This window comes from Pyxicephalus adspersus, chromosome 11, assembly GCF_032062135.1.
Source record: "Pyxicephalus adspersus chromosome 11, UCB_Pads_2.0, whole genome shotgun sequence".
NCBI lineage: Eukaryota > Metazoa > Chordata > Amphibia > Anura > Pyxicephalidae > Pyxicephalus > Pyxicephalus adspersus.
In genome coordinates, this window is record NC_092868.1 from 27925656 (window position 1) to 27997744 (window position 72089).

The 72089-nt window shown below is 37.8% G+C and overlaps 1 protein-coding gene across 1 annotated transcript; it reads left to right on the plus strand.

Annotated features, from left to right (window-relative positions):
* The first annotated feature begins 26433 nt into the window (after positions 1–26433).
* LOC140340956 (3-beta-hydroxysteroid sulfotransferase-like) lies at positions 26434–41778 on the plus strand. Its single transcript, XM_072426421.1, has 7 exons — positions 26434–26698; positions 33550–33714; positions 35831–36039; positions 37329–37455; positions 38437–38531; positions 39267–39447; positions 41019–41778. The coding sequence occupies exons 2-7, from the start codon at positions 33558–33560 to the stop codon at positions 41120–41122; spliced, it is 873 nt and encodes a 290-aa protein (XP_072282522.1). The 5' UTR covers positions 26434–26698; positions 33550–33557; the 3' UTR covers positions 41123–41778.
* Positions 41779–72089: the final 30311 nt, after the last annotated feature.

The window sequence follows — 72089 nt, forward strand, 5'->3', positions numbered from 1 at the left end:
TCCTTTTTACCATTGTGGTATTATTTTAATTGCACATCTTTAAAAATGTAGAAAAGAAAATTCTTTATTTTAAACCTGTAAATACATTTACAATACTTTTTACCAGAATTATAATTTTACTGTTATTTTAGACAGATACAAATATAAAATAAAATGTCTGCATGAATAATGTCTGTGGATAGCAGAAGAAAATCGGGGAAGTAGCACCATACAAAGTCTTGTATTTTATATATATTTATATAATATATATGACTTTTTCTTAAAGAGTATGTGAAGGCAAAATAGTAATTAAAAAATGTTCCTTTTAACACTCTGCAAGTACAGAAAATTAACTGCTAATGTGCCAGTAATATAGTATGCTCTTACATTCCTTTTCGATAGTTTCTTGAGCAGCTCCTTCAGTATAAAGGCTAATTTAAAAAATTGTGAGGGGAGTTAGTAACAATACCTGTAGTGTGCAGACTAGTTTATTCTTCTTCTGGTGACATCTGGAGAATAGAGTACTTTTAGAGTACTTTTAATCTCACTGAGTTTTCTCATTAGGTTTGGAGTGCTCACCATTCCCTGAGATGTCTTTAGTAGTTGGATGACCTTTTACCAGCATCATATATGTATTATATAGTACTGATTTATTAAAGCTCCCCAATGCCGGAGAGGATACACTTTATTAAGTGAACCTGAGTGATCCAGTAAACCTAGGTTGGATCTGGTCCAGGACTGAAAACATTTGCTAACAAATAGCAAATTAATTTGAAGAAATCCATTCGAGGTTTACTGGACCACCCAGCTTCACTGATGAAAGTGTATTCTCCCTAGCCTTGGAGAGCTTTATTAAATCAGGTCCATTGTCTGCCCCTTCTGCAATAAACAGCATGCCTGCTCACAATTTTTTATTTTTTCTAATTTGTTTCACTTGCAATGGAATGTACTGCAGCCCATGAACTCATGTAAGAGGATGGTGGATGGCACCACTTATATGTTATACTTATATGTCCAGCCAAATGTATTTTTCTCAATTTATATAGAGCAGGGCAAGATTAAAACCCCTATCAGCGTTTTTTTGTTTTGTCTGCATACCACTAGAGACAACAGGAAATCCTCAAAAGTGTTGTCCCTGAAACTGGTGTCCATAATAGAGGATTATCCCTTACCTAGTGGTCTGATGACAACTTAAAATGTTGGATTTTTCCTCACTGTTTTGCTTAGTAACACCCAGTGTCAGTGTTAGTTTGCAGGATCACCCAGGTTTAATGATGAAAGAATATCCTTTCTAGGATAGAGAGCTTTAATAAATCAGGCTCTATAAAAAATTTTATAGAGATAATTCTAACTACAATGGTTTGCTTTTTATGGATATAGTAGGACTGCATTATAATAACTGCCTGTGTCCTTGTAAGTGAGGTTTATTTTCACTTGTCAAAGTTACCAATTAGAATGTGCAAGGAATCTCCCAAATAGTTAAACAGATTGCAATAAAACTGAAAGCGTTGGTTATTTAACCACTCTATTAAAGTTCTGTGGTTCCTGTCCCTTCTACCCATTCTACTTGTTTACTTCCTTACTTCTTTCAAAATCTGAAAAGATTTGGCTGTTGGGATTTGTTGAATTTATTAATAAACAATTTATATTTAAAACACAAGGGATTTCTTTTTTTCCTTCTTCCTTTAGTAGTATATCCACTGACCTTTGTAAAATGCAATCTTCAGAGGAAGAACTTGTTTTTGCAAGTTAATGATTCACATGAACAAGACAATGAATGTGAGGTAAAAGTCAATGACCTGAAAGATATTTGGAGTTTGGCATACGAGGGCCTTAAGGTCATAAAAGCCAAGGTTCTTTCCATAGAATGGTATTATCTGAATATTGCAGATTTCAAGCCTGTCTTCCTCATCCTCACGACGGAAAACTGACACCATTTATGGGATACATGTGAACTTGGTCATGGCCTACGCCCAGGTTGTCCCCTGTTTTTAGGAAGTTAAAGGTTGCCAGTGTGTAGCTCATGAGTGAACTCAGATAACCTATATAATCACAGTCTTAGGTTATTGTACTCTGTAAAAGTTAGTTTTGTATTCATGAGAGAGGACATAGGAAACGAATGGCATGGCATAAACCTTTACATGCTTTGGTACACAGTTGAAATATATTTATTTCAACTGAAGTTAATTTATTTCAACGGAAGTTAATTTATGAGCTAAAGGTAGTTCTACCTGTCCAGTCCTGATAATTAAAAACACATTACAGACTTGTTTGGTTGGTTAGCAGATCTGATTTTTACCACTATATTGTTGTCTTGTCCTCACCTCCACACTGGACAGTAAATGTAGAAGGAGAAGATTGAAGAGCTCACATCTGTTTTTCTTGCTGTCAACATGCTCCCTTAGATAGTCTGATTTTACGGTAAGAGGCTGGTAAGTCAACTTTAGATACATGACACCATGTCAAGTAAAAAAAATAAAGGCTGTATAACTAAATGTGATGTGATGCACAAACCTCATAAAGTCGCTCACACTTATAGCTTAGCGTCCTCTAGCCTTGTAAAAGTGGCATATCATAATATTATTATTATTATTAATAAACAGGATTTATATAACGCCAACAAATTATGCAGCGCTGTACATTAAATACGCTGTACATATCATATCATGTTGCATAGGGCAATAACAAGACTGGTCAGCTGATGCAGAGCAGCTTGCAATCCTATAATGAGCATGTGATGAACACAACCATTCCTCAAAATATTTACAGCAAAAAATGCTATTGTGGTTTTCAGATTGGATTCACTATAAAGTTACTTACACATGTCAGATAACAGTCTTCCAAGATGAACAGTTCTAGTGGTCTTGAGGGAAAATTTAAAATGTGTACAACTCCTAGGAGGAGTTTTAAGATACAGTACAATGCATTTTTCTGCTTGAATTTAATTGGTTTGCATTTTTAAAATATTACAGTCAAAATCAACCATGAACAAGAAGTCTTAGGTTATTGTACTCTGTAAAAGTTAGTTTTGTATTCATGAGAGAGGAAATGTGAAATGAAAGATAAAGAAATGCATAACAACATCATCCACAACAATGTGGATTTAACAAAATACAAAGCAACCTAGAGCAGTGGAACTCAAGACTTATCAAAGATGATAAGCATATGACAATATGTACAACACAATAAAGAGTTACACATTTAAGGAGAAAAAAAACTTTTAGCTTGGTGTTTGTTTTTTACAGCTATAAGGTACACAAGAAAACTTCCCAGAGTTCCCTCACGGTCTAATTCTGTACAAATTTGAAATATGAAAAATACAATTCCATGCAAACAATTGTACTGCTTTTAGCATGGAATTGTATTTTTCATTGTAGGCTAAAATTCTTATGCATAACTCACCGATATTTAATACATTTAATAAAAAACTTTAAAAAACAAAACACAAAAATCTGTTAAAAACAAAATAAAAAAAATGTAAACGTAATGTAAGTATACAGTAGCATGTATAATATATAAATAATAAAATTATATATATAATATATAAATATTTATTTGTATTGGACTCAATACAGCTATTTTGTATTGAATCCAATATAAAATTATTTAAATTTTCCGCCGATCCGCCAACCAGCACCGACCTCACCAGAAAACCCCGGAGATTGTTGCCTCATTATGGGGCTGGAGATCAGAGGAGGAGGACGTGTCCCCAGGACCTGTGGGGACCAGCAGGACGACGGGGGACAACAACAGAGCAAGGTAGGTGGGGTTTTTTTTACTTAAAAGCTACCCCAAGCGTGACTCGGGATTACAGCTATTTGCAGGTAAAATCCACCCCGAGTCACACTGGGGAATACCACTAGAGGGGTTAAGCATTTATGGATGATTGGAAAGAGGGGGCAGAGTACACAGTAAGCTGTAGATAGAAAAGCTGAAGTCATACAAATTTAGTTGTTGTCAAATAGTGGAGTGATGTTTGTAGCCCCATATAAAGTTTGGCATTTCTGTGTGTAGTTTTTTTTTGGATCTGGAAGCAATAAATGAAACAGGTTTCACAGAGATACAGGAGCTTGAGTAGGATGAACATCTTAATTAAGGCTGTACACACAAAAAAAGGATATAAAATGGCTCTTCCAATTCATTAAGAGTGGGGAAACTGCTTTAAAACTCCTTAAAACTGCTGTATCTGTTGTGTATTGGTAATCAGTCTTAATCCTGGAGCCAACCCCTGAATAGTACATATAATGGATTGTTTTTTGCCTTCAAAACTAGACAATAGCTTCTATTAGTGCTGGTGAATCCTTGCAGTATGTTGCAATACTGTAATTTGTCCCTTAATTCCTGACACGTTTCACCCTACTCTGCTTGCAATGAACAAAAATGGCTGGTTATATAAGCTGATCGTTTCATTGTGCTGACTTTATGTTGAATAATGACTCTAGTGCTAATGCTAGTATTTTAAAGTCATTGTTGAGTACCTCTTTGATTTTATGAAAGCCGCGCTCTCCAAGACTGGGGAAGATAGACTATTATGAAAGAACCTGGGTGATCCAGCAAATTACTGACCCCCATGTTCCTCAAAAATCTTTAGGCTTGTGAGGAAGTTAAGAGCAAGATATCTTGGAGCCTGGAGCAAACGCAAGAAAGACTTCCAGGTGCTCTGGAGGGGGAGTGAGGCAAGACGACAAGAGACAAGACAAGGGGAAGGGGGTGTTGGCCCGCTAAGGGGAGGAAGGAGAGGAGAAGGTGTGAAAAAGAACAATCAAAGAAGGAAGGAAGAATTTTTGCAACCCATGGAGACCAAATAGCTTCAAAGTTGTTTATGGAGTCAGATAAAAAAATAGAGATTTTTTTGCAAATGAAACCTGAACCCTTTATCTCTCTTCACATTATATATTGATGATCTTTGCATAGTTGTATGACTATGCCCACATTTTTAGTCATTTTGTACTTAAATATCATATATTTCAATACAGTCAATAATTATTAGAATATGGGTGTTATGCAAGCGGGTGTGGACCCACTGTGCCACTGACTGGGTATGCTCCAGAGGGGCATGCCTAAGCTGCTACCAGGTCTTCACTAGAGCCTCTGATGGTGAGGATAGGCTTGGGCTGCAGGGTAGCTGCCAGGTGCCACTCCAGAGCAATCCCCAGGCCAGTGGCAGCTGACCACAGGAGTCAGGAAACCCGGTGCAAGCACCGAGAGGCTTGCGTGGCCAAGAAGTCCAGAAACAAGGATCCAAGGTCAGGGACAGGCGGCAATCAGGCAAAGGTCCAAAAACGTAATCCGAGGTCAGGGTCAGGCAGCAAACAGGCTAAGTCCAAAAAGGTAAGCAAAGTCCGGTACACAGGAGTTACACAAAGAAAAACCTTGAGATTGCTCAGGCAACTTATGTAGGTGCCTTTAAATACCTGCAGAGATCCAGCCATAGGCTGTAGAAAACAGAGAGCGTGTATGTGTTACCTCATAGATTAAGGGAGACACACCCACGCCAGCTCAAACACCAGAGCAAGTCTCCAGCAGGGAGGAAACCCAGGCATGGAACACAGGTAGTGGGGTTACTCTACTTGAAAGATAGGACCCGGCGCCCGTGCCTGCAATTAGGAGCAGCGGTGCCGGCACGACCTGCAGTGCTAACAATGGGAAAGCTGAAACCCCTCCCAGAAATTAATTTCTGTCTGTTGCAGATTTTTCCCTAATACCTTTTTGCTGATAAAATATTCCTATCTCCCTTAAAAATTTTCAGTAAATATATTTTTTTCAGATTCTTTTATCACAAATTCTGCATATTTTTAATTTAATGTCAAAGCATTACAAATATATCACTATGATATGTTTTCTTTTGTATTTTAAAATAAATAATTATCTGAACAATAAAACAATAATCATTGTTGTTTCTTTTCAGTTAACAGTAAAAAAAAAATCTGTGTTACTAATCATAAACCAGAGTGGATCAGCACTGGACAGTTCCTTCCCTTCAAGGATTAAGATTTATTAGGAAAATAACCCCTCCAGATAAACTGTATGCATCATAGGATTTCCAGCACATTTTTGTTCCAGATTCATATTTTTCAGTTCTTTACTTAATTTGTTTAAATGTTATAAATTGAAAAACTTAAGTTTGCTGTTGGAGGAGATGGCTGTAATTTCACTAGTACAAGTTCCTAGGCAAACTCATCAAAAGGCAAGGAATAGAAGATCTATTGGAGCACTGTAAATTTTTAGCATTTTGTAAGTAACTAGCCTTTTTTTCACAATTTTAAAAGTTGCACTGTATGCAGTCACGGATTAAAATAGAAATACTGTTTTCCCCTAAAACCTAAAGCAAGAAGGAACCATATATACCATTGATTTAAGTGTTGGTTCTAGCTTAATAAACTTTTAAGTAACCCTTTTCCAGGCATTACCTACACAAACTGACATAATATATATCAGTATATAAACAACTTTATTAATTGCAAACATAGTAAACAAAAACTTCTTCAAGTTGGCCCCCTGAGACCATAAACCCAGTTGAAAGCCATCATATTTTCTTTTGTTGACAAAGTGGAGCCAGGCTGTCAGTAAAGAACATCTCTATTCTTTCCCTAAGTCATGTGTCACTGACAGGTATGCTGTTGCAAATATCTGTGGACGAACAACTAGTTAGAGATGAAGCTGAAGACAACTGTTGTGAGTCTAAATTTAAATATCAGTAGCAGCACTGTTTAATCTTCTTAGACTGCACATCATGGGGGAGTACAGAAAACTTTAAAACGTTTAGTAGTGATGGTCATCAAGGTACTACTATGATTACATTGGAAGGGGCTTCACTAACTCTTTCTAGGATACTCAGACCTAAGGTCTCAGTATCCTCAACTGCAAATTCATTAATTTGTTATAACCTATGATATTTGCTCTTCCATTACTACCAAAAGACTAGTTACATATATTTAAAATAAAACTACTGAGGAAACATTTCCCCATCTGAGAGTGACAAATTATATATCATTGTTCCGGAGATAAAGATATCCCAAAATAAGTGCCTACTATTTTGGAAGAAGTCCCTAAGGTCTTGGTAATCCATACTCAGATTCTAATGCAACTCCCCTGGGTGTACCTAGTTCAGCCCTGGAAAACTTTATAAAGGTAAATTATTAATAGACCCTTTATTGTCAACGTGTCATTTATATATAGGAGACTAAACACTCATGTCTTGGTCATGCCCCATGTTGCAAAAATATTGGTTAGATATTAAGCAAACACTGCCTACATTCGTTCACACTAAACTACGATCTCACACGTTACCTTGCTTACTGGGACTTAGGCTAGCAAGTTGTTATTTATTTCCCATAAGGAAATCTTTAAATTTTGGATTTCTCCAGACACCCCTGCAGTCCATTGCTATAAATCCGATTGTATCATGGCTGTATGTTTACAAATTCAGGTCTGATTAAATCATAAAATTTGTGACACCTGATTTTAAATATTTTCACCTCCGCTTACCCGTCAAAGTTCTGTTCCTAAATAAACTATTGTCACTGTTGTACACTACCACATATATATCTTTTCTTTTACATATTTATGTTTATGTATTTGTTTTGACTGTTTTATCAGTTAACTTTCTAGATGATATATGATCTTTCCTGCGATGCTGAAAAACTGTTTCCTGCTTTTTGCCTTAAGTATTTAATATAAACCCTAATAAAAAGTTTACATTTAAATAAAAAAGGTTGACTGTAATGGGTAACTCTAAAGCTTGAACTTTGGTAAGGTTTATTTTACACAAGATAATGTCATAAGTAATTAGGTTTATGAGTCACTGATAGCCACGGCAAAGTATATCACACACAGAAGTCAAAGAACCGAAGGCTATGTGGAAATTGATAGTCAAAGATAATGCAGACAAGGTCCCTGGAAAAATAAAGCAACATGGTTTTTTAACATTTTAACACTATCTGATACAAAGAGGTGCACATTTTGTGAAGTAGAAACCAGTATTTTATTTTTTCACTGATTTAGGTTTGGCATTGGCTGAACACAATGAACCAGGCTGTGAATCTAAGGCTCTGGTCCATCAGCAGTGCTCATCAGACCTCAGCCCCTAATCTAACTCCGCACTCTTGACCTATAACAAGACCCTGCTTAGCCTCAGGAGGCTAGTTTGCTCTAGTGTGTAAATGATGGCGTCTGGGGAAAGACTGGCAGAGGGCCAGGTGCCCACAGAGTAGGACACAGGACACATGGGCAAGTCAGACAGTCCAAGGTCAGTAACATGGAAATCCACAGATAGAAGTCCACCAAAAAGGCAAGTCCAGAAAACAGAGCCAGAGATCATACACAGGTAATCAGTCCACTAAACAAGGTATCCAAGGATCAAGGCAACACAGAGTCGGGGTCACAGGCAAAGGTTGGTCCAGGCAGCATACAAATACAGGGTCAGAAACACAAAGATTCTCAGCAACAGTAAATCAGCAGATAAACACACCAACAGCAGGTCAGCCAAGCCTACCAATACAACAGGACTGCTGACTGTGAGCAGAAATGCTATAAAGTCCTAGCAACCAATGACAAGGAAGATTGAAGCCAGGAATTAATTTCTTCTTAAAATTCCCTTCAACTGCACACAGCCTCAGTGTATGTGCTGGGAATATTGAAGAAAGTACATCTTAGATTTCACAGCTAAAGGAAAGCAGGAGATGCCACAAGCTACTGAACACAGGACAGAAACTAACTCCTTGATCTTCTAATAGTAAGCATGTAACAGTGTCTGCCTTCCATGTACTGTAACTGGACATGTTTCTAACTGTGTAGTCTTCCTGTTGGATTTTCTACCAATTACCTCTATCTTGTAGCACAGAAGACATTAAGGGTCTCTCTCCAATGATGTCTCCAGTATAGTAATCAGCACAGGATTGTCTTAGCCTGTAGTAAAGACTGTTATGAGTTTAGGAGAAAGAAATTTGAAAAGGTGTTTAAGTTGAAAAGCCACATGCATACATAAGACATAACCATGTATATAAACTGCAAACTGCAACAAAACATTTTGGGGTCTACTTATAAAGCAGTATATCTGCAATCTCCTTTATAAGGTGTAGGATAGGCCAATATTAGAGATATAGGATAAAATCCATTACAACATTTATTAAAGTAACAGCAGCTCAGTGGTTCTTCTTTGTTAATTTAGGAATGGAAAACAATTAGGTAACACCAGGGTTTTTTTTTATCCAAATAGTTTTTGAGGGGAGAAGAAAGACCTGTGATATTTAAAGAGTTAGAAAACAAATATTTAAACCTTGAGACTGAAGAGTGACCACTGTGACATTAGAATGTAAATTGGCTGACTGCCAGTTACATTGGACTAAGATAATAAACCAGCCAACAGGAAATGAAAGCCTTTATCTCAGTATTTTCACAAGCTAAAGCTTTAACTGAGAAATTAATTCCAACTAGAGGTGGGTGGAATAGAAAAGATCTAAGCCAAATCAAATCTGCTCTGACCAGTTGACAACACTGATCAGATTTGGAAATTCCAAGTTGTAATTCAGATTTTCCTTTAAGTTTAAAATTTAGTAGTCACTAGAAATTGTTTACTTGGCCACTTTTTAGGAACCTTGGGCAGAATGGTGTCAGTCAAAATCACCTAAATCACCTCTAATCGTGCTAAGAAAACAGGCAAGTTTTTATACTTGAATGGGAAAAACTGCCTGTGTACACCTAGAACTAATTGACAGGTTTTCACTTAGTTAACAGTCACAATGTGAGAAAACAGGCACATGTTTTACACAGCAATGAGAAAAATGATCTTTGTATAACTGGAAATAATTGCTGTGATTTCACTTGCCTAACAGTCACATTGTTCCCAAGCACTTTCCTAAAGCATGTTTTCCAAAAGCAGTTTTACCAGGAGCATATTCACAGCCACATACTTTTCCCCTATGTAATTAAATTTAAATACTCTCTGCTCATTTAAAAAAAAAGAAGAAGCCTTTTTGTCCTTAGATTAACTCCATTCTGGGTCCCAGACAAGTAGAAGCAAAAAAGGCACCCTGGCTAGCTGTGCATCATCATTTATAGAGGGCGGTACTGATATCAACTCTCTGTTGAAAATTGAGACAAGCACGCCTGTGTTGTAGCCTGACAGGGTATGATCCCAAGGCAGGCATTCCTCCTGCATGATCTGAGGTCAGATAAGCACAAATTAATTCTGATAGGAACTCTGGACCAACTCTCCGACCGATTTCTAATCCCAAATTGGATTTCTTACAAATTTATGCTATACATAAATTTTTTAGCTGAGAAATTAATTCAGTAAACAAGTGACCCAAAACTTTTCGAAAGTAATTTATTAGTACCAGCGGACAAAAATCTTATATACAAGATCAGTAGTCTGTTAGAATCGGTAAAGGTCTGAATTCAGATGGCTTTGTTCCAGCTTGGTATAAAATCCAAAGCTATTACCCTTTCTCTATAGCTCATTTCAATGTACAATTTTCCTTTTAATAATAGCTCTTTATGCCCTAAAGCCCTTACCTCAGTTATAATGATGCCTAAGGCTGAAAAAAATGAGTCTAGTTTTAATCCAATGTCCCTTTTAAATGGAAGCTTCATTTTTTATTTTGTAAGTATGTATGGTCAACTTAATGGACATCAAACTAATAGTGCTTAACAAACTTTGACACTGTGCAGAGAATGTAATTATGTCTGTACACAGGTTAGGTATATATGCTCATAGCATTTGCAGGTTCTTCTTCCTAAATGACAGTGCTTTAAATTGTTTTAAGCATACGGAAATATAGTAACTAGCAGTAAATAGCATACGGAATAATAGTAACATATTACAGTAAGCAGGTAAAAATGTAAAACATTACAACAATAAAATTCTGCATTATATGTTCATTAACCACAACAGTATGCATTTTCTCAGATATATTTTACTCAGGATGACAAATAGGACATAATATAATGCAGCTGTCAAATCTTCCTTGTATTTTTGTGAAAGCAAATTCTTAAAGCAGGCAGTTAAATAGGTGCTGCAAGACAGTAAAATTTTCATAAAATGTCTCTCAACATTTAGATTGTGGTCAAGAGTGATAAATGCTATCAGTGGTGGACCACATATAAGAAAGCCCTGGCTGTTATAAGGTTTAAATCAGTTGAAGCAGACTTATCACAACATTTTTTACTTTATATAAAAGGGTAGATAACCCTCTTTACAGAAAGTAAAAATATATTTCCCCCCTCTAAAAGTTTTTTTCCAAAAAGAAAAAGATGAATCCCCTCCCCTTCTGTTTAATTACTGCAACAGTAAAGACTGAATGGTAGCCCAGACGTAGGTATCCCAGGAAAGTAAAGAAGGTATCCCAGGAGACTTTGGGAGACTTTTTTTCTTTTTTACAGTTACAACAGGATACATCACCCAATCTCAAACCTGTGCAGTGTAAGATCGGGTGACATATTGAGAAGACAGAAGAAGAAGGCTGTGCCTGCCTCTTCTTCTACCTCGGGATGGAGGAAGAATCCAGGACAACGGGGGACCGAATCAAGGCTAGGTATGGTGGGATCAGGGGCTCTGAAGAAGTAAAGGTAAGTGGTATTTTTTATTTATTTTTTATGACAGTTCCACTTTAAGAATCCTAGGTACCAGACAGTAGCACAGTGGCAACAACACCTTTGACTTGGCACCTGTTGTCTTGAGATGTAATTCATAGGGTGGAGCTCAGTGAACGTTTCTTAGGTCTTTATGTGCACAGGCTTTGTAAGTGTGTTTTTATTGCATTATTCAAAATGCTGTATCATGATTTTTTAGGTTTATGATATGATTTGAGCAGTGATAGTGGCTTTTCCCATTTGCAAGAATGCTTCTAATCTAGCTATTTATGATAAATTAGGGCCATCATATCTGACAAGTCTGCTCCCTGGAAGAGTGGTATGTGACACTGATGGATGTAATGCTGATGCATGAGAACATGTACTTTATGAGATACCTACCTGAGTTCATTATCACTTCTTAGATTTTGCACTCTTCTTTACATTGTGTATTAGTGTATTTAAAAATTGTTATGGAAAAAGAGACTATTACTATATTTTGCAATTACAATTTAAGTTTGATTTTACTTTACTAAAGTGTATTGCCCACTAAAAAAGCAGATCAATTAATTGCTGATGAGTTGGTCAGTGATATAAAATGCTACTCAAATTCATACTTTGAGCTATAAACACTTAAAAATTATAATGTAACTATGAATAAATCACCCACCTGGCGTGGCCCTAAGACTAGTGATGTAACAATTTAGAGGTCTACTTTTAAAGCGATTAATCTGACAATCTCTGGAAATTACTGTTACAATCTCTAAAATTTACATTACTGTGGTGGTCATTAGGAAGAATGCCTCTCACATTGCTGGCCAATGGGAAGAATGTCACCCCTACAGATATTCAAACAAATCATTGGTGTCAGTTAAACTGACCAGGGAGGCACAAACTGCTTATTGATCAAGGAACCCAAAGCAACCTATGAAGGAACCCTAGTTGAGAAACATTGCCTCATTACACTGCATTTATTTTGATTTGATTTTTGTGTGTAGACTTTGTCAATCTGTACTTACTTGTGTGATATTTAGGTCTAAGTACTTGTATAAATGTAACAGTTATACCTTTTACCAATTTAATCATAATATTTCAATTGGAATAAATACAATTTCAATTTTATTTCAATTGGAATAAAATTAGAATAAATAAATAATAGGTATATTTATCACTATCAATTTATGTGAACTTTATAATCAGGCCAATGAACTACAGATATCTAATTTAGAGATAATCCCTAGTCCCATGCTTGCTTTGATGTCAATCTGATTATTTATTGCATAGTTTCAGTCAGCTTTTCCTAGGTTATTTTGAATAGAAAAATGAACGCAGGTCACAGAATGACCCTGTGAACTTTATCTAAGTTAGAGATTTAAAATGAGATGCACAGCACAAAGTACAGCAACACTCCAAAACAGAGGTGGCTCTGTAAAATCATACCTATCTCTTGTTTGTCCTATATATAACTCCAGTCTATTACTCAAACATTTCCTGAACTGAACTCCACAACAAATACTAAATACACAGAGGGAAACAAATGGCCTTACACCACCTTATACAGCTGGATACATATTGATACATATTGATTGGTAGTAGTTTTCATCGCAGCAAAACTTAAGTGCATTTTTTTTTTAAATTCCTGAGTAAAGTGACTAAAAATGCTGTTTTCACTATTAAACTGATTTAGTGAACTTCACCCCCTCATACTTTCCTGTCTGTTGTTGAGAGATGCACAAATATGTTTAAATTTGCAGTAAATTGTGTACTAGTATAGAATTACAACCTGCTTTTCAACAAGGCTTATACCTTCCACTGTATAAATATTTTATAGATTTCAGGATGGCCTGGAGCATCTGCAAAAACTGGTTGTATTTCTAATCAATCATCCATTAATTTGCAAGATAAAAAAATCTTGCTTTGTATATATCCTTATTTGTTATTGGGTTTTTTTTTTCTTGCAAAGTGAATTTACTATGATGAGTGTGTTATTCCTTCCGAGATAAAATGATAAAAACCCAATGCTCTGTTACTCCCATACCATGATCCAGCAACAATCTCAAACAGGTTGCTCAGCTTTTCAGATGCACGGCATCCTGGGTTTATTTTTACCTTCTAAGGCAGCTAGTTTGTGCCAATGAACACCACTGCTTGGTTGAATTGGTTAAATGCATTGACAACATAGTAACCTCCACACAGATCTGTCTCCATTATAAACTAGGAGGCTCCCTGTACTTACGCTTGACCCCTATTTTGGTTAAAGGCCTAAAAAGCTGACCCAAATTCAGACTTCCTTGCCTGTGATAGCTTTAAGTTCCTTTGCTGCAATGGGGGTGTTTTTACCAACTGCTGACTCATTTCCTTCTAACCTTCCGTTGCTTTCTATCAAGGCCAACTTTTACCTTACTCCTTGCCCATATTTTTGCTTACTTTTGGATATCCTAACTGGCTGACAGACACCCATGGCCTTTAACTGTGTTTTCAGATTCACCCTCAACCTGTGATTTGGCTTTGACATAGTGGGTACTTATCCAAAAGTCCTCTTATTTCCTATATGTTATCCTTCACATACCAATATCTAAGGGTAAAACCATGTGCAGGAATGGCATCACTAGCCCCCTAAGTCTGAGAAGAGGTTCAGCTATAGGCAAACCTTAAGATTGTGAAACTCAAACAAGTCCGTAGTGGACATCTGTACAATCACTGACATAGGTCTCAAAACTGTCCTACATTTGATTTCCAGCTGTAAAACTCATGAATTTGATTTTAAAGAAATATAAGGATAAGATAAGGGCTTTATCTTCCCTGTATAATTATATGAATATTAGGCAGGGGCAAAAAGAAGGAAATGTGCAGAGACAGACTTATGTTACGATCAAGGTGCCTGAGAAAATAGCCTTCTACTGCTTTACTCATAAGTGCTGATAACTTTTTAACTAATTTCTTCCTGGTTAATGAATACATTGCATTTGTGAAAACAATAAGAACACTGGACTGGAGATACATACTTATATAAAAGATTGACCTGTGATGCTTTGAAGGAGGCTTGGACAGACTGAGTTAAAGGGACCTAAATCTCCACAGATGTATCTGCAAAGCAGTGAGCTGTCCGATCTCCCTGGGAGCTTCACTGATAAAAGTGTATCCTCTCCAGCATTAGAGAGCTTTAATAAATGAGGCTCTATGTGTGTGTCTGAAAATTAAGTGGTGGTAATCACTGTCAAAATATGTTGACATCAACAGGTCAATGAACCACAAGTATCTACCAAAGGCATAATTACTTTATTAGGTGTCATGCTTGCTTTTTTTTTGCATGATCAAAGTCAGCTTTAAGGTGATTGCGAATAGAACAATGGTCCAGGGACACAAAGTAACCAAGTGAACTTTGGCCATGCAGTGTGAGATACAAGTGCCTCATGGAATTTTTTTCTATTTAATTTGGAAGCATACAAAACATTGCAATTTAAGGATACAGCAGAAAATTATAAAAAAAATCACAATTGAAATGCAAAAAGCATTATTTTTTATTTATACATATGTACAGAGAGAAAAAGAAATTGCACCTATTTTAACCCTAATATTATACATGTCAGGACATGTATCCCTAGCAGGCCTTAAAATTTGGTAAATACAACCTCAGATGAGCAACAACACACAACATATTACATGACATTGTTTAAATAGCAAAAAGTAAGCCAAAAAGCAATGCATAAAAAGTTTACATACATGACAAGTGTAAAGGGGGACAACAAAGAAGTCTTACCTCTGCCGGCCAGCCAACCAGACCGCCCCGTTAGCCCATACCCCCTTAAAGAACCACATCGAGACCTGTGTTGGGTATAACTGGCCATAGCAGCCTTTTATTAACAAAATATATAAACATTAATAACTTTTTATTTTTATAAAACATACAACCGTAAACACCAAGTAACAGATACATTCCAAGTATTCCAGATATTTTGTAAACATGCTTTTTTAACAGTCCATGACAGTACCCCTACCCCCTAAATGTCACATACCTGCACCCTACACTTTTGGCCCCCCGCCGTTAAGTCACCGGCTCAGGGACAACACGCAGGTATCCCACCAACCCACCGGGCCTCACTACAACCCCGTGTTCCAAAAACTCCACTATCATGGACCACCAAAACCGCCTTTTGCTGCCATGACAAAAAACACAACCCCAGAGTTTCAAAACCACAGGGAGGGAGGGTGGGCAACTATTTTCCTCTGTTCCTTCAAATTCTTTAACCTCTACCCTCCCACCTCTGCTTTTTATATCACTGTCCTTTGACCCCTCCTAATTGCTTACTCCACCCCATCACTATTGACCAATCATCCTCCTTAACCCATTCTCTCCTGACTTCTTTCCCCCCCCCTCCCCCTGTCAGGAGGCCCTCCGCCTATTTTTTTTTTTTGCTCTGGGCTATCTTTCTAACTGCTTTCATAAGAAAAGGAAAAAAGTAAAAGTTTTGGCAATTGGCTTGCCACACAAGTCTCTGGGTCACTTTGTATGGATCACCTCCTCCCCCATAAGTCCAATAACTTTTACCTCTTTCTTTAGGAATTTCCAACTCCTTTTTGGCATGTAAGTACAAAATAATAAAATTAATAAAACTAGTTTGTAACCAGTGTTGGTGTTTGAATTCAGGTTGTCCTTATATTCGACTTAAATATGTCTGTTCAAATTCGGATAAACCCGACCCGAAAAAAACGAGATTCGACGGCAAAAATTCAGATTAAAAAAATGTGTTAAAAAAATAAAAATTAATGTTAAATTAATTTATTGAGTGTTTGTGTTTATTTAACAATTTTTTTTTACAGGTTATCCTACAATGACATGATATCTCTTACCCTGTAACACATTTTCCAGCACAGTAATATTATGATACATTTGTTACATTTTTCTTGTCGCTGTACATTAAATAGGGATTGCAAATGACAGACTAATACAGACAGTGATACAGGAAGAGAGGACCCTGCCCCGAAGAGCTTACAATCTAGTAGGCTAGATACATATTACCATGTAAGTGTCACATAGGAGTAATGTGAGCCCAAGATAGCATCACAAGCATGATCACAGCTGATGGAAAAGACTGAAGCTTCTGTACAGGGTTTTCTGGAAACATATGATGCAGAGTCTGTATAATTGAAATCCAATTAAAGAAAGGTATGGACCCGAGGCACTCAAGCTAGAAAGGTAAGAACTAGATGAGTTCTAGATATGTAAGCAAATGCATTATAAGAGTGGAGCTTGTACAACTGTACAAGACAGAAGGTAAGGGTGGAGTTCAGCTCAAAAGGACATTTTTTTATAGCAATCTATAAATATAACAATTTATGCTGTCATTGAATATGCAGTAGATAGTTTAACCTAAAATTCTTCACACAGTAACTCCTGCCCTACCAACGACCAGCAATAATAATCTTCACTAGCAAATAACTGCCTGTCATTCATAGGACTGCCAAGTATTTCATGGAATCATAAGTTATATGGACAAAGCAGGTATGTTACAGGTATTGAATTTCATTTACAGCTTTGTATTCACTAAAAGTGTAGGTGAAAGGATAAAATAAAAAAAATCATTACCAAGATTCCTTTTTTCTACCAAAGTCATGAGGGCAGTGAACTTATGGTTGCCACTGGTCTGCTGACAAAAGCCATAAACTTTTTACTGCTTGAATACTGAGACTGTTTCATCAAAAACAATGCATACATCATTGTACAGTGCTGCAGTAAGCATCAAAGATTTAAATAAAATATCTACAAAGCTCTCAGCACAAAAACATTGACTTTTTGACATTGACAAAGATAAGACTTCCAATCCTTGAGACATCAAACAATGTCTCAAGGATTGGAAGTCTTATCTTTGTATATTCAGGCAGGTCATTATTGCAGAAGGGAGAGCGATGGCCCTTCTGCAATAATGCTCATTACCTACATGCTCGCTCCAGGTTTCTGTTATAAGGCTAAGCTGCGCATGTGCAGCATCTGCTTTGGTTGCCAGAGATACCTTGGATTCCGAGCTTCCCTTTTGTGTGCCTGCGTGGAAGTTTAGTTCTACTGTAAAGCTAATTCCAAAAACTTTCCTTTTTTTTAAACTTTCATTATTGGAGACCTGTTCCACCCTATACAATGAAGGCAGACTTTGACTGGTGGAAAGGACTGGGAAGTTTTCGGGAAACATGTGATGGCGAGTCTTTATGATTGATAATAGTTAAGGATAATGGTTGCAAGCTCAGATGTTAGTAGTAGTGAACTAGTGACATCTTCACAGTACTGCACATAGCCTGTGCAAATAACAGACCAGTGGGGAGAAGCCCTCCTATACTACAGGCTGCCTTCAAAGAAATATAGGTGGCCCATAAAAGACCAGTCACCATGCACAAAGTAAGAGAACAGAAATGGCTGGTCTTTATTTCAGGAAGCTCCTGCACAAAAGAAAAGTTTGTGATTTGTGACTTTCTTCCTGATCTGTCCAGTATCCAGCATCAAAGAGATTTAAGAAAGAATAATCTTGCACTTAAGCAGTGTCTTCTTATCCTGATCCATTCTGGTAAAAATACAAAAAAAAAATTATTAGCCCCTACAAGTGTCAAAAAGAAAAAAGCTTTGCTTGCAATTCTTTTTTCACTCAAGCACAATATCCTGGCGTCTCCCTAATACAGCCTCATTCTTTTTTTTTCAAGCTGAATTGTATTTAGTTCCATTCAACTCATTAGCTTTCAGAATCCAAAAGCCCCCCCCCCCCCCCACACACACACAACAAGGAAGATGGTATGCCCCTTCTGAGTGACTGGTACTTCTGTAATGGCATTCTGCTGAAGTAGAGAGGTGTCATATTGGAGTAAAACTCTGGTCTTCTCTAGGGACCAAGGGGTCTTTTTTAGGGATATAAACAAATATTTGCAGGATGTGCATGTATCCCATCATACAGAATTAGTGTGCCAGATCTGGTTGACATCTTGGCTGATTTCTGAAGGAGTAGCTGCATGGACCTCCACTGGTGGTGATTTCCCTGGCCTGTGGCTTGTGATATTGAGGCAAAACAGTTGATCTTTCTACTGTGGTCTTACTAATGGCTTTTTCTAGCTGCTTGTCCCTAAACAGAAAATGGCCTGAAAAGGTTTTGAACACCAACCCTCCTTAAAAGAGGGATCTGCTACCCAAGGTGTTGGCAACATACTTTTGGCCATCACTGATCGGAGCATGGTTCTGGCAGATGTGCTTACAATATCAATAGAAACTTCAGCTACAAACTGGAAGGAAACAATCAACTTTCTGAACGACACAATAATTTCTTCCTTAGGCACATATTCTGAAACTAGTGACTCCAGATTGTCAGTCTAGGCTTCCATCACCAAAAAATCCAAAAAACATGACTTACAAGAGGCCTTGCCAGGTAATGCAATGTCAGAACAAGCCCAACATACACTGTCTTTGGAGTGTTACTTCATATGTGGAAGGGATACACTCCAACGTTGTCCAGAGGCTTTGAAGCAGATATAAAAGTTTGACTTGACTGGCTTGGACAAATCCTGCTTAGGATCTTGTCCTACACCGACTTTCGCACCTAGCAAGGCTGCAAAAAGAACAGAGCATGAACCCTATCAAAATGTATTTCCCAAAAACAAAAATGTGAAACTTACCCTTAATAATAGGTCATTTTCCCCTACTTTTGAAGAGGGTCTTTGGAAGAGGGTGACTGATCCATCTTCACTGCCTTGGGCAATACACTGCACCAAAAAAAAAGAAGAAATACAAACCGATGTTGCAGACTATCATATTAATATTGACATATACAACACATAACCAATACCAGTAGTCCCCATTAACAACTTACATGTTTACCACCTGCACCTAAGACTGACTCTCCCAACTAGTACACTGTACAGTCACACAGCATCTGATCCATCACCAACCCTGGTCTTCAGACTGTCAGTGAACTTGTTAGCATGCTCACAGTGCTGTAGACCAGGTCTTTCCTTTGGTCCTTGGAACCTGGTCATTAAGCAAAGGGTATCTGTACATATATTATCAGCAAGTGACTCTGCTTGGGTTACAAACTCTGTTCTCCTCGGTCTTAGACTGTCACCTTACATGGCTGCCACTCAGACATTTGATAACTGACCTGACAGTTGCTTAGTGAATAATGGATCTTGGTTACCTGATTACTTGCACCTGGCAGTTCAGCCTTCCACTTTACTGCACATGCACTTCATACATGCACTATAGGTAAGTCATAAGAGCTAAGGCTCTCTATTGTAATTGTGGAATGGGTTGTGAAATGTGTTCCAACAATAACCCAACAGTATTTGCACGATCCCAACCTGGAAGTCCGATAAAGAGGGGTTTAAACAGCATGGAACAGACTGCATTTCAATCCACCACATCTTTATATGGACTGAGACAGGAGAAAATGAACAAGCAAAATTGTCCAACAGGATATTCCCAACTCTAAGTGGAGCAGAACAGGGAACCCTTTTTGTAGTGACATCACTACCAACAGGGTAGGCACCACTACCCCTTGGCAGAGCAAACATTTAGGCTAAAAATCCCAGGGAATACCCTTAATAATGCTCAACGGAGTCCAGGCAAAATTACCAAGTAGTGCAAAAACCAACCCTGATAGACCAGCAGATGGGGTTAACTGATAAAGCTTCTAAAGCCCATACGCAGGGACAGGCACATAATGTATAGGTGGTAATCCCAAAAAATTCCCCACTAAATTATATTGGTTTGCCAAACTCCAGGATTACCAATCAGTTTTTAAGGAGGAAGAAGACAAAAAGGCAGGGTTAAAAAAGTAATTAGAAAGTTGGTCACAGTTCTGATGTCTAATAACTAAACAGAGTTCACCTGATCTGTAGATATACCAAAAATCGAAAGTCAACGGGCGTAGTTAACATAAGTTAGAGCGTGGAACTGTGCAGTCGTCTCTGTTCCTGACATGTTTTGCTGTTATGGCTTCATCAGGGGAGAGTCGAGACTTATACTAGTATACAATATAACAAAAGATATCAGTATAAATATACAGCACAGTCACATGTCATGTGTTATAGATATGTATCACAGTTATATCTCATGTGTTATATATACATCACATGCATAAACTGGTAATCTGTAACCATAAAAATGTGCAAAATATATCTAGTTCTACCTGGAATGTATCAAAAGTATGACAAGATACTAGCAATGAGTGTAGGAGAAAGTTAGGAACATGAATGGCTGAAAAAAATTATATTTACATGTATTGGTGTAATGGAGTTATCTTGTCAAAGTAGTGCTGCTTGTGGTAGCAAGGGATTTGTGCCTATAGGTTAGTGAATAAGCCCAACTCCAATAATCCATATATGTTGCACATTTACGTGCATATTTTAAATTTAAAATAAGAATAATTTGAGTTTAAAATGCAGGCATATTATTTTTCCTTTTTATTTTCATTAGATTTTACAAAATTTGTTTTAAACAAGACGGTACAGACATTTAAGTCTAAAAAGTCAGTGATATACTAGATCCTAGATCAGGATGACATCTACAAAGCCCTCACCTTCAAAACTGTTTTTTCATATATTGTATTTTCATATGTTTACTTCTGTTTGCAGTCTCAATTTGGAAAAATATGATGCATGCATGTTTTATGTTTAGCCACATATAAATATGTGGGTGTGTACAGGGTTGCGTGCATTTTCTTCAGTTTTATACTAAGCTTCTAAGCTTAAACTAAATACTTCTATGATATCCTCATTACTAGTGTTGGTTGAATATCTCACTATTCGATTCGACAACTATAGGGGGATATTGTTCAGGTGATCAAATGCCAAATTCGAACACAATAAAAGTCAATGGTGGGAAAATTTGGGTTATTTTTCAAGACTGTGAAGAACTACAAGAGCAATCAGGGGAGCAGAGCTGACAGCTCAGCTCCCCTGATTGCCCTTGCAGCCCTTTACTAGTTGTATGTGTTCTTGGATAGTGCTCCCTGACTGGCTGAGGAAAAATTTCCCCAGCCAATCAGAGAGCACTAGAGGTTTTGAATGGGGAGACTTGTCCCCATTTAACCTCTAGTGCCGGGGATCACACACTGTTCTCAATGAATGCGACAGGGCCTGCATTCATTGAGAAGATCCCCGGGGCACTAGAGGCTAAATGGGGACAAGTCTCCCCATTCAAAACCTCTAGTGCTCTCTGATTGGCTGGGGAAAGGAAAATCCTGATGACGCTGGAAAGGAAAATACTGATGAACCCCTGTTCGAACACCCACACTACTCATTACCAAGGAAAGACATGGTCGAGGGTAATTTAATTGATAATGTCTCCTGGTATGTCACATTTTGTTAAATTCATTTTTTCCTTAGCTATTAAAAAAGACTGAAGCATTGCTTTAAACTATTTTATAATTATCTCAGATTTTTGAAGGATGACTGTACACACATTTCAGAAGAGAAATAAAAAAGTACTTTTACTTTAAAACTTTGGTATGTATAATTTATTGCATGTCTGCTACATCTAAGTAAATTAATGCTCCAAGAAAAGGCTTTTCATTCATATCCACAGTAGATGTTGTGCATTTAAATTATTTACTATCTTCCAAAATTCATTAGACAACTCACACATAAAGCAGACATTCCATACACAGCTAAATAATACATCAAATGGAAAACTTTGGAAGGCTATGTTGCTATTTTAAAACAAAATAAGAATTTTTGTGAATGCTTTTGGTATTTCAAGGCAACAACTCAGGGTTGATAACCCGTTTTTAACATGTTCTCAAAAATTATGTTCCTCAAATGAAACTATTAACCAGCACTCAGTCTGCATTGATCTGACTCACCTTTACTTACTGCTGGATACATATTACATAGTTTTTTTATAAATTATTTTAGCAATTTAAGCTTTCACTAATATAAATAGTAGTGTAGGGGTGGATGTGTGTGCCCCAGTGTAGTCTGTTCGATGGCTGCATAGGGAACATTGAGAGTACTGGTTTACAAAGATACAATGCACCATTAAAAATGGGAACCATCACAGTTGTCGCTTTTGCAACTTTGAATCTTAAGCCTTTTTTTGCAAAATCTTTAGTTTTCACAACAATCCAACCCATTGTGGTTTATTAAACCATTTACCTTTGTTTTTACAAATTCTCCCTGATTTCCATTTGCAAATAAATTTTGCAAAAAAGTTTGGGTCAAACCCCAATGTATCCAGTCATTCTATTTTATGAGTAATCAATATTTAAAACCTGGTAGCATTATTAGGTAGTACCAACATTTAAGGCTTGTGGTAGGTAATAACCTTTAGGGTCAAGCATCAAGTTTGAATACTACAGAACTATTTTCAGATTTCTAGGAATATATAATTTCCAAAGAAGATTAAGAGAGCATTACTAAAGCAACTTTGCTAAAGATAATTTTCAAGGTGATGATGATGTTTTTGCCTTGCATGTAGTTTGCTATTCTTTGCGGAATTAACTCCCAACCCAGGTAGCAATGCGGTGACCTGCTTCTAAACCCAGGCCACCCTACTAGCACCCGCAGCCTCCCTAACAGTTTCTCAACTGATGCCATAACCTAATATTAACTTTTTTGTTCCCTATCCAGGCATAAAACCTTCTCGTTCTACCTCCCAGCTCCAACTGACTCACCCACTGCTTCGGACACCTGCCAGATCCACCCATCTGACTGACTCAGGTAAGCCTTTCTACCCCCTCCTTCTTCCTAATTGTTCCTTCCACTTGTGCAACCCTCCCTTTCTTCACCCTGTAATGTAGTCCCTTCGCCTACTGCTTTCCTTTCATACCCTGGGCCTAACTGAATGACAACTGTAATCCTGTTCTGCATGTTTGTTTCAGGTCAGGCATTCAAAGTTCTGAAGCCACTGGGTCTGAATAGTAGCTAAGAAACTAGCTTTTTCATAAAGCGAGGTCAGCAACAAGAGCGATCATATTTCTTTTCATACAAAACCTTTTTTGTTCCACAAACTGCTTTGTGTTTTCACTTCTGTAACTTTACTCCGCCAAGCACAGTGCATTTCAAACTGATTTTAGGTGTAAATTCTTTGCAAAGGGTATGCTAACACAGATAATATTATGGGAAACAACAACTGTATTAAAATAGTATGATTGTAAACAGATAGCATCCCAATAAATGAGCAATATCGACAGTTATGAATTCCTAAAACGTCTTCTATTCCTTTTAATTAAATTAAATATTCAGGGTTGTCATAATACTGTGGATTGTACTGAAATAATCCCACAGGGATCCCGCATATGCTGTAAAAGAAATCGCCCAGGAGCACACTTTTTAAATCTATAATTATCTTGATTATTTTTCATGTGTCTTACTGACACTTCACTTCTTGTTACAGTTCATTAAAATTATCTTTGCAATTATTAAAGTTTACTTACTCTCTTCATAATTATTAGTATGTCAAGTTTCTGTTGAACGATTTAAAAGTATATATATAAGAAGCCAAAACTTTGTTTTTTAGTTTGCAAAGAATAAGGTACTCCCAACTAGATACTAGATGTAGTTTAGTTCTGCCTTGGTTTGAGGCAAATGTTGACCACCTACTTCATAAATTAACTAAAAATCCTGTCCATGACTTTTTGGGAGTTTTCTCTACTGGTAAGATCCTAATGATAGTTTCTGTATGACATTACCATATGCAGATCCAATTACTTTCAGTTTCTGACAGTTTTAACTGAACAATGGATGGGTGAATCTTGGGTGGCATGGAACAAGCACCCTCACAAGTCCCCTAAAAGTTGAGTTCCTGAGATTAGGAAAATGTAGTCAAGAATTATAAAGTTATATGGGAAGACATTTGCCATTATTGTTTCAATATAATATGTGACTGTACATTTTTCCCAGAATGTTGTCATATGGTATCTATCACTTTGGATTTTGAGATTACAATTCTTTAAATGTCCTGGTTTGACCTCACCTCTCAGTGCTGTCTGAACAGTAACAGAATGAACTATCTATTGTTTTCAAAAAGATGCTTTTTTTAAATAACAATGTAAAACAGAATGGTATATGAGGCAGCCAGTGTGATCAAGTGCACATCAGGGACTAAGACCTACAAGATGAATTGTTACTTATTCAAAAGTGCTTTCATAAAAGAGAATAAAAGATGTTTGGTAATTATAAAGAAGAATGCACTTGCTCTTATTCAGAATACTGAAAAAAGGAGATGATGGCCTGGGAATAACAGACATAAGTGGATAGGTTTGAGACATTGTCATGCACTGTTTGCCCTCATGCATTCTGTTCACCACAAGGATCAACACAAGAACGTACATGACAGTAATACAAACTACTCTAAACATGTGACAAAAATCTGTTGTAGGCAAAATGAATAGATAAATAGATAGGCACCAATTGTTGCCAAATTCTGCCATGTTGCAATATTTCTGACAGCACTGCCAGAGTCTCTTAAATGTCTCAAGACTATTGGGATAGTAAGTAGCATTCCCCCTTTCCTAACATCGGACATAATTTGTATACCATTAAAAATAAATGTGTTGTCAGTTTTGGTTGGGTTGCCCAAGGGTTTGAAGTAGATCGTGTCAATGTGGCAGCCTTTCTCAAACTTTCTATGTCATATTTTGCAGGTTTAAATGAACCTGAGTGATTGTACCTTTCATTGGTGGTCAGTGGATAAAATTTCCCCATTACAGTTGAGCCAAGTATACCCACATTGTAGACAATTACAATGACCATTAGTGTAATTTTGCCTTCTTTTTAAAGCGGCATTGTTTCTAGAACTAAATGGAATGTCCATCTGCTAGGACATCCTTGCAGCCAGTTGAACTCTAAAAATGTATGTGTTTCAATGATTAGAATGATCACACAAATGAATTACTTAAACTGGTTAAATAGCTAAAAACTCCTATACAAGAATTATTTTTTCGTTACTATACAGACATAGAATTTGAAGTTGGTCCACAAATATATAATATCCCATGGTCTAGGAATGACTAATTTATTATCAGTCAATCACTAAACTTTCATCAGTGAAGCTGGGTGATCCAGAAAACTTGGCACGGTAAAAAATGTAAATAAACAATTTACACAAACAACTATAACGTGTATACATTCACACACACAAAAAAAATAACACACATAGAATGAGCGCTAATTGTGACAAACAAATGTATGCAAAAATAGGAGTCTCTGTATATACTCGAGTATATATTTTTATTTTGACATGAAAATGGCAATAGAAAAGAATCTCTTTTTATACCCAGATCACACCAGTAGATGGCACTGTCTCCCTGTAAGGTGTGTAACAAACTCTTGACATGCAGTTTAATAATACTTTCTTACACACTTTACATGAGTGTACAGCTCCATCTACTGGTGGCAAAATGCTTTATTGTGTAAAAACAGAGAAAACAATTAGTCCTAACTTTTAAATACATGTTTTAAAATAACACAGTATGGATGTATGGATGTAGTTATTCAAACCTATTTTATTGGCATTTTTGTTGACTCCTTAACAGGCAGGATCACAGGTATTTTAAAAGAAAAGAAGGGAGATACAAAAAGGAAAACAAAAAAAAAGTGAAAATAAAACAATGTAAATAAACATTCATATATAAAGTGATCATTTTTGTAATTAAGTACAGGTTAAAATGGAACAAAAATTTTACTACAAAATATTTCTACTCAACTTGTAATCATAACCAAAATTCCAGACTTGTAAATAGGGAATTTTTATTATTGGACATAGGAACACCATTTTTGGTTATGCAATGTGCTGATAAAAATGTAGAATGAAAAGTGATCATTTGCTAATCCACTTTGAAAACGTAATAACTGACAGGTTTACCGATGAGGCCAGCATTTTCTGAGGGAGGAGGGTGTGGGAATTTCTGTCATTCTACAACATATCTCAGAAACATGCAGTGTTTAGTTGTGATAAAGGTGTCTTGACACTGGAAAAGTTGGGAAGGCGTGTCTCCTTTTCTTATGCAAGATTGCCAGTGAGAGTCATGGCCTTGAGTTTATGTCATAAAAACTCAGCATTGAATAAAAGTCTTCCTATACACAAAGTGCTATTCATACCTTAACCAGCTCTGCCTTTGGTCTGTTCTCTGCTCTGTGAGCTGGGATCCTTACTTGTGTGAGCTCTCCTACTAATAAGGTAAGATGCAAAACAATTCTAGGAATTTAGAGATTTTATAATGTTTGCAAAATGTGTTTTTCTTTCTTTCTGGGAAACAAGGTATAAAAGTTAGACCCTGTTACTACTGTAAAGTTTCTTTACACTGTATATGGTGCATCAGAATCAGTTTTTCTTAGCATATTGATTCCTTCAGTTTATAAACACATGCTATCAATTTATGCTATTCTAAACTATGAAAAAGTAAAAAATACTAGATAAAACATGTTACTCTATGTATAGTAGACGTTTGATTGTATTGCACTTTACTTTTTCGCCAGTTTTATTTAACTTCTCAGTGTTTTTGCATTGCAGTTAGTTGATACAGAATTCCATTTTATATCATATACGTATATGAAAATATTAATCATATATAAATATATGAAATATAATTCAGACACACACACACACACACACACACACCACCCCCATGTAAACAATTTATGTATTAGAACATATGTAATAAACTTTGGTGACTTAGGGAAATGAAGTGAATGTATGTAATGTAAAAGGATTTTTTCCTGTACTGAATGTAGGAGAATACATTGTTATAAATGCAAACAAGGGAAATCCAGTTGTTTAGGTTACAGAAACACACACATGGTTTCATTTAAATGACTGTTGTAATATGAGTCACTTCGGAGTATTGTGAGTTAAAGAAAAATCTGCGACCTCTAGAACCCTTCTGCACAAGGAATTAAAAAATTTGGCACAAACTTTGACTCTCAATAATGAAGAAGCACATATTCAGGAATCCTTATCTAAAGAAATATTGTCAGCTCAAAAATACAGCAGGCATAAAATCTGTATGAATGTTTTTTACATTGTACCACAGCTGTAGTCAGCTCCACAGAATGGGGACCAGTGTTACAGAAGGCTGTGCTCTGATGGTACGCAGTTGTTTGGAGAAACCACCACAGAGGCCTTCTTGGTAGGAGTTCTAGAATTGTAACTCTTGTGCACAAGGAACCATTAAATTGGGCACAAACATTGACCCTCAATAATGTAATAAAACTAAAATTAAGAGTTTTTACCTAAAGGAACCTAGTCAGCTTTAAAAAAGCAGATATAAGATATGTATGAATTCATTTTGAATGCCAAGTGGCACAACACTGTGCTAGAGTTGTAGTCAGCTCCAAAAAACAGCGACCAGTGAGGGTTGTGGGCTGACAATGTGCAGTTACTTGGATAAACCAACAAAGAGACCTGTTGGTAAGAGAGAGGGTACACCCTTGCTATAGTGCAGAGGTGTCAAACATTTTTGATTCCTGGGGTGTCATTGATAGAAAACTAAATTATCTGGGGCCACACATGAATTACAAAACACAAATGCTAGCTGAAGAGCAAAAACAAAAGGTTGAGCAGGTATGCCATCAGTTATATAGAAGTACACATTTATGTAGTAAATATAGCTTCATTAATTGTTTTTTAAATTTTTTTTGTAAATGTAAAAGAAAAGAGGGAAACATAAAATTAGTGTGATTTTTGACATTGTGTTTGAGAAACCAACTTCTCAATAGCTGCTTCAAAAGAAGTAGTAGCAATCCTCAGTGAATTCTGAAGGTGATCATCAGATATGTTGGTTCTAAATCTGCTCTAAGTGTGCTTAGAGTAATGCCTAAGAGAGTAATGCCTAAAGGTGCGTACACACTTCCAATTTTTATCGTTCCAATCGAACGACGAACGATCGATTGGGCATAAAATCGTTCGTAAAAAAGTAACCAACGACGCCGACGAACGAGGAAAGTCGCTGGAAACGAACCACCGGACCGGCGGATCGGATTGGACGACGATCGTTGAACATCGTTCGTGTGTACGGTCGTTCGTTGATCGTCCATGTTCAGAGCATGCGTGATGAACGAACGTCCGTTCACTTTCCTGTCGTGCACATAGTTCCTCTATCGCTTAAACGATCGTATCTATTGTGTGTACAATATCTACGAACGATCGTGTCATTACCTCTATGTGCAGGATCGGTGCTATACGATCGTTCATATATATCGTGCATGAACGTTCGTCGTTCGTTTTCCGACGATAATAATTGGAAGTGTGTACGTAGCTTAAGTGATGATGTGAACAAGGCATGATTGTGAAGCTTGGGATTTTTGTCCCTGGCAAGATAAGACCTATAAAAGTCCAGTAAAGAGACATGATCAATTTTTTCCCTAGTTGAATATCAGATTGCAGCTCTATGCATTCCATCTGAAAATTATCAGGTAACATGTTTATATCAACTGAAAATTGAATCACAAATATACCAAAATATTGGTTATTTTCATGAAAATCTTTAAATCGGTTTTCAAATTCTTGTATCAAATCAAAAAGCAAGGCTGTGTGTTTTTCATCGTTCACAGGACCATGTTCGGCCAATGTGTCAAAATGCATGAAATTGTTGCCTTAATTTTATCTTGCTGAAGTTTCAGTTTAATTTGAAATGCTGGTATGGTTTGAAACATTGCATTGATAAGTTGGTTTTTGCCTTGAAGACGCATGTTTTTGCAGGTTGATAGGTTGTACTACTGTAGGTTGGTAACTGCTGTGTTTCTCCTATTGGAAGTCCCACAACTCATGTACACACATGCACTATAAATAAAAAAAGGATTGTATGTATTTACATTAATATGGCGATTGTAAAAGGGTAGCAGATGATGCATGAGGTGGTGATGAGAGGGAGGAATACTTACCTGGCTAAAAAGGAACCTTGTAATTGTAAGTAGATAACCACCTCTTCTGCTTTGTAAGCTGCACACAAGTGAATATGAAAACACACATGCGCACAAACAGCGAGACATGTGCATGAGAGTGTAGGTGCACGACAGCGGGTGTACATATGACGTGGTTTCTATATATTGCGGAAGTGTATACTTGGCAGTGCAATCGCAATTTGCTCCAGGCCGCATTGGCAGCCATCCTGGGCTTTATGCGGCCCACAGGCCGCAGGTTGGACACCCCTGCTACAGAGTTATTTGTTTGGGGGACTGATGATGGCTAGTAAACCCTGCAGTAAAAATTTGTTTGCAAGAAGCAGTATTCTGTTACTGAAATTTGTTGTCCTTGCAACTGACAGTGATATTACTGAGGTGTGCCATCATTCAGAAGATAATGCCATTTTGATACCCAAGTTGTAATGTTGTTATTATGAGTTGAGATGCTATGTCATGCTATGGATATTTACCCTTCCTTAGAGCTTGTTTACCCTAAAGGCATTGCTGTGCAAGTATATGCAACTGTCCCTGTGATGCCTATAGGAGAAATACGGAAAAGTTGTCAGTTAAAAGGAAAGAAAGCATGAAGGTCAATACAAACATTGTATACATACAAGTTCTAACTTTACAGGCTGTAATTAAAATTTTTTGGTCTGTGTCCCTGTTGGAGAGAGTTCCAATTATTTTTGTCCCAGCATTGCAATATCAATAAAAACTTGGCCAGGCCAAGTTAACCCTTCTAACTTCTTTCAAACCAAGTTGTGGCTGGATTTGGGCTTTAAAGAATATTGCATTATCTAACAGGTCAAATGCTTCTGTGTTTTTTTTCTTTGTACTTCAGTCTGAAAGGAGCATATATTAGTTAATATTTACTGTTGCCATATATACTGTTGCTATCCTCTGAGTAGTCTAAAAGTACATTTCTTTGTTACTGTATAATCAAGCCAAACCAACACTACTAATTTTATATTCGGGAACAATAACACAGGGGTCTTGTCTAGGGTGGTAAGGCTAAGGCTAGAATTTTGTGGTTGAAAATGATCTTTCACAAATTTGTCCAATGGCTAAACACTGCAGTACAGGAAACCCTAAAAAATATAGAGCATTAGTTGGGGGGAACGGTAAGACACACTTTAGGGGCATTGTAAATCTGGTACACACTTGGGGGGCACTAGAACGCTAGGGCACACTATGGTGGGCAGTAAAAGGCTGCAACATTGTATGTAACAGGTTCTTCCAATATGTGACAATACCAGGCAGTATGAACTTTTTGCCGAATGGGCCAATCAATGTTACATTGATGAAGTGAATCTGTCCCCGGGAATTTTATTTAAATTCCTTTACTTTCTTTAGCAGTGACCAACATTTTGAACTCCCATGCCCTCTTAGTATCCTGTTAAATACAAAAGTGCCTAACATCCCTAGACCTTGTCCAAGTATGTCCCCTCAAGATGTATCAAGCATGTTTAAATCCCTGTATTGTGCACTGATTCACCTACCTGAGCTAGAAATCTCTTCCAAAAATCATCTACTGTGATAAATAATACTTTCTAAAGTTAGTTTTGTATTTTCTTCCTGCTGAGGCAGTCTTATTGAACAAGAAAATGGCAGTTGGCAGGCCTCAGTTGTGAAGACAAGGAGAACCAGGTGCAGCAAAGTGAACCTAATTATAAAGAGGCACAGACTTTTCTAGCAGACATAGTGTATGCTCTTAAGAGTTTGTGATAAGTTTTAAATGGGTAAAAGGTAAATTTATTGGAATTCAGCCAATAAAGTGAAATCAATTCAGTGACCAGGAAAACTATCCAGACACTGCATCTGTGCTAAAAAGAAAATAAAGTTTACCCGATTCACTTTAATCTGGGTTATTGGCAATTTACTACAACCGCAGACTTAAGAGCATCCCATTGGCTCTATTTAATCTACTAGCTAACACCTAGCAAGAATTTAATTATAGTCTCTCTAGTATGGTCAATTCTACAATGACTCTGTTGTGTTAATGTTTAACAATACCACACACACACCAGAGTCCTAAACTACTTAGCCGTGTCCAGGTTCATCTTGTTCCCCTTTCTCGAAGACTCTCCACCGCAAGTCCCCAGGGTCTCCACCTTTGTGATTTACATTTTTTGGACCACTGGAGTGTATTTTGAGTTCTGCAGAGTATCAGTCATGGTTGCCCTACAGCTCAGTATTAACTTGCGAGTAATCTCAATCCAATAACAGCAGCAGGGATGGAGCAAGTCCACATGGAAAACACCAGTTTGACATGGCTGTTTGTAGGCAATCCCAGATTTTGCTGTCCTGTCACTCCAATGTCCTCTATCTGAAACTGTAAAGACCACAAGCCAAGAAGCCATATTGTAAGTTTTGAAAGTACACAACTGCTCACCTTCACTCCACTGAGAACATAAGAAAGAAATATTGTTAAGCAACAGGCAGAGTGCCAAAGACCATCATTTTAGTGATATTAGCTACAGAACTGTCAATTATGGTATTCCATACATTATATTATTTTCACAGTTTGTGTGTCCATTGTAAGATCCTTGATGTAGATTTTCTGCATGAACTAGGTCAGCTGTCTCAAGTTTATATGCTAATATATGGAAAGTTAACCTATAAAATCTAATTAGCTTAGAGGAAAAGAAGAACAAGAAGCCTCTCCATGAAATATCTGACAGCCCATCCATATTAGAAGTTAAACTAGCTTTGTCCTCTGGAAATAACAATGTTACATTTTCTTCTTCTTGTGTTCTGTAGAATATATATTTATAGAATAATTGATATTTATTTGATATATATCCTTACATATACAGCATATACCTATGATGCAGGTATTTTGACTTTGCCCTTTTTGAAAAAGTTAGCCCTCTCAAAACTAATGTTTCAGTTTTAGCAAAATTTGGGAGAACAAACAAATCTATTAACCTCCATAAAGAAAAAAAATATCTTTTACACTTTTCTAGTCCTTTGTACATTGGAACAAGAGGGAGGGTAAATCCTTCCAAGGAGACACCTGTTCTCAAAACGAATAGAGGTTTTAACCCATCTGTACTCAATGTTTGGCTCTAGCACAAGCATTCTGACAACTTGTCCAGAGACTTTTTCAGGAATATATTTTTTACATATATAATTAAAATCTTCTAAAAAAATATTCTTGCCTAGCTACATAAGGGAAAATTTAATAATTGATTCTATATATTTCAAGCTTGTATATTGTGGGAGAGGTAATGAATGCTATGTTGTTTGGGACTACTGGAAAAGGGGCTAACCTATCCAAGCAAGGATAAGTCCAGCGTCTGGGTATCCATGGAGGAGGATTTATGCTAAGAGAAAGGAGAGAGAAGTGAGGATTAATGGGAGGTTTAGCCTACATCTTGCTGTGTGATCTTATCCCTCCAGACCATGGGCTGTTTATTTTTGGCATTCTGCACCCCAACCCTCTCTTAAGTTTCACTTTAAGCAAATTAGGATACACTTAGAACAGGGGAAGGACCATCTTCCATAGCTAATTGTGTATTTGCCTTATTTACTGCCATTCTGTACTTAGGTTAACTTTGTTAGATTGTTCCTATGTTTTATATCTTGATCTGCATAGTTAAATGTTTTTAATTTGGTGTCATGGGATACTACAATTTGGATGCGGATAATACCACTCCATATCTTTGAAAAGATTTGCCTAAAACATTTTGCATTTGTTTTCCCTTTAAAACAATAAAAAAAATTGAAAGCAAATTTCATGCAATTATTTGAAAAAATGCAAATAAATAAACAATATTAAAAGGGTTTGCAATTACCAGCTACATTTGGTGGGGGGCTGTAGACATCCATGTAAATAGATGAATTAGTGGTACAGTATGGATTTCTACATGCTAACTCCAAATGTTGAAATGGTCTCATCATATATTGGTGAAATATAATATTGGTTTTAAAGTAAAACAGGTCACATGGTGTTTAGCAATTTATGACTGTCCTTTCTGTACCAAAATGTATCCCAGTAGCACAGTTCTGTACTGAGACACCATCGGGAATAGCTTGGTTTACTTTTTTGTTTTTTCTGTGATTTAAAAGCTTGCTTTAGATTGACCTAGCCCTTGTAATGTAATGTTTTGTATTTAACCACAACAGGTCTCATCATGGAAAATATTACAATGGAGGTAACAAAAAAATACATGGAATTTGAAGGAATTAGAGTCCCCGGTGGTGTGCACTCCGTTGAAAGCTTAACATGGGCATGGAAAGAGTTTGAAGTGCGTGATGATGATGTTTTCAATGTAACTTATCCTAAGTCAGGTAAAATTTTACTACTTTGTAAAACTGTCTTTAAAAATTTTGGTTGGAAAAATGTCTGCATTGTGCATCCTATTTTTATTGTTTTTTTCCTTTTTCTTAATTTTGGAGAAACAATTTACATTGAGTGACTTGCACAAAATGAGTGGCATTTTGAAACCGGAACACATATGGCAGTTTGTCACTGCCATGGGTGAAGTGCAATAATGCAATAACAATAATAATAATGATGAACAACAACAACTAAAATTCTCTATAGGTCTGAATTATGTAAGATCCCACAACTCAAATATAGTGTTAATGCCAAAAAAAACAGGCATCAATTTTGCTCAATTAATAAAATATAATATGTCTAAATAATTATATAAAAACATATTTTATTGGTAGTTTACTACAACATACCTATGTTACCACAATCAATGACATTGGTACCAACATATATCAATGATTTCCCATTGTACATCTGGCATAAACACTGTTTATCCACCTCCATCTCAATGCGTTTTATGGTAAAACAAAAAAGCGCTTCTTCAGGAGAATTCTATTAACGGAGGAATATAAATAATGTTCCTTTATAATATTGCAACCTGAAAATTTTAACCCAGAGACTTTTTCAGCCATGCATCTTTGATGGTCAGGAAAGAAAGAGTTAACGAGCATGTACTGTACCAGTTCAGTGCCTTTACCCTACTTTTCTGGTTTTGGGCATGTTGAGGGACAAGGCCTATTCTCAACATCTAGGCCTTTAAAGAGCTTTGTTAGGGGGAAGGAATTGGCATTTATGGTGGAATCTGAAACCCTGCTTTAATAAGCGGGATATACCACACCCTTCTTGAGTAAGACTAAATGTAAATAGCCATAGAACTTGCAAACTGTGAAATAACTATACTACTTGCATACCGTACATACCATCCTTAAATAAATAAAAACACAAACACATACTTAGCAAGTTAAAAAAAAAAAGTTTATTCATATATACAGCAGTAGACATAAAAGTAGAAATGTGCAGGATACATTTCAGTGGAAATTTAATTCAATAGCAAATCTATTGAAATTCCCCATTAGCGCGACAGGCATGCACTGCCATTTTCGCCTTCAAGTAAACTCAAATTCTGAAAGACATGAGTCACCAGAACAAAAATAGAGGGAAATTTTGACAATGGCCATTCACACAGAAAGAGGTTTTAACTTTCCCCTAATCTATTTCAAAAAGCTCCCATATGTTTCTTAGTTCCATCAGAGAGTGTAGGAGATGGTTCGATGGGCCACAGCAGGTGTACAGATCCAAGGAATCGAGCAAAGATTTTATCAAAAGAGTCTCTTATGTTAGGTATACATTCTACAACTTTTTTAAACTAGATTGGTCTTTTGATTTGTTAAAAACAAAGAAACAAATGAAAATATATTAAAAATATTTGGACCACAGAACCGGGTCAAACATTGATCAAGTGCCAGCAGGTGGTCACTTGATGGCTGTATAGTTTTGTACTGCATTGAATTGTATTCTTGTAGGGGTGTCATTCCATGTGATTTTTAACAGATTTCAGCTAAAATTGAATGATGCAAAACCATTCCGTATTGATTATTATTCTGGGAGAGTACATCTAATACACCTTGCATCCGGGTTATAAGGTAATATCAGGTGGTTTATTGGTTTGGCATCTAGCAAAAACCTATTAATTTAAAGTTTGGGTGGAATGTAAGTACTGTATTGCCAGCATTGTAAATATAGCAATATAACCTGTTCTTTAATAGATTGTGCCGATAGGCTTTGGGATTAATGAATGCCATAAGTTTGTTGTCAATTTTTGATGTTTCTGACATTATTATTATTACACAGTTTTTTTATAGCGAAAACATATTACGCAGAGATGTACAACGCCCATAGTCATGTCACTAGCTGTTCCTCAAAGGAGCTCACAATTTAATAGCCATGGCCCCTACCATTGAGTGTAACTTGTTTTGATTAGAAAATGCTTCCCCTGTCTAAAATACCAGCTAAAATAACATTGTAAAGTCACAAAAGAATCCAATCTTTCTGCAATTCTAGGTTTTAGATCCCCATATTTCTAATATTTTTTTTAAAACAAATTAAACTTTAAACGTATTGTATTTTCAGGAACTACATGGCTTCAAGAAATTCTCAGCCTAATTTACAGCAATGGAGATCCAACACCAGTGAAAACTCAATATAGCTGGGACCGTGTACCATGGATTGAACAGTATTCAGGCAGAAGACAAATTGAAAACAGACCATCACCTCGACTAATCACAACTCATTTGCCTATACACATATTTCCACAGTCATACTACAAGAGTAAAGCCAAGGTATGTTGCCGCCCCACTATGACATCACCATATGTGATATTGGAGCTGAGAAAAGTGTTGCTCTGTGTTGGAGTCACTGATAATATATTTCATATTTATTCATCCCACAGTGTGCAGATCCAGTAACAGTATTTGTATTAAGTGAGCAGATTCTGTGCCTAACATCAAATTGCATTCTTTTTAATGTAGCATATGAAAGAGCATAATGTACCATATGAATAGAGAATATGGAACACATTAGATGATTAGCTAATTTCCTCTACTACAAAAAAGGCATGCATATTATTAAAGTATTATTCATCTTTCCACTGCTTTTCTTCTACAACATTATATTTGCTCTAAAATGAAAGATCCTGCTTGCTGTGCTGTTTTACACTATTGCACTCCTTGGAACTAAAGATTATAGCACTATTCAAATACTGTGTCTAGATATGGGCAAAAGATAATTTATCATCTAATCTCGCAAAGGTTTTCAGGAGACTAATCAACCACCTATTCTTGCTAATTCTTGCCATTTGTAGAGCAGTCCCATTTTGGTTTACCCAAGAGCTTAAGTGTGCCCCCACCCCCACTTCCGTACTAGGGCCCATGTTTTGTTTTCCAACAATGTTGATGGACTGGGTATTTTCTTTGCATCCACATTGATTCTTCTAATGAATGTGAGGGTGATTTATGGAAGGAGAATCCACTTTTAATAAGGGGACTAGGCTTCCCTATAACTGCTCTTTCACCCAGGTGAATGAGCACAAGGATACATTAATACCTATTCCCAGTAAGAGTTAAAATGTAAATAAATATGACAACGTAAAAAAAAACGAAACACTTGTTACCTGACTTTCAAAAATAAAGTGTATGTCCCCTGAAGTAAATCCAATATCAGTCAAGCCTTCCAATTATGTAAATTCACGTCAATCATTTCCCAGCAAGCAAAGATGTTAACCCTTTGTACAATGTTAATTAACAGAATCCTTAAACCTTGGTAATTTTGCAGGGAATCCCAGATAATAACATTGACCATGTTTGATCATTGACAGCACCCAGGATTTCCTGCATTATTATTTCCCATTACAACCTGCTGATTGAGTTGAAAAGTAATGTAGAGCAATATAGGTTACAGGAGTGGGTTCTATTCTATTTCTGCTAAGGGTTAGGGTTCTGTGTTTAATACATATAAGGGTCTCAACCAACTAAGTATTTCATTTGATAATCCACTTCTTTAAAAATAGTGAGAGTAAACATTTATGTAAAGCACAAGTGGAATAACTTTAGATATAACTTTCCTCCCTTAGATCATCTATACAGTACGCAACCCAAAGGATGTGTGTGTTTCTCTTTATCACTTTTCCTTGGTCGCACAGTTTATGGAAAGCAGGGAAGACTTCCAGGATTTCATCACTTTATTTCTAAGCAATGATGGTGAGAATGGGATTTTTAATTAAAGCAAAATTATATTTTTAGTTTTTACTGTAAAGTGATAGTTGGTGTAAAGTTCACAAGTTTATATGCTTTCAACTTTATATTTTCAGTATTGTATTACAGTGAAACTTGACTTTTATACTTTTCCACTGCGTTATGCAGTATCTATTTGCGGTATCAGTATGTTTTAGTTTTCTAAAAATCATGTTATATACAGTGTAAGCTGTACGCTGCACCTACATCTATAGTATCTAAAACAGACTTCAGTTCCAGTATTGTGCCTCTGCCCCATCCATGCTTTAGAATTCACAAAGCTCATTGTATAATGAAGCTGTGGCTGACTTCGGAAACTTCCAAGTATGTAATTCAGCGATGAGCAGAACCATTTTAGGAAAAATGATGTTAAAAAGAATTACACCATATTTATGTTCAAGAAATGATTTCAATTATTTCAAGAAATTGACTTTATTGACTGAGGGTGATATAAAAGGAAGGAAATTTTTCTCTGGCTTTTTGTCCTTGGGATGAAATATAAACACATATTAGTACAAAGAAAAAGCACGGCACATATGTCTCATATTCATGTCATTTCATTTGAGATTTCCCAACACTTCAGGTAATTTATCAACTAATCCAGGTGTGAAAAGCAGATGATAACAATCAAATGTCAAAAGGTTTTTCTTGCCTGTTCTTGCCTGTTGCACATGTGGAGTATGTTGCATCTACTGATTCATATTTCTGATTCAATTGGTTCAGTCACACACTTTGGATGTTTAGTGCCAGAAAAAAATTACTTCTTGGGACTGGACTGAAGCTGATTATTGTATTAAATTCTGTTTATTTTTTCATAGGCCTTTAATGTTATTATCTTTGACTGGAGCTTTACAATAGGACTCCTTACTGATAAACACCACATTAAAATACTGTATTTTTGTATTCCAAAACTCTACTGCTCTAAACTGGTTTATTTCCATCTTTTAGTCATGTTTGGTCGATGGTTTGAACATGTAAAGGGATGGCTGACAATCAAGGACAATCCAAACTTCCTGCTACTGTCTTATGACAGTATGGTAAAGGTAGGTCTTAGTTCCATAAAATGTTCATTCCTTGCACATATTGGGCCTTATTTATCAAAGATCTCCAATGCTAGAGAAGATAGAATATCATTAAAGAACCTGGGTGATCAAGCAAACCTGGAATACATCTGGTGCAGGGTTGCCAGGTTTGCTTGACCACTCAGGTTCTCCCATGATAGTCTATATTCTCCAATATTGGAGTGCTTTTTTTACTTTAATACTTTATATTATATCATATTATATGCAATAATATATCATATTAATTTTTTATAATATATATATTTTATAATATATCATATTATATGCAAATATATTATAATATTATATATTATATTATTATACAATCTCTATGTAATCTAGAATAGTATGTGATTATTTAGGTTCCTAGCTCATTATGTTCACAGTGAGCAGAGGGAGAATGTTGATAAATTATAACCATTTCATTGCAAGACACATGTTGCATTTATATATGTTAAATAATAATAACATAATATAATCAAATAAAACCTAAAACCTAAAACCTCATACTCAGGCCTTTGTGTGCCCCACTTACATCTGAAAGCAATTGCATACTCAAAAACTGATTTTGAACAGGTCATTCATCTCCTCTGGCTATAAATTATCTTTCTAGTTGTGTTCACTATAAATTATGTTTCATATGTCCCCTTGCAGGTGAATTATTGCAGAATAATTTTTGTAAAGGCTAATGCAAAACACTGTTAATTATTCCAACAGGATCTGCGGAGCAGTGTTGCTAAAATCTGCAAATTCCTTGGTAAAGATCTTAGTGATGCTGCTATAGATTCTGTAGTGGAACATTCTTCCTTTAAAGCTATGAAAGATAACAACATGTCCAACTACAGTGCAGTGCCTAACGACATCTTCAACAAGCAACATGGAACATTTCACAGAAAAGGTAAAGACTCCTGATTGTTTCCACAAATAGCACGTTCAAAAATGTTATGAAGCTATAGAATGTTAGTCATATCAAGTCATGACTTGACATATTTGTGCCCTTAGTGTATCTTGGGGGCCAATAACATATTTTACTGACTTTATTGTAAACATCACTAAATTAAAATATGCTACACAATTCTAAATTTAGCAATTGAAAAACAAAATACCAATGTATAGGATACAAGCTGTTAAATGAAACCCAGATATGACCAGCAGTTTCACAAAATTATGTGTCTGTAAAATACATTTGGGTATTAAAATGGGTGAACAATATTATATACAATTATTTATGGCAAAAATTAGTATGATTTAAACATAATGATTGGATATTTTTTAAATTCAGTTATCAGTTCAGGAAGTGTGCTGGACTTTGAGCCTTGCTGTAAGAAGAATGTGTCTTTAATATATGGAGAAAATAAGCTTCTAATTGCTGTGTAAACAAACCAGAAAAACTCCAGGGACAAATGAAATGACTTTAAGCCACATGCTTTGTTCTGACCCTTACAGTGCTTACTATAAACAGGTTATGCAATATGTTTGCCTCTAACACTACTTAATGTAAAGATATAGAGAATAGTGTTTTTTTCTGCATACATGGTATTACATGCACAACAAGTTTTTGAGAAAGAGGTTCTAATTGTATGGTATGCCAGACTGTAATTCTGCTTTCAATGAATGTATGACAGTTTGAAAAAGTACCAAATCCAGCTACTGTGTAATACATACACATACTTACAAACAAAAATATAAAATACCTTCCCTGACTGAGCCAAATTCTCAAGATTGTGTCTTGCACACTCTCCCTTCCAGACCCTACAGTCTTAAGGATTTAGGAACAGATGCAGTGCTGCCAACCCTCCAAACATTGGATAAAGTTAGGTGTGGTCAGATGCTGATTGACAATGTACAACAATATTGTTTGGGAGATGCACCAGCCAGAGCTGCGGACCATGCCCCCCCCCCCCCCCCTACGGATCCCAGGCTCAGGGCGGTGGGCGGGATGGGTCTCTGGACACAACCCACCCATTGCAGGCTCAGACCTGTGATAAGAGAGTGGGTGGGTTCTGGCATCATGACGTCACTAAAGGTGAAATTTCTTCCTCTTTAAATGACACCTGGCTCCCCATGCATGCACGGTCCGGAGCCGGTAAATTTAGTGGTCCGCCAGTTTAAAAAGGTTGGCGACCACAGTTCTAGATGATTACCATTAACAAAAAAATTACATACATATAAATATATCACTATATTAGTCGTTCTCAGCTGCAGTTAACATTCTGTTTAAACAGATTAATTCTGGAAATTATCTATAGCATGTGATTTTTAAGTGAGTGCATCAGTTGTGTTGTTGCCTTATTTATACCATTATGGGTTGATATGTCATGCACATTTATTTTAAATGACAATTACCTAACTTGTATGTAGCTTCAGTGCTGCAGTACATATTTTTATAGATAATTCATAGTTCTACATTAACTATACACTTCAACATTATTGTTTTTACTTTTAGTAAACTCTTTTGCCTTTTTCTAGGTATCTCCGGCGATCACAAGAATTACTTTACACCTGCTCAAGAAGAGGAGTTTAATGAGATTTACAAGGAGTGTATGAAAGATATTGACCTTGCTTTCATATAAAACGAGTTCTCATCATTAGGCGTTTTAAACTTAGAACTGTAGACATACTCATGGGTTTGATTTACTAACAATGTTTATTCATGTGCAAAAAACTTCAGGATTTTTGTTGGCACATGATTGGATGATTAAAGTGAACGCAGTTTTACCTTTTTCGATAGGACACATGAACATTTACTTTCCAAAGTTAGTATTCGTCATTCTTTAGTAAATCAGCCCTAAGTCCCAATTCCAGCCATCTGACATGGTAGTCTAAGCTGTTTTCTGTGCTAGTATAAGCCAGTTTGTTTCCTGTTAACCAAACAACCATTGACCAACCACAAAAGTACAGTAAATTTGCAGCATAGATAGAAGAAAATTGCCATCTGACCTAGCTGAATAAGGCCAAATCAGGCAACAATCATCCAGATTATTAGTAACTGGGTATTCGTTGCCAATTGGGTTTGAGAATCAATATTGAGCTGGTAAGCTCTTTAGTTGCATATGATTTATTTTCAAATGTCAAAACATTGTGGCATATTTTATACATGAAAAAATATTTTATTACAAGCATTTAAGACTTAGGAAATAATAGTCTAGCAGTATTCTTCCTTTTCTATTTCACTTGTAACATTTTGTAAATCTAAAAATAAACATTTGAAAATATTTTTTAGCTTGTCATGTCTATATTTTTCCCCCATCTCTTACATAAAGTAACCTTCCCCCAGGTGATTATGTTTCTAAACAGAGTATGGGGGGAAAGGGGGGCTGCAAGAATCTTCAGAGCCTCTGTCTAAAGTTTGGTTGGGAGACAGCCACAAGAACACATAAAGTGTTGACAGCTTGCTCCACTGTGGCAATGGAAATGTTGCTTGTCCTCTGTGTTGTTGGGTAATTACAATAATCAGCAGTTGGAAACTGTGAAAATTGTTTCAATGCTCTTCATAGTGAACAAAGTGGGCCCGATTTATTAAAGCTCTCCAAGGCTGGGGAGGATACCCTTTCATCAGTGAAGTTGGGGGACCCAGCACACCTGGAATTGTAAACCAGTTGTAGTCAGGAGATGACTGAGGGGGGCTGTGTATATTTTTATGGTTCAAACAAACTTTCACAAACAAATTTTTGTAAGACACTTTATGGGCCCTGAGCCCAAAATATGTGTGCGGTGCAGAGTTTAGGTATAATGGGTCTGATTTATTAAAGCTCTCCAAGGCTGGAGAGGATACACTTTCATCAGTGAACCTGGGTGATCCAGCAAACCTGGAATGGATTTCTTAAAAGTCTTTTGCTATTTGTTAGCAAATGTTTTTAATCCTAGGCCAAATCCATTCTAGGTTTTCTGAATCACTTTGGTTTACTGATAAAAGTGTACCCTCTCTAGCCTTGGAGAACTTTTATAAATCAGGCCCAATTTATTACCAAAACATCTCCAAAGCAAAAATGATGGACTTTACTAGTGGATGTACCAGGTTGCTGATCTCTCTTGTGCAGACACTAATGCAGAAGGCAGCTGAATGAAGTATGAAGACAACACCAATGTTGTCAAAAGTCAGGGTGGAGAGGGAGCATGCAGTTAGGATGGAACAAGCAAAAGTCAATAACCAGAAAGACAAAGATGCAGGATCACAGGAGCACAAAAGGTTTCCAGAGCACAGGGTCACTAAGCACAAAAGGTCACCGGATGATCACTGGAGAACAAAGCTCTGGGATCGAAAACAGTCACTTGGAGCAGAAAGCATCATGCAGGCATTACAAACTGAAGTACAAGTGGGTTTGACACCAGTGTAGTGGCATGTTGCTTTGAAGAGCATGATAAATCTTTAGTCACTTTGCAAGGGCCAACAACTTTGTTATTAGAGATATTACCTAATAATACTTCTAATCTTATATGTTAGAAATAGGACATAAACACCTTATGGTATGGGGTAATATAGTAACTCCTCATGAGCTTAATGTTATGAGAAGGAAGTTGCTCAAAGTAGTGGAGCCAGAAGTGCTTTAATTCTCATCCTATAATGCAATATGGGTATGACTAGTAGCAAAAAAAAAAAAAAACGACCATAGTACAAATCCAACAGGTTGGGAATACGGCTTTTATTCTTCTTTGGTTGACATAGATCTTTGCACAGTGCAGACAATGTTTGCACTTGGGATGGATAGAATACCGTGTCATCTTCACTAGAAATTGGATAAGGAGGATTGTCTACATAGTAAACCAGAACTGATGACAGAGCTTGGACAATATGTTGTTGGTTTTATATAGATGTGTTCATGTTTTATGACCACTTAACTGGTTTTTAAATAGACTGGCAAATATAAAGGCTGGACCACTGGACTAAAGGTGCGTACACACTTCCAATTTTTATTTTTAAAAAGTAACTAACGACGCCGACGAACGAGGAAAGTCGTTGGAAACGAACGAACGACCGGACCGGCGGATCGGATTGGACGACGATCGTTGAACATCGTTCGTGTGTACGGTCGTTCGTTGATCGTCCATGGTCAGAGCATGCGTGATGAACGGACGTTCGTTCACTTTCCTGTCGTGCACATAGTTCCTCTATCGCTCAAACGATCGTATCTATTGTGTGTACAATATCTACGAACGATCGTGTTGTTATCTCTATGTGCAGGATCGGTGCTATACGATCGTTCGTAGATATCGTGCAGGATCGTTCGTCGTTCGTTTTCCAACGATAATAATTGGAAGTGTGTACGTAGCTTTATATTAGTTAGTCCTGCTGAGAATTCAGTGTTCATAAGTATTTAACACAATGGGTGGCACAAACAGTACACCAAACTGTTGTCCATAAACACTGGGGGTCTGACATTTATCAAAATCAGAGAATTTGCTGGCTGAACCTCAGGGGAGACACAATAGTAAGCAAATTAAAGTCATCTTGCATTGGAACTGACATTTAGTGATTGAAGGCAAGAGCTATCCACCATCATGCATTTATAAACACTAATATATGTACACAGTTAACATCTCCTTGTTGACTTTCTGTGATTGAACTGTCCATGTTTAACATCATAGTATGCATTAGTGCTTTGTGTCCATGGGGATAACCCTGGATTTTCAGTTTCAAGTTCTACTCGTTAAACCCTTAATACATCATCTTGCCATCTCCTCTCAACTTCAGTCCTAATAATACATCACTCATTATATGTAGCTGTACACTCCTGATGAAGCACTTTAGCACTTTGAGTCAATTGAGCCCCAACTCTAAAGCAACTACATATGCCAAATATAAGCCTATGTGTCAGTTAATATGATCTTTATATATGAATGGCAATCAGTTTGTTTGTCTATTTATGCACATACAATAGAGATAATGGTTTGGGAACTAACAGTACATCAGTACATCATTACTTGTGTACAATTCAATGTCTATTTTGATGTTTATTTTAAATCAATAAGTCCCATAGCAGGACATATAGTTTAATATCATGTGAATAAAAGATTGTTTTTTAATTCATCATTCAATTCATGTGTGTATGAGTTGGCCAAGGTAATATCCCAATTTATTTGATGGGGAACGTTCTTCATCAAAAATATGTTATTCATCAAAATGAATAACCTGTAATTATCTGTTGATAAACGTTTCCAAAAATAATAATAAAAGTAAATAAAAAAATAATAAATATGTTAAATATACAGAATGCAGCAATTCATTGTTATGTATGTGTTTTTATATGTCTAGCCCTGATTGATTTCTGAAACAACATTTCTTTATCTAAACTTACTGATAATGATGTTTAAGTTACAAATTATCTGGATGCAGACATCATGTCTGATCAAAGGCAAACAGATAAGCTTGATAAGGTCTTTAACCTTTGTACATATTTGTGTTTATGGATTTGGTTTAAAATGGTTGACCTTAGTTGACTGGGGACTGTATCATAAAAAAAATACATATATATATATATATATATATATATATATATATATATAAACTATAGTGATAGTTTGCATATTACATATAAACTGTGGTGATAGGTCAGCTTTAAACAATCTGTCAGACATCTAGCTTGTTCCTAAGAAACTTTAATCAGAGAAGACTTTAGCCAGGGATTGCTCATTGGTTACCTAGGTGGTAGGAGATGTAAGTATTTGCTATCTTTTCATAAGTACAGCTTTTACAGTCAGTTTCTCCCTTCTGAAAGTTGACATGAATAGGGCACGGTCTCAACTGCTGGTGCGCCTGAGCCCAGAAATCTAGAGGGCTCAGCGTCGTGCTGGGAGCCCTGCAAGGGACCCTCTTGCGAATGCGGGGGGTGCTGGGAGGAATACTCTTCTGTGACAGAGACCCTCAGGAGCACAGCCCTGAGTCTCCGATGCGAAGGGTGTGCTTCCGGTCTTCATGGAATCGGGAGCTTGCGGCCTCATCGGTTCCGGTTGGGAGTTTGGTGGCCTGATCTGTGGGGGCTCGGCTTGTGGGGTTCCTCAAGTACTGAACGGTTTTAGGACATTGCTCTAGGAGATGAAACAGGCAGGGCAGAGGGGGGAATGGGGGATGTGGGGATGGGCGAGTTGCTACTTGGTGGTGGGGGGATAGCTAGGGATTTTGGATCCCAGAGGAGTTTTCCGCTGGTGGGGATGAGATGGTGGGTCAGCGGGCGGGGGTAATGATGACGCCAGACGGAGACAAGGTAAGTGTGGGTGACAGCACACGTGGGGAGGTGAACGTTTGCTTTGAGGGGCCTTTGGGGTCCCATCTGAAGGAGGAAGTGAGGGAAAAGATTTATAAGGGAGAATATTTGGACATATTTACACTACTCTCTTTGAAGAGTTTTTAATGTGGATAGGGGTTTTGCTTCGGATGGTAAGAGAGGTGATGAGGAGGCGCTGCGGTATAGGCTTATCCGGCGGACGTTTGGTAATTGGGCCTTCTCCATTTTGGCAAGTGTGGTTGGTGAAAAGGCGCTGGATAATTGTTCGGCTTAGTTTGGATCATTTAGATGAAATTAATGAGGCGTACTGGGTTTATGGGGGCCAGGCTTGGCTGAGATATGATAAACAGTTTCGGCAATGGAAGGCGGTGTGGCCTTCGTTGCGCTGGGATCAAAAGGATATAGGAATTGGGTTTTCGGCCTGGGGCATAAAGGGGACCTTTTGACAGTTTAATGAGGGAGTGTGCAGATTTGGATCATTGTGCAGTTTTAAACATGAATGTTAAGCATGGTTTTTCCCGCTGTAACAGGCAGTTTTGGCAGCAGGGTGAGGGAGAGGTTACTGGAAAAAGGGAGGACCCGGTGAGATTAGAAATGATGCTCCCTTTTCCTAAATAGGATACCTGGACAGGCAGCCCATGTTTTGGGGGAGGGTTTTGATTTTGGTTTTCGTCTTCCATGTGACATGGGGGTGGTACCACCGTTGCCACGGAATTTGAGATCCACATTGAAACACACGGAAGTGGTGGACAACAAGTTGCGAAAGGAGGTGAGTTTAGGGCGGGTGGCTGGGCCTTTTCAACAGCCTCCATAGGAGAATTTGGTGGTGTCACTGTTGGGCCTGGTACCTAAAAAAGAGGTGAATAAGTTTCTGTTGATACACCCCCTACCTTTTCCAAAGGGGGGCTCAGTTAATGAGGCGATTGATCCAGAATTGTGCCCTGTGTCATATGCGCCAAGTGTAGCTGTTATTGGACAAACTCAATTTTGCCTGTAGGATCACGCCTATGGGCAGGACCTTTGCATGGCGGCTGGGGTCAAGTGCACGGATCATTTTGTTTGGGTCATGAGGGATTTGAAGGTGGATTTACAGATGTGGAAAAAGTTTTTGGCTGAATTTAATGGACGGGCATTGTGGATGAATGGTCGAGTAAATACAATAGATTTAGAGGTATTTACAGACGCAGCTGGTTTATGGAGGGTTATGGAGGGTTATGGGGTTTATTGTCAGAGGGCATGGAGCACGGGCTCTTGGCTGGATGAGTGGGTTGCGGCAGATTTGGTAGCTAACCTAGTGTTCTTGGAATTATTCCCTATAGTTTTGGTCGGTTGCGAAGGCAACTTGGTCAGGATTTATGGCTGAAATGAGTGGTGTCGTTTCTGCGGTGAGTGGGGGAGTAGCTGATCAGAGGCTGGTTATATGGGTCTGTTATTGTGTTTTTTTTTCGTAATTTGACTGAGATAGGCATATTGGTTTCTTTGTTAAACAAAAAGATGTCTGGTTTAGCTTTTTTGTTCGGAGGTTCCTGATGTGACAAAATCTTTTGTGGTACAACAGGTGTTAAAGGGCTATCAGAAAGGGCGGGCTGTCGCGGATAGTAGACGGCCAGTTTCGTAATCTTTGTTGATGGGACTGTTGGGTCATTTGGGAGTAATTTGTTTTTCAGATTATGAAGTGGTGCTGTTTAGGACAGCTTTTGTATTGGCTTTCTTTGGTGCTTTTTGTATTGAGGAACTAGAGGGTGCAGCAGGAGCAGCTGGGGGTGGTATTCAGGTGGAAGATGTAAGGGCAGGGGGGGATTTGGTGGGGGGGTGGGGGGGGCTGCTGTGAGAGGATAACTTGTGGTACCTGTATTTTCTTTATTGTTTTAGGATTGGAGCCGTGTTTGATCTGGATCATCGGCCATTCATATGTATGCTGGGGGGCCAGGAAAGCAGCAGTCGGGCCGGAAGGTCAACAACTAGGAGTTCCGCATGAGGAGGGGATATTGCGGTGGATTGGGGTCCCAGGTATGTTGTGGTGTAGGGTATTGCCTGAGATCCATAGGTTTTTCCCCGTTTGGATAGGCCCCCAAATATCATGGGGCTTAGGTAATATCATGAGGGAACTGATCCTCTATATAAAGTGTGATTTTCTGCGGTTGAGAGGGGCTTTTCCGGATCTTTTGGTTGTTTGGTCAGAAATTTTGGCCAGAACACAGTGGCGTTGGACACGGTGGGTGGACCGTTTGAATAAATCTAGAGCAAAAGTTAATAGGGAAATAGGAAGGTTTGTTGCCGAGAATCGTTGTTTGGCATAAAGATTTGGAAGTTGGTTATCTGCAGTTTTCACAAGGGAATGGCGTTCATTTGAATGCAGTGGGAATTGATCTTTGGTTATTCGGTTTACAGGGGGGGTTCAGCGGGCCCTGCGGGTGGGGAGGGGCGCACAGGGTAAGGTATTACCTTGTGGCGCTATGGTGGTGTGAGGTCCTCAAGGGGAAGTGTGTTGGTTAGAGATGGGGTACATTGTGGTGGGGTGTGGAGAGCCATTTGTGGTATGGGGTCCCCAAGTTGGTGTAATGTGGTTGAGGATAGGTTATTAGCAGGCGGTATGCGTGATTGATATAGTTCCCGAGGCGGTGGAGTGGCGCCTGGAAGCAGTTTGGGTTTATATCAATTAAAACACAGATCCTGGGTAATGGTTTAAAAAAAAGGGGTTAAGTGTGGTCGAGGACCCGCCACCTTACGAGTGGGATGTCTTGTGGTTGTTATGTTATAGTTGTTATTTATGGTCATTTATAAAAGGTATAAATTATGTTAAAATAAGTTGTAAGTTAATAAACGGCCAGAAGGCCAATTTTCACCATACCTGTAAAGTCTGTTTTTATTTAAGGAAAAGGTGGGCGGTGGTATTGTTAGAAGTTAAATATGTATGTGATTAGGAGATGGCTCTTGCATGCCACAGTCATGCCTTGTATAGCAGTGGTTCCCTGTAAGTCTTTCATGAACAACGTTAGGCTGTACACGGCAGACCGTTAGTGATAAGAAAATCTTTGACGTGTGTACATTGAAAAAAATGTGAGCAGAGAAAAGGACCAGGTGAAGTGGCAACAACAATGGAGTGAGTAGTGAGAAGTGTAAATTCTAAACAGGAAGGTAAGTTTATTTTATTGCAGATATCACCTCTTCATTCATTTTTATTTTTAATTTTAGTTTTGTTTTAAATACGTTATGCCTTTAAATCTAATAAGCTTGGAAACTGCTTATCATACCATAAAGGATAGAATAGGGTTGACACACAGTGAACACGCTGGCAAAATCGTTTTGTTTACCTCATTTACCATTTACTTGCTTAGTACAACAATATCTGAAAAAGGACATTTTAAATCACACTCTCTGATATTAAAACTAATCCAGATGAGTAAGAAATGCCATGTAAAAGGCATGGAGCTGAGATGAGGCAGACAATGTACTTACACAGCTCTGGGTTTACCCGGCCTGATGGATTATAAGACTTGTACTGCTCATTTTGCTGCATTCTCATTCCTAGTGGATTTCCTTTGCTCAAAATGAAATTGTTTGAATCATTACTAAAAGGATCTCTGCTCTAGAGACAGGGATTTATAATTTACAATATTTGGCAATATTTCAGTCACAGGCATCCTCATCTTGCTGTGTATGGGTTTAATATTATTCTTTTGGAGGATATGAAAGCTTGATACAGTTTCTTCTTTTGTTTTTCACAAATTAGGATGAAGGGGGATTGAATGTGTTGAAAATTCATACTGTAGTAGTGACAGGGTTGAAGCAATACAGACTGAAGTGAAACGGATTTGCCTGCTTGGGGGAAGTGTTTTTTTTTTTAAGAGATTCAATTGAGTGAACTTGATTACTAACAGGACAGAAGAATGAACTTTATTTTATACGGAAATATTCTTTTATACCTTTTCAGTTTTAAGTAGAAGCTTTGCAAAACTTTTTCAGGGTCCTAAGGCAATATGTGAACCAGTTCTGAATAAAATGTGCAAGTAACAGAGCAAATGACCCCATAGGAAGATTTTCCTATCTCCTATTCCTGCAATAGCACCAGGAAAAATAGAAAGAGTGAATCTTTACAACACAGACAGAAATACAAACTTACCAAAGAGTTTTAACTTCCCCACTGTATTAAAAAAATGTTTTGGTTTAATACACCCTTTAACCAATAGATACATACTTTTCCTATGTTATTGACATACAAAGCATACCTGTTCAGCAGAAGCCTGCAATGTTTTACGAGTTGACTGATCTCAGGAAAAGGTTAGTAGAGTTTAGACAGTTTCAATCACTTCCATACGTTCCAGGTGAATCATAACAATGTATTTTCAAGGTCAAAGCGTGCAAGTAAGTTCATTTTTTTTTTTAGAAAAAAAGTCTCAGTCTGGTATACATTTTCTAGTACACAGGCAGCTACTACCCATTGCATATAATTGCTCCCTAGTATCACTGTTTGTATTCAAATATTTATTACAGTTTGAAATGACCATTATCACCGGCTGGTTCTCTTAAGAGACACTGATGTGTGCTTTACAGTATTGTGATACTGCTTTGTTATCAACAAACCTTGAAGATGGAGCATATTGTTGTGGTACATAATAATATAATGCAGGGGTCGGCAAACTTTTATGGCCACTGGGCCATTTCAGGGGTGGGCGAGAGCACAGTAGGCCGGACTCTGGTCCAGACCTAAAGGCTCTGCCCAGCACAAGGGAAGCGAAATCCCTGAAGTGAAATCCCTCTCCTCCGTATGCATTGCGGAGGCAAGAGATTTACCTTCAGGGAGCGTACCCTATTTACTGCGGCGGCGGCAGAAGTATCATTGCCAGCTGCAGTAAATAGGGGAGCAACAGCAAGGAGGCAGCTTCGGAGTTTGGCGGCTCCAGCTCCGGTAGTTCCCAACGCCCCTGGCAAATACCGACCGGCAACTCCGGAGCCGCTGGTTGCCAGCCAGCATAAGGGGGCGCTAGGCCGAAAAGAACTACCGGCTAGGCTGTATCTGGCCTAAAGGCCAGAGCATTCCGACCCCTGATATATTGTAATGACTGGGATATAAAGGTTAGTCTTTTCATATGCTGGTCATAACAAAAATAAAACTAGAAAGAAAATGCATCTGTGCAGCATGTTATTGTCAAGAAGAAAGCTGCACCTCTCTGCAACCAACACTCAACACAGTCTCATGAACCTGGCTACAGAACCCAAATCATGCAATTGTAGTGAGGTCACACTGTGGATTTTGATGTTTTTATTAGGATATAGGAGCCAATGTCTGAAGACCCAATGTCTGACATAGTAGCTTGCCCACCTGCCATTTTGGGTTACAGCGATCAGTTAAATTACTATGAAAATAATGCAGTGATTATGGTTACATTGAGCCAATAAATACAAGAGAAAAAAAACAAAATATTGGGAGGATATATAAATGCTGAAGTCTGATGGCTGTGACGGCTGCCAGTCAGTTAACTCTCATGACTAGCCTCAGAAGGAGGGGATAGTTGGGTCACAGGAGGTAGCCTGCCTATAGCAGAAGAGGGGAATCAATCCTCTTTACAGAGCCATTTACAGTTTAGATCTTAAATTTAGCTTCAAGGTGCACTCATGTGTGTTTTGACATTGATGCGCTGCCTTTTTGCCCCTCTTTCTATGGCACATAAATGCAATTACACAGTTTACAAAAATCCATTGCAAAGTATAGTTTTAAATACTGTACATTTTTTAATGCTCCCCAGCATAGCACAAGGTCCAAAAATAATAGTCATAGAACAAGAAAAAAAAAGATAAAACACATGTATAGAACACCTAAATAAATTACTCTAAATACACCCAACATAACATTACTTTTTTAGATTTAAAAAAAATCCACATAATTCAAAGATTCTGCTGAATTGAAGTATTCATGATGATAACATTGGCAATTTGACCACAAAATCATTTTACCAGTGTAACCCAGCTCATACCTACTACTTAGTCATATTACTCAACTATATGCTAATGGTACTAATGGTACTTTGTCAGAACTGCATACCATACTTTCCAGTTATTACCCTTCAATAGACTATAGACATTGGAGGTTCCTTGTACAATATGTGTTACAAAAGCATTATATCCCTAACCACTTACAGTTGTGTTTAGTGTTGTGATACATAAATATTATTGTAGTGGCACTGGGTTGCCATATGTTGCACTCATTATCTGTGTTTACCAGCGTCGTGCTGTGAAAAGTAAATACCATGGAGTTTGCGTATAAAAACTAGCTTTCAGGTTCAAAAATCACAACAGATGATGCAATTTAAAAAGCAGATGCTTGCACATAGGCATCTTGAATCATATGAAGAAAAGACCGATAAAAAAATGATGTTGAAAGTGACATGACATTGGGCATGTGCTTCCCAGCAGGGCAGAGATGTCAGTCCTCGAAAGAGAAAAGCGGAGGTTGAGAGCTGCAAATTACATAGAAAGGAACCTGGAAGAACTTATAGACTGTAAAGTAACTGCATTTTATGTTTCATTTAAAAAAGGGGTGTGTACAGCCATAAAGCTCCATGACACAGGTTACAAGAATGCTCGCAACACCTATTTACTAATTCTTACCCACTCTTCCTCTTTACTCTCTCACTCTCCCATTTTTCCATTCTTCCATTAGCCGTTCCCCCAAACCAGAACAAAAATACAAATTGTTTAGAGAAATGGCTGTAAGAACTGCTTTATTGACACAACTTAAAATATCAACATTTTAAAACTTTATTTAAAACTTGAGATAAATAACCAAAATAGCATTAACCATAAATAAAAGTCAACGTTATAATTATTATTATTATTATTTTTAATAATAAACAGGCCGGTTTCGGTTTTAAGAGATTTTATTAACTCTAGACACTAATGAACCAAAAGGCTGATAAATTAACAAAGAATAAAAAAGTTTAAAAATGACAGGAAATGATTTGTTCTTACAAATATATTTACTGAACTGTTTTCTCTTTCTCACATGCTAGTCATCTTTACAAGATTCCACTGTTGTATTGAAAAATTGATGTATATTGCTTACGACCATTCTGTACTATGGCTATATTTTGTATTGCTCTACTTTTCTGTCAAAAAAATCTATTTAAAAAAAAAAAAATCAACAGGCCAACATATTATTTAGCACTGTACGTTAAATAGGGGTGCAGACAGTGACACAGGAAGAGAACCCTACCCCGAAGAGATTACAATCAATAATAACCATACAATAACATTTTACTTAAAACTTATAAACCTTTACATTCATAGCTTTTAAACTTTATTACACCTGCCCAGTTGCCCTCAGAGGCACCACTCACTACACCATACCATCTGAAGGAGCTGCCTCAAAACCTCTTTTTGTTCCCAGCTGCAAAGTCCACCAACTGTAGAAGTGAGTCCACTACTCGCAGCTCCTACTTCAACGCGACTTTATAGGCAGCACAAATTACCATAAACCTTTGGGAGATCCCACACCTAACATGGTTCTATCTTCTGCCACACCGCTTACAGATGGCCTGCCCAACTGCCCTAAACGAACACCCATGCATCCCCTATTGGGCGGGCGGTAAAGAAACTCACTCCTTCTCCTTTCTAAAATTACCTTTACTCCCTCCTTCCTCCCACTTTTAACACGTAACCTCCCCACCCCTTTTAAAACTTCTAACCTGTCTCTAACCTCCTAGTCCCCTGGTCATGTCCGCACTCTGTCCGACTCTCTCACTCAGCAGCTCCAGGCTGTTTTTAAGATAGGAGGAGAGTCCTTGATTTGTCAAGCAATCTCAGGAAAAATTTCCCTCGCCCCTGGAACTTTTTTTTATCACTCCTTAAGCTGACCATATGCTATGCAATCTGATTTTACAATCTCTTTAAAATATTTTTTCCTTTCCGTTTTACTAAACCTGTATGACTAATGATGTACCATTAATTTAATGACAATTATGTACCATGAAAGTTTCAATTAAACATCATGTGTATTATATTGTTTTTGTTAAAGTATATAAAGAGATTGAGATATCCATCATAACATGTCCTTCCAAGGAAGCCCCTGTGGGGAAACGCGTCAAGAACAGTTAAAATGAAAAATAAATGTGTTTAACAATGTCTATGTACACCCACCAGCAATAAATAATGATACTCATAAATGTTTTGTATGTTTTTAATCACTTGTATTGAAATAGTTCAATTGTACAGAAATAATTTTTAAGAAAAAAAAGTTTTGCAGTGTTATTATATACACACCTTAATAGTATCATTTTAAAAAAATGTTTTTGACCCTATGAATATACTAACAGGGATGTGGTGTGATGTATAAAGTGAAATTCTTTTCCCCTCTCCCAAATGTATATCCTTACTTTCTAAAACTATATGACGACAAACCTTAATAATCAATTTAATTTGAATCCAATCAGACAAGAATTTGTAATACACATTTGTTGGTGGAGCTAAAAGTTTTACAATTAGATTACAAACTGTATGTTTACCTTTAGAAGTGATGAAAAAAATTGAAGTAGAACTTACATTTCTGAAGCACGTTGTGGTTTATAAAGGTAGATTGTTTTTTCTGAAAAACAGTGGTGTGGTTGTAGTAAGATCATACTGTTGGTTTATTCATGAATCCCTAAGTTGGTCAACCAAATGTGCGACCATAAAGTTATCAATAACTATTCAGAAACTTTGGAATGTACTTACATAGAGGTTTTAATTTACAAATGCATGTATTTACCAATCATGTAAAAGGGAAGCGAGATTATTTTCAAGAAAATAATAATAAAATAGTCCAAAGACATGGTGACTGGCTGCTCAGGCCCCAAGCAGTTCATTCTGGGAAGGTAAGGGCAATGTCAGATGATCTACTATACAACACTGGAATTTCAAACTGGGCAGCAGGAGAAGCTGGAACAGTTGGACCCCCATGGAAAAAGTAAATTTAGGAAAATTATGCTCAACTATGCTCAAACAGCGCACATTCTAATTATTCAGACTATATACATTAACCAATGGTTTTAATCTTAACTGCAGTTTTCCTTTAAGATCTACCTATGAGTTTCTTTCTTGAAACTGAAATAGGTTAAATGTTCTTTCATCCTTTTTTCACAGAATTGCAACACTTTGATTATAGCTCTCCAGTGTACATTGCCACCTCAACTAATGAATATGTATTTTTTGCATGTTGTACATTTTTACCTCTAAAAAAGTGTCAGTGTTAGCATTAATTAATAAAAAGCATGAATCAAGTCAGGTGAGAAAATAAGGAACATTTTTAGAAATATTGCCATAAGCAGAAAAATTCATATCAGAGAGAAAAGAAACAGTGCTGTATTGTAACATTGTGGGTTGTAATTTAAATATAAATATGTATATGTATACAGTATATAACAAATGATTTTAAGAAATGCATAACAAGTTTGCTGGAATGCCTAAGTTCACCAATGATAGTCTATCTTCTCCAGTCTTGGATAACTTTATTAAAACATACCCAAGTGTCAGAATGCTGGAGAAATGTCAGCTAAGAACAAGCACCTAAGGCTACAATTCGCATGGGCTCGTCAAAATTGGACACCGGAAGATTGGGAAAACATTGGCTGGTTTGATGAGTCTTGATTTCTGCTGCTAAATTTAGGTAGGGCCAATATTTGACATCAACAAGCATGGGTCCATCCTGTCTTGTATCAACAGTCTGGTGGTGTGGGGGATATGTTTTGCAACATTTAGGCCCCTTAGTACCAACTGACTAACCTTATAAAAGGCACAGCCTACCTGTTAGGAGATATTTTCTGGCCAGCGATCTTGTGCAGTAAGCCACTGCGGGTCAGTGTGCCCTGTTTATTCTCTTCTACTGAGTTCCTTACAGCGACAGTGGAGATCAGGCAAATATTTGTCAGGCTGTGAATGGTCCCTCGGAATACCTTGCTCTAGAACTTTGTGCAGCTGAACGGGAATTTGGAAGTGTGCTGAGGCTAATGAGCAGTTTCTGATCTCAGTCCTGTTGGTTGCTAGGCTTTGCTGACTTGCTGCTGGTGTGTGATTTAATTTAGATTTACTGTTGCTGACTTTGCCTGTTTCTGAAGCATGGGTTGTATGCTACCTGGATCATTCTCTTGACTGTGACCTTGACTCTGCTTTTGTCTTTTCCCTTGGATTCACTTTATCTGTTGAACTGATTACCCGTGTATGACCTCTGGCTCTATTCTGGACTTGCCTTTGCTGGAATATTGGTACTGCATTATCTGTGGGCTCCTGGTTCTTTGCCAAACATTTGCAAGACGCTATCCCTTGCACACACACGTTCTGGGATGGTGTAACTAGCCTCCTGAGGCTGAGCACGGGCTTGCTTGAAGCAAAGAGTAAAATTAAGGTGCTGGTGTCTGGTGAGAATTGGTGCTCGACCAGGGCCTTACATTACCTTTGTATTGTTGCTCATCATGTCTATTCCTTTTTAACTGCAGTGTACCCATCTTTTGATGTTTACTTCCAACAGGATAACACTTCATGTCAGAAAGCTCAAATCATCTTGTTTAATGAGTACAATAGAACACTTTGGGAATATTGTTTGGTGCATTTGCTAAATAAAGGGATTCATATTGCCCATGTGTAAAGTACTTTTGAAGCTCTGTGGTGCTAATAGTACAAGTAGAAAAGAAACAGCTAAACACTCCAGCCATTACACTGCAATCTTAGCCTTTTATGGTAATAGTCATAACATTTCAAAGCATATTACCACCTCCTTATCATGTGTACAACAAATTTATTATAAAAAAGGACAAATGCACCTATCTAAGACAAAGGACAAATACATATTTCAAGCTTACCAAAACTCCTTCTCCAGCTCCTGACACAGTAAATGTAAGATGAGGTTTTATCTTGAACGTTTTGCAATTCCTGTTTTTTTTTAACAGAAAGCCATTCAAGCAAACTGGTGAAGTTACAGTAAGGGGCACATATTATTGTCAATGAGATAATAGGTTTAAAGGATTAAAGTCCCTGTCCACACATCAACACATATTAGGAAAAAAAAAAGATTGAGAAAGACAGAATATTGTTTGAAAATATTTTGAATTAAAACAATGCACAGAGGGAATTTCAAAACAAAAATTCTTTCATAATTTTTGGATTACAAGTACTAAAGAATCCCACTTTGGAGCCGAAATCCTATGTAGATGGGAACAAAATTTCACAGAAATGCTTACTACTCACCTTTGTAAATACCAAGAAAGCTGTAAAAACAGAGACAGATATCTCTGAAAAAAGAGGATATCTCTATTCAATGTATTATATAGAGAACAAAGAGTAAAGTGCATAAATAGCACAGAAACAAATTAGAATGTACTACAGTAAGATTATATCGATTGAACATGGATAGGTGTGGGAGAACCAAGTACTTTGTACTCAGCGTTGTAAACCGTGTTTTAAAACACCAATTTTTGGACTTCACACCTTTAAAAAAATCACAGATAGTTTATGACAATTACCTTCCAGGTACAACAGGCTGATTGATAGCTTGATTTATTAAAAGAAAAACAGCAGAAACATTGCCTGCAGCTTCTGCTGTGATTTTGATTTTCAGATTCAGATTTTGAAAAGGTGAGTAAGATTAGCCAAGATTAAAATCCAGTCAAGAAGGGCCAGGAGACTGCAAGAAGAATCAGCTGGGCCTAAGGCCGACATAACTAGACAGGAAGGCAGAGTGGGGTTAAAGCTTTAAAGGGGAGGTCACATAATGTTCAGGGATGCGCATGCGGGGCAGTTCTGACTCTGGGCATGCCTGTGCTCCCAAGCTTTATCAGTTTTGCCCATCCTGCCAGCCAATCAGGAAATAATGTTAGCCATCCATGACTATTTAGCTAATTCAGACACAGCACTCAGCTCTCCACTACTGCCGTGCCCCCCAGCTCTGCTAAGCATTTCTTCTACACCTGCTGATTAATACTAAGGCTAGTGCTCTTCCTGTCCAGCTTCTGTGTTACCCTTTTGTTGCCCCGTCTGTTGTTTCTCAGCCAGTTCTCTTGTGTTGCTCCAGTGTTCCTCTGTGTCTGTAGTTATCTCTGAGTCGCCTGTGTCTCCTGTCGCTTCCAGTGCCTCCTGTGTTCCCTGTGTCTGTGGTGGCCCCTGTGTCATCGGTCTCTATTTCCTGCATCCCTGGTATTTGAACCCTGACATAACCTCTCTTTCTTGCAGCAAGCAACCTTATAAAGAGTATAAAGAGAAACCTTATAAAGAGAATCTTTCTTTTAAAAAGAACACATAAGGGGAAATTTAGGTAGACAGAATGGTAAGGAAAAATGATGTGAACCTTGGAAACATAAACATGGGTTACTCAACATCCAAAGTGTGGTAAAGTTAGAAAACACATCTGAACATTAACTGATATGGGAATAGCGAAATTGGGTTCATTTAGGTAGTAGCTATAAAAAGAAGGAACAACCAGTCATCTCTGGCTAAAAAATGTTACAGTTGCCAAAAATAAAAGGGACAGTCTTTCTTGTAGGCTGGCCACAAATAAGCTTTCCATTGGCATGACTAACACAAACCGAGACTGGTTAGAGATATCCTATCTCTATCCTAAAATATAAACTTCACAGTTGTCCTTGAACTGTTAGTTACATTCTGCAATTGTTTTGAAACTTTTTGTACTAAGAGGCAACTTTAGTGCCTGTGCCTGCTGTAACTGCAGTTAGGCATTACCAGTTGCAAGGTTGTCCCAATGTATGTGTTCCAGTTGTTTAACTGCCCGTAACTATAGGCTTCATGTTGGTCACACAAAAATAGTGCTCAATAGTTCATCACTATTTAACACCTAGTGTTTCAAGTTTTCCCTGATATTAGGCAGTCAAATAATCAGAAATAGCATAAAAAATGGAATGAAAATGTTTCTGTTGACTTGCATATAACTGGTTTGCAAACCAGTAAACTATTTTATTAGCAGGAGGAACACTTATGTTTTGAAAGCTTCTAAAATTGCCAAATTCCAAAATAGTCAAATTTTCATACATATGGTATGTTGGTATCTTTTAATTTATAAAGCAAATTATTTCTTTTTTTATCCAAAAACAATTTGTTTTCTTTTTATGATAGGGATACTTTGTATTTGCCTTATTTTATCATGCCTGACAATTGATATTAATATTTAATGATATTTTCCACATAATATTTCTTATATCTGTCTATAGAATATTGTATCTCAGCTTATTTCTCAGCACTTTAGGTGTTACATTACAGAAAGTAGATGTGAGACAATATATAAAATACAATAAAATAATATTAGTAATACTATGGGATGATAAAGCTAACCTGTCGATCCTGAATATTATTTTCACAGTTTTACAAATCTGGCTTCCTTGCGACAGCTGGAAGCTCAGAAGTGGAATGCCGCTTCACCACAGGACTGATAAAACATGACTGACGTGCTGAGTGGAGACCCATCAAGTCATAAATCAAGTTGTCTGCTCCTCTTCTGGAAAAAGTTACATGGTTATGCCCCTTGCAGTGTAGCATATATATTGCTGTCCTCTCGGGTGCAATTATCACAATTTCCATTGGACGTTTTTATTTTAAGCTTATTTTCCTAATGCATCAAGGAACACATCTCATGAATATTTATTACTGAAAACATACATACCTTTAATTTGAATCCCTGGGCTCAGAATAACTGATATATCTTCATTTACTTTTTGAAGGATTCATAAAAAAAAAGAACACCTCAAATAGGAGCATGCTCTTGAGATTTGTTGTGGCAATATATGATGCATGTTAATGTTATTAAAACTGCTTTACGAGATAATTAGGGGATGTATTCTTCTGGCATTGTTAATAAGGTAATTTTTTTAAATATTAATATGTCATATTTTAATGATCATTTTATATATAGAAGTATCATTCAGTTATGTGTGAATGTCTTAAAAATCGTTCTGACCTGCAATTTATACAATATTTTTTTGCTTTTTATAACAGGGTTGGGTGGGTATAGGAGATCTTATCTTTATATTTTTAGCTCCCCAGTTGTCATCTGCCTCTATAGACATCAAGATGGGAATGCAGAAAATGTAACCTGTTCTGTTTTTATTGCATCTACAGCAGAAAGATTTGTTAAACTATAAGCAGCACAAAATAATATTTACATTCCAGCATAAACTATTGAACACCAATAACCCCATCCTTTTTTGTTTTGTTTTTTAATAGGAAACAAATAAAAGAACTTACTTCTGCCTGCTTTGAAATACATTTTATTCTGAACTATAATACATAAGAGGAAAAAGCTGTAAAGATTTAAAGGGCCCAGATTTGTGTATGATGGCAAGGTAAACTTCAGTTTGGCTTCAGCTTTTCCTAAAGTTGAACATTTGGCTGTGGTTTTCTCCCTTAATCCAAAAAGGAGAAATGTTCAATCCACCTTGAGGATGAGCAATATGGTACTGTGATCAGGTAAAACAAAAAGTGATAGTTAAATAAAAATACTTCTTGCTAAACTTTAGAATTTACTAAACTTAAAACAAAACAAGTCAACAGGAGGTAGAAGTTTTTGGCAGAAAATACATGCAAATTCTCTTTTTCAAAAAAAAAAACAAACATTTTCCTGGCTACTGGTGACGTTTTGTTTTTTTGCTTACACCGCACGGTGCATGTGCCATGGCTTTACATGTGGCACACTGTAAAATGACCCAAATGTGCAGGAAATACATTATCCAAGCAGAAAAAAAGCAAAAAAAAAAAAAAAAAAAATACCTGACAGGTATAAATCCTTCCTAATCCAAAATATACACAATTCTGCATTCAATTAGCTAAGTTACACATAAATAGCATTATTTGTTCTTGGAAGAATTGAGACATTTCATGGAAAAATACCCTACTTGAGAAAAAAAACAGCATGAACAGATATAACACCAAATCAGAAAATGTACTTTTCGTGTAATATATGACCTGTTTTAAACACTGCATTTGTCTTACCTTTACAGGAGCAAGTTGTCAAGGAAACCAGAAAGTATTTAACACTCTACCCTAGGGAAATATTGTATATAATAAAAATAGAACCGGATTTAAGGAAGTAATACACATGGAAACCATCTTGGTGTATGTATTATTTCTTTAAAGGCCAAAATACAGCCCCAACACATCTAAAGAGGTGTCAAACTCTAATAACTGCATGCTGGTAATGTTAAACGTATCAATTATATCAATATCCAATTGTGTATTATTAGCAGCACATACACTGCAAATAATATTTAATACAAAAAAGGCAAGAATGTCATTTCAATGGGTTAAGAAAAGCCAAAGGAGAAATACAGATGTGCAATTTGAAGTAGACCATAGCAATTCATTTATTGTGACTATACTTTAATGGTGCTTGAAAAATACATTCTGACTAGTACTAACTGATATAGTGCATATATAATTGTGTCAAGCACATCACTATCACCCTTTCCAACATTCTTTATTATGTAACATTAAAATTAGAGATGAGTGAATCGAAGCTGACGAAGTGGAATTCGATCTGAATTTCAGGAAAAATTTGATTCGCAACGAATGCGAATTTCCTCGCGCTTCATGGTAAGGAATTGCAATTAGACCTAAAATGGCGGACACATGTGTGAGGACATGGGGCAAGGAACTCTGGGAAGGCTGGATGACCCATAATGCCATGCATGCAGCCAATCAGCAGCCAGCCAGCCCTGTGATGTCACAGCCCTAAAAACAGCCTCAGCCATCTTGGATTTAGACATTTTGCAGCGTTCTGAGTGCAGGGAGAGACATCTGCAGGCGCTAGGGAGAGTGATAGGAAAAACCTCATTGTGCAAAAAAAACCCAGAAAAAACGATTTATAAGTGCAGGGAAAGGATAGGGAGCAATCATTTCACAGCATCTTAGTGCAGGGAGAGACGTCAGATGGCGCTAGGGACAGTGCTAGAAAAGCGATTTACAAGTGCAGGGAAAGATTTTTTGGGGATCCAAATAGCCATTATACAGCTCTGTCATTCCAGCAATTTATTCTTGTTATTGGGGTGCAAGTGTTATGTTGAAAGAAAAATATATATAAAAACATATATAAAAAGAAAAAGATATACGCACTTCACTGTTGCAGTTATTTATGGTGAAAGCGTTTAGTGGCCTATTTCAGTACAAAAAGAAAAATATATTCTCAGTTCACTTCTGCAGTTATATGTGGTGAAAGCGTTTAGTGACGTATTTGAGTACAAAAAGAAANATATATACGCACTTCACTGTTGCAGTTATTTGTAATGAAAGCGTTTAGTGGCCTATTTCAGTACAAAAAGAAAAATATATTCTCAGTTCACTTCTGCAGTTATATGTGGTGAAAGTGTTTAGTGACGTATTTGAGTACAAAAAGAAAAATATATACGCACTTTACTGGTACAGCTATTTGTGGTGAAAGTGTTTAGTGGCCTATTTCAGGACAAAAAGAAAAAGATATTTTCAGTTCACTTCTGCAGTTATATGTGTTGAAAGCGTTTAGTGACGTATTTGAGTATCAGGAGAAGGCCACATAGTGGCACAATGACAGAGTCTGGAGGTGGCCGCAGCATCAGGAGACTACAGAGATGCACAATGACAGAGTCTGGAGGTTGGCGGCAGCAGCAGCATCAGGAGGAGACCACAGAGTGGCAAGGTGACATAGTGTGGAGATGGCAGCAGCATCAGGAGGAGACCACAGAGTGGCAAGGTGACATAGTGTGAAGATGACAGCAGCATCATCAGGAGACCACAGAGTGGAAAGGTGACATAGTGTGGCGATGGCAGCAGCAGCATCAGGAGACCACAAAGTGACCCGGTGACAGAATGGGGCGGTGGGTGGCAATACCAGTACCCACTGACGAAGGTGGGTGAAAGAAGGAGCACTTGGCATCTGATGTGTGGCATCAGGCGGATGGAAGCTTCAGAGTAGTAGCTGAGGCAGGTAGCCAGAAGAAACCGGTCTCTTTTGTCAAGGTTTGGGTGAGGCGGCATGGATCATCTAATCAGATGCATCAGGCATCGGTGGGTGGGAATCCTGGCTGATCCACGCCTGATTCATCTTGACAAAAGTCAGTCTCTCCACATTTTGGGTGAACAGGCCAGTTCTTCTTGGGGTAACTATGGCCCCCACCGCACTAAACAGCCGCTCTGATGCCACACTACTGGCTGGGCAGGACAGCTTTTCCAAGGCAAACTCGGCCAGTTGCGACCACAAATCCAGTTTGGCTGCCCAGTAGTCCAGCAGATCTTTAATGACAGCTGGCAGGGTGCACTCCAAGTATGCCACCACCTGCTGGTTCAGGTTCTGCTCTATGTCTTCCAGCTGGTGAGTAGTTACTTCACTATGCGGGTGAAGAAAATTGCTCATCAGCAACTCTAGACTCCTAGACTGCTCCTGCCAACCCACCCCTCCCCAGCAGCCATGGCAGTGGAACGTGAGTGCAGAGGGCCCCCCCAGTCAGACCAGCGAAAGGATGGACGATGGTGCAGACAGGCAGCGGCCAACTGACTACATAGGATGTCTCTGTAGTAGTTCAGTTTGTCCTCCCTCCCAGTGGGTGTTAAAAAGGCCCCCATTTTGGACCAACATATGCAGGGTGGAATTCCAATGGGTGGAAACGTTACATATCAGCCTATGTTGGGGATGCCGTTCTGCTGCTGCAGCTCAAGGAGGGTGTGCTTTGCGATGTACGAGTGGCTGAAGTGCATGCAAAGTTTCCTGGCCATTTTTATGATGTCTTGCAGATGGGTGGAAGACTTCAGGAACCGCCTGACAACCAGATTGAAGATGTGTGCCATGCAGGACGCACGGCTCAGCTTTCCTTGACGCAGCGCCCACACCATGTTCTTCCCGTTGTCGGTCACCATGGTTCAGATTTTGAGTTGTCGCGGAGAAAGCCATGATTCGATTTCTTGATGAATCACACGGAGCAGTTCCTCCACTGTGTGACTCCATGTTCACCAGGCAAACCAGGTGCAGAACAGCGTGACACCGCCCTGCCCTGCACATATGGTATGCTGGAGGGGCACTGTGAATTGTCCCTGCAGTAGAGGCTGAGGACACGGTGGAGAATGAGGAGGCAGAGGCGGACGTTGTCGCAGGACCAGCGGCGTGAAAACGAGGAGGCGGAAGCGGTGTCACCTGGCCAAGTTGCTGGTGTGGCTGTGCAGGAACCACATTCACACAGTGGGCAGTAAAGGACATGTATTGTCCCTGACCGTAGTTACAGCTCCACACGTCGGCGCTGCCGTGCACTTTGGCAGACACCGACAGGCTCAAGGACTGGCCCACCTTCTGTTCTACATATTTGTGCAGGGCTGGTACTGCCTTTTTTGCAAAGAACCGACGGCTTGGGAGTCTCCTCCTCAGCTCAGCACAAGCCATTAGTTCTCTGAAAGGTGCAGAGTCCACCATTGGGAAAGAGAGGGACTGCAGCACCTGCAACTTGGACAAGAGCATCGATTGCTGAAGGAATGACTGATGAGGAGAAGGAGAAGGAGGAGCAGGAGCATCTGGACCAGCAGAAGATGGAAATGACATACAGTTCCCTTCGGCTGAGGTGGTGGAGCCTTGACTGCCTGAAACCCGGTGCGTGCCACTGGGTGATGCACCGGTTGCTGGCTGGACCACAACATTGGAGCCACGGTTCTCCCAGGCCACTTCTTGGTGATGCTGCATATGTTAACGCAGGGCCGTTTGGCTCCTGACCTCCCACTGCTGCCACCCTGCTGACTCCCAGCCATGCTACCACCTTGCTACCTCTGCCTGCGCCAGAAACATTTAGACCTCTGCCACTCCTCTGTGTCATTGTGCCACTCTGTAGCCTCCTGATGCTACCGCCACCTCCAGACTCTGTCATTGTGCCACTCTGTGGTCTCTGCCTGATGCTGCCGCCACCTCCAGACTCTGTCATTGTGCCACTCTGTGGTCTCCGCCTGATGCTGCTGCTGCCGCCACTTCTAGACTCCGTCATTCTGCCACTCTGTAGCCTCCTGATGCTGCCGACACCTCCAGACTCTGTCATGGTACCACTATGTGGCCTCCTCCTGATACTCAAATACGTCACTAAACACTTTTACCACATAGAACTGCAGAAGTGAACTGAGAATATATTTCTCTTTTTGTACTGAAATAGGCCACTAAACGCTTTCACCACAAATAACTGCAACAGTGAACTGCGTATATATTTTTCTTTTTGTACTCAAATTTGCCACTAAACGCTTTCACTACATATAACTGCAGAAGTGAACTGAGAATATATTTTTATTTTTGTACTGAAATAGGCCACTAAACGTTTTCACCACAAATAACTGCAACAGTGAAGTGTGTGACGCTGTGATGCTGCATATGTTGACGCAGGGACGTGGTGCCAACATTGGCACCCTGACCACGCTTTACCTTCTGCCCACATATTCTACATATGGCCATGTTAACCTCCTCCGTATGCTGCCGCCACCTCCAGACTCTGTCATTGGGCCACTCTGTGGTCTCCTCATGCTGCTTCCACCTCACCACTATGTCATTGTGCCACTCTATGGACTTCTCAAGCTGTTCTCCCACCCTCCCCACTCCATGACTGGGGCACTATTTTGCCTTTTTGGCCTGGATGACATCACTATTTATTTGACCCTTCTTCTGATCTGTCAGAAGGAAGAAAAAAAGAGATGCACAATGGATCCTCTCTGTGTAGCAGCTGTAAGGCCTGTATGGTCCCATCAGAATTGGCTTATGATTTGGTAGCCAAAAGGAGGAGTGGGTACAAAACACAGAAGACATGCAAATATTCTATTCACGTGCCATCTCTGTTTTGGATCCACTCCTGTTTTTTTTTATCAGCAATACTGATGGATTATTGAGCAAATGCTGACCGAGTGAAGGCAGATGCTCCATAGACTGGATCCGTTTTTTGTGGGTTATTGTTCTGAGGGATCAGAGAAAGGACACAAAAATCAGTGACGTAAACACAAACTTACTGCTGACACCCTCTCTACTCTGTCGGGGGGCTCTACTTGTATAAGCGGTTAATAGAACAGGTTCTGTAGGCATCTATGTGGAATCAGCTTACAAGGGTGTAAAAGGAGTGTGCTTTTTCTTGACGCTAACATGGACCTGTAAGGCTGAGTTCATACTTGAGTTATTTGGTCAGTTTTGGCCCAGTGACTGCCCAAATAAGTGAAGTGTGCAGTGATTCTAATAGCGATGCCTGTCATCTGCATGTCACACTGAATCACAGTCACAGTGCAGTGACTCCCTATGCGTGTTACTGCAAGGCACAGTGTTCTACACCACTATCAAGGCTCTCTGCAGCCCAGAAATATCAGTTTTTTAACGCAATTCGCCGCAAATAAATTTGTATCGAAGTGAATCTTTTCCAAAAATTCGTCAAACCAGCCAAATCAAATTTTTGGGAAGTTCGCTCGTTTCTAATTAAAGTTACCAACAAATTCAACCACATGTAACAAAGAAAAAATTGCAAAGAAATAAAACAGTTATGCTTTTCACAGCAATACAAAATTGACAGATTAATACTACTTACCTAATCATATAAGTGGAGGGAGGACACTCGGAGTGCAGCATTTACATTCACCAGTGTCATCTAAACTTTGTTAAGACAATATATATGTGTTTATGGGACTCTACTCTCTGTAATTTTAAAACTGGTGTGAAACCATTCTAAATGAATCAAATAGAGGGGGAAGGGTAATCCAAATTACAGAATGACAGGGAACTCTCTTAGTAACTTCAAAGGAAAGAGAGAATAGAGAGAAAAGAAAGAGGAAGGATATACTCTGAAAAGCATATGACCACATCTTTCCTTTGGAAAGAATTTGAACTCTCTCCTACCAAACACATAATCTGAATTTACCATGGATGAGGGCATATAAAATATATATAACCCAAGTATGCTGCATTCCTCTCACCTTGAAAGCACTTTAAAAATATTCCCTACCATTTCACTGTGTTTTCTTTGCAAATTGAAGAAATGAAACGGGAACAGAACGGGTGTTCTGGCTGCAGAATCTCAGGTTATTCAGCTTTAATTGACTCTTGGAAGAGGCTTTCTCTGTTATTCTGGTATGGGTGTAATAGAAAATTAAAGAATTTGCTAAAGAGGCCTTAAATGTCTCATAACTTAGTAACCTCTCAGAACCCTAAATCTACATATTTATATATACAGTATAATCAGAGGCCTCCATATAGTGACTGTTACACCTAGCTCTATGTATTTAGTAAAGGGAAAACAGAGAACTGACATATTATAAAGAGAAAAAAGAGAAGTGGAAGGAGATGGAAGATGTACAGTGGTACAATATAAAGCATCATACCACTTTTCACAAATTCAACCCAACCATATAAAGTGTAGTGACTAATTCCACACAACTACACAGGCTACCAGATATAAAAATAGCCTCTGAAAACTGTGGTTATTTTCTACTAAATACACCTGTAGATGTAGACTCCCTTTCCCTCCGTAATCAATGTATTTTTTAAATCAGAGACCAGAGAATAAAAAGAAACACAAAGAAAAAAATAAGAGAAAGAAGGAGAAGAAATAAGGGGGTAAAGAAAAGTGCAAAAAATACATAATGTACAAGAGAAGGACTAAGAGGAGGCCAATATATGGAACACCCTACAATTAAAACCATGTGTCAAAGACCAGTGACATGGGTGAAGCCCTACATGGAAGAAAGATGACTGTACATTAAAATGAGTTGTAAAACCTGCCTTTAAAAGCTTACTCAACCACCCAAAACTAGGTTTAATAAAGGCTAGTGAAACCCAATTACTCTAGACAGAGAAAGAAAAGTAACAGCAATTTATGGACAGAACAAAAGGAGTTGAAAAAAATACTGCAAATAGCAGCTATAAAACAGCAATCCATTTTCACTCTTCAGTAAAAATGTCATTACTTTGGACTACCTGAGCAGAAGAGAAAATGAGGGAGTTAGTTTCTTTTATTTCTCAACAGTCTTGACCATGCAAACTTTAAACATTAGCAAGGGAGTCAAATCCTGACAATCTTTCCAGGAACCCTGATCTGCTGCCTAGAGTCATAAGGGGAGGCCACATATTGCAGGGTCAGTTATGGATAGGTCTCAATGTGTATGAGGCACTAGACATAACTTGTGCTGGTGCAATTTGGGTTTCAGGTTGTTCTACCAGCCCAGTCTGTCATGCTGTCCTCATGGTTGCTACCACAAGAACTGCATTATTTATGTTATGAAGAGTAAACTCTGATCAGATCTATGCAGACAGATGAGGCACCACCTTTGCATTAAAAGCTGCATGATGAATATTCTCCAGCCATGCAATCATTCCATCACAATCAGATGTAGTAGCCAAGCCCTGTACCAAGGTCTTCATGCCTACATGCTCTACATGACAATTTTACTGGACATACTCTAAGATTTTGGTCTGCAGTAATCATTGTCTAAACTCATCCAGTCAAAACAAAACAAGATGCCATCACAGTATTGATCTTATAGGAAGAACCATTAAATGTTGTGAGTTACTCAAGAGACTGACCATTAAGTGAGCATTTTAAAGTGTGTAAATAATAAAGAATTGCATTAAACTGTGCCTTATTTACTTGCCTGGTGTTCAGCTGTAATATTTCAAAGATGGTGTATAAATCGGTTGCAGCTGTCAACAAACCTTTAGCTAAGTGAAGCAAAATGTTCATATGCCTTGGAAATTGTAACTATATTTACTGAATTTTTAAAGAATTCCTAACAAAGATAAAAAACAGTGCCCAATACTAGATAAATATATTTAAATTGCATCATTTCCTAATACTTTAAAATATATATTATATAGTGATATATATTTCTTCCAGTTGTATTACTGTCAGTCATCCAACATAACAAATTTTTTGGTGAAGTTTTCACACCATTGGAATCTTCAAAGCACTCTTGCTGCCAGATCACCTACTGGCTGTGTTCTTGTACACCTTCATTTTTGAACCTATCCTATCCCATTTTTCCTAACAGAAATTTAAAAAGAAATTAGTAAGGGTACTGGGACATTCTTGAAATAGGTTTTTGCAGCTGGCAGAACTCAAACACTGAGGTTGGATTAGTCAAATGAAGTTAACCATGTCGTATTCATTTTGCTTTGATATTATTGCAAAATTGTATCAGGTAAGTTTCTATCTTGCACCAGCGATGAAGCGATGAAGTTTATAATTAGGGTCACATATCTACTATCTACTATCTGCCCTCCTTGTATATTTCTGTGTCCCTGCTCTGCAAATGCGTTGTGCACGGTCCTATATTTTCATAATCAGCTTGCCTGGTTCATGCATTGCCTGGTTCATGCATTAACATGTCTTATTTATTTATGTTTAGGGTATATGACTGCCATTATGTATGTATGACTTTAGGAATATTCTAATAATATCAGGATCAGATGTGCAGAAGCTAAATCAAAGCTTATTTGATAGATTTGTGATCAGCGCCATCATCAAATTAACAAATCTTCATCAGATACCTGTTTTCAAATACAATATTTCAAATATTAGAACCCAAAGTTGGTATACCAAAAAAAGTAGTACAGTATACTAACAATACTGCACAGGTAATGCAGTGGCAGCTACATGAAGACCCAGTCATATGGTCCTGGTAGATAGGGCAGACGGGTACCTCCTACTTCACATGCGATTGGAGCATTGACACTGGCACTAATGTGGCAGGTGGCTGGGTGCTGAACTCAAGGTAATGTTTTAATATGACCTATTGTTTACAATAGAATTTAAATTGCCAAAGGATTTCCCATGTTTTTAACTGCCTTTCTGTTTTTACTATTACTACAATGGTTTCCTGTGAATCAGGAAAAGCTAACAAGAAATGTGGTTCTAGGATGTCATATGAACCTGAAGTATTGTAGATAATTGATGTTTGCTAACTCAGAGTATCTCTTCTGTATGTTAAGGTGCGTACACACTTCCAATTTTTATCGTTCCAATCGAACGACGAACGATCAATTGGGCAAAAAATCGTTCGTAAAAAAGTAACCAACGACGCCGACGAACGAGGAAAGTCGCTGGAAACGAACGACCGGACCGACGGATCGGATTGGACGACGATCGTTGAACATCGTTCGTGTGTACGGTCGTTCGTTGATCGTCCATGTTCAGAGCATGCGTGATGAACGAACGTCCGTTCACTTTCCTGTCGTGCACATAGTTCCTCTATCGCTTAAACGATCGTATCTATTGTGTGTACAATATCTATGAACGATCGTGTCGTTACCTCTATGTGCAGGATCGGTGCTATACGATCGTTTGTGTATATCGTGCAGGAACGTTCGTCGTTCGTTTTCCGACGATAATAATTGGAAGTGTGTACGTAGCTTTAGTTACATCTCAAAGCAAACCTAAATGAACTTGAAAAAATAAACAGTACTATTTACTTTAGTGTAGCTTATATCTTTTGAAGATTGAGAAAGCTAATACACGGGGCCTGATAACAAAAAAAGTACATTTTACAAAGAAAACACTGGTTATGCTAATATGAAAATGTGCTCCCATGTAGTGGTTTCTGAGTTACCAACACAAAATATAAATGTATTTACAAAAAACTAATCTAAAAATTATCAAGGAGACAACAATATAGAAAAATAACTAAACTTCCCATAAATACATGTTGTAATCCTCCACCTGGACTAAACTCCATTCCCAAATTTTTGAAAATAGCTTGCTTTAGTTGACTGGCATTTTGTTGCAATTTTAGCTAATATCAAGATTTGGATTTCTGTTTCCTAACCACACAGTCTGAAATGAGGTAATAATGGAAGTGTTTGAAGAAAGACTGTCAACTCTTGCTGCTGGCGGGAAGATGCTAAGTGTCTGTGGAAAAGAAGTCACATCCTGTGATTTCTAATACAATTCTTTATCCCCTTTTGCTACAGATGCCTTTAAAAAGAAGAACAAAGCATCTCAAGCATAATAGCAGTACCAGGTGATTTTAATTATGTTGTTTGTAATTACAAATGCAAAATAAGATTATTAGGGAGAAGAAGGGTTATTTGTTCTAGTTTGATTTTTAACAGATAGCATGGATGTTGTCAGATATGCTGTATGAAAGCCTATGTTCACAAATGCTTGCCTCCATGGCCATGGAGGACAAACCTGGGACTAGGCACTGTGAAAAGAAAAAAGAGACACTCAACGTTTCTCATCTGAACTTGTTTCATTAGTTACAACATCTGCATCGAAGGGGCTGCTTCTCACATACTATACTGCTTCTCATATGCCAATCCTTAAAGTGTACCTGAACTCTTTTGAACACTTTAAAAACAATAACTAAAGCTGGGCTCCCTTCATAAAGATAAAATGCTACTAAATTAGGCAACCCTAAATTGGGAAAAAAATAACCATTTAGGCTGAAAAAATATGTAAGCTTTATGAGCTATGCAATAAATGTTGTTTCAATTTGCAGAATATGTGATGACAGCCAACATGAAAGGCATCACATTCTTCAGCTCTGCCAGGCAAGGTGTGCTGACATGGTGTACTAGTAACATAATATGGAATATGGCAGAGATAAAATTAGGTGAAGGAAACTTTAGCCCTGACTGAGGCTCTGCAAAGATTTTAGAAGAAAACCAACACTGATGATCAATAACTGCACAGTTCTAGGCTAGAAATATGGACCTGGTGACATTATCTTGGCACTTTGATTTTTTTCTGTCTCTTGTTTTCCATTTGGGAGATTTCTATTAATATTCTGTACTGGAGACACAACACAAGTGGGAGGAAATCCTTCAAAAGCAAGTCTCCAAATATTTTCGTCTATTTCCACTGACTTCCTTTCTGCTACTGAAAATCATCACTATGATATACAGTGCTGAAGAATATCCCTTTCAAGGTCATAGACAGTAAATGTATATTGATAGAGTTTAAAAACTTCCCTAGTCTATCCAAAGCAAACCTTTAATGTGTCAAATAGTGTCTGCTGTACATTGGGATTTTACCTTTCTGAAAGATAAATCTAAAAGATAAAGATAAATCCGCCGATAATTTACCTTTCTGGGTTCTTCCTGTCCTCCCAAATCAAAATGACAACTATTTTTTTTTATTACATACCTTATTCTAAGCCTACTGGGATCAGCACTGGATCGCAGTTAATGCAGGCAGATCATGGCTGGTGGCGAGAATCAGCAGTAGCGATGCTCAGAACCAAAGAAATCCAAGTAAGAATGATCCAAGTCAGAATGGGCCAGAAATCCAAATCTTAGTTGGTATTCTGAGTCAGAATTCACATTTAAAAAAATAAAAAAAACTTTCAAAAGCTTAGATATTGCCATTTAAACCTCTTAGGTACGGCCCTA

Coding starts and splice junctions, on each gene's coding strand:
- LOC140340956 (XM_072426421.1), top strand. CDS start 33,558: ATGGAAAATATTACAATGGAGGTAACAAAAAAATACATGGAATTTGAA. Junction 33,715..35,830: donor TGTAACTTATCCTAAGTCAG/GTAAAATTTTAC, acceptor TTGTATTTTCAG/GAACTACATGGCTTCAAGAA. Junction 36,040..37,328: donor ACTACAAGAGTAAAGCCAAG/GTATGTTGCCGC, acceptor TTCCTCCCTTAG/ATCATCTATACAGTACGCAA.